The 72,089-nt window shown below is 44.0% G+C and overlaps 1 pseudogene; it reads left to right on the forward strand.

The window, feature by feature from the left end:
- Nucleotides 1-25,294: 25,294 nt before the first annotated feature.
- Nucleotides 25,295-25,714, forward strand: LOC147707481 (splicing factor 3B subunit 5-like; annotated as a pseudogene).
- The last annotated feature ends 46,375 nt before the right edge of the window (nucleotides 25,715-72,089 follow it).

A 72,089-nucleotide genomic window follows, 5' to 3' on the forward strand; every position in this document is an offset into this window, starting at 1 on the left:
CCCGTTTTTTATAAAATTGTTCGGAATTGTAAAATTGATTGTGTGGTGGTGCTACATTGTACTACATGACGCTGTGCTGATTTAAAATTGTGCCCCTCGCTCCCCCTTTGATTGTAGCGCTTAGAAAATCATCAGACCTAACAGGATTTACCCAATTGGGAAAACTCAGCGCCGCCTCACTCCCGACCGCCATTTTGGGTGTGGGCTCAGAAGCGCTCCAGGGGCTAACGCTCTAGTGGTTGCAAGCACCTTTCTGGCAAACACTATTTAGGGGACCAGGCAGCCTCGCGCGGACAAACATACAGGATTATCACGCTGCTGCTGCTATTTTAAAACCATTGCTGTCCGATAATTATTTTAGGAACACTCTGCCCGTTTTTTATAAAATTGTTCGGAATTGTAAAATTGATTGTGTGGTGGTGCTACATTGTACTACATGACGCTGTGCTGATTTAAAATTGTGCCCCTCGCTCCCCCTTTGATTGTAGCGCTTAGAAAATCATCAGACCTAACAGGATTTACCCAATTGGGAAAACTCAGCGCCGCCTCACTCCCGACCGCCATTTTGGGTGTGGGCTCAGAAGCGCTCCAGGGGCTAACGCTCTAGTGGTTGCAAACACCTTTTTGCCACACGCTATTTAGAGTCCAGCATGCCAACGCGCAGCGCTCGCGCGCAGTGTCGCGCCGGAGGAGCGCCAGAGGAAAGCCCGTCTGTGCCCGTCCGTGCCTCGGACGGGCTCAGGTCCAGGACCGATGCCCACTGTAAGTACTCCAGGGACGAGCTATTAGCCATAGAGAAGAGTGTAGAGGGCTCTCCTCAAAATACCCTACCACAGTCCGCTGTAGTGCTGGGTTGTGGACTGATCAATAGCAGATCCCTAGTAAAACATCACCTGGAAGTGTCAGAGCTGCTAAATGATATGGACCTAGATGTCCTATTCATCACTGAGACATGGACTACTGTGGATACCACTGTTGAGTTGGGCCTGTCATGCCCTGAAGGATATAAGTTATTTCATAAACCTAGGCCACTGGGAAGAGGAGGAGGGCTTGGAGTGATCTACAAAGATAAGTGGGACTTTTCCCCTCTACAGACCGATGGGGTGGCAGGGGTAGAGTTACTGGGGTTCTCCCTGCAAGAACCAAAAGGTAGGATCCTGACCGGACTGATATGTTACAGACCACCTGGTGCGGAAACACAATACCAGGCGCTGTTTGATACCATTGCTAACCTCGCCCTGTCCCACTCCAGAATGCTGATTCTAGGAGATTTTAACCTATGGGACAACGGGACCCTGGGGAGCCACCTGAGGGATCTGAAGGACAACTGTGGAAACTGGGGTCTGGATCAGTTGGTACAGAAACCAACCCATTCAGGGGGACATATCCTAGATATGGTCTTCGCCAACAAGACTGAGACTAGGATGGTTGATATCCTACCTCAGCACTGGACCGACCACTCCCTAATCCACTTTGCGATCTCCATATCTACTGAGGGGAATAGAAGTGAACGACCGGTAACCTATAGGAAGGGACGGAACTGGTCTAAATTACCGAAGGATAAAACAAAGCCTATTTTCATGAGCAATGTTTCCTATGATCCAAAGGAATCGGTAGACCTGAACTATCAAAAATATTGTAATTACATCATAAAGACCCTAGATAGACTTGCCCCTCTGAAAATTATAAAAAATAAGACGAAACCATCTGCCCCCTGGTTTAATGAGGAGCTGAAATCCCTACGCAATGCACGCCGACAGGCAGAAAAGAAATGGCGTAGATATTATTCAGAGATGGACAAAAAACTGCTGAAAGTGGAACAGGCTAAATACAAAGGAGCCATCGCCAAAGCTAAGGCTCTCTTCTATGCCACTACTATTCTTCAGTCCCCTAACAGTACTAAAACCCTTTTTAACATAATAAAGGATCTCTCACATCCCACCTGTACGAGTAATAAGGTGGTTGCTACACAAGAACTTTGTGATGAGATTGCGACCTATTTTCAGGAAAAGATCGCTAAAATTGTGGGAGGGCTGAATGAGGAAAGGGATAGCTGCAAAGATGCAGAGGCACAGACAGAAGAAGAGGAACCCTCACCAATATTGTCATCACTGGAAAATGTCACCCCTCTCACAGAAGAGCTCTTTCTTAGACTGGCCCAGAATGTATCATCTGGGTCCCCTTTAGACCCCCTTCCGCACAGGATCTGGAAAGAATATGGGCCAGAGTTGTTCCCCTGGATGCATCAGATCTGTCGCCAATCTCTTGAAGAAGGCATAGTGCCGGAAGCATGGAAACAGGCAGTGGTTACCCCCCTGCTTAAGAAGCCTTCGCTTGACCCTACTATCCCGGCGCATTTTAGACCCATCTCCCTCCTGCCCTACCCGATAAAAATTTTGGAGAAGGTGGTCAGTAGATCCTTGTCAGGCTATCTGGAAGATAACTGCCTGCTAGATAAGGACCAGTTCGGCTTCCGCCCAGGCCACGGAACAGAAACTGCATTAGCAACCATGCTGGACACCCTTCGAATGCGCGCCGACAATGGCAACTCCTCAGTCTTGGTGCTGTTGGACATGTCGGCCGCATTCGATACGGTCAGCCATGCAGTTCTGCTAAACAGGCTGGAAAAACTGGGCGTGAAGGGCAAAGCCCTGAGGTGGATACAATCCTACATGACAGGGAGACAACAGATGGTAACCCTAGCACCCTTTTCATCGCCCAAGTCCCTGGTCAGTCATGGAGTACCTCAGGGCTCCTCGATCAGCCCTATTCTTTTTAATCTTTATCTGCAGCCCCTGATCCCCATGATCAAATCCTTCGGTATAGATCTGATAAACTACGCCGATGACACACAATTGGTGTTTTCTCTAGAAGGAAGACAGGCGGTGTCTATGGAGACCTTCCAGGACTGCATGAACAAGGTGTCCAGGTGGTTGACAATAAACTCCCTTCAATTTAATGAGGGGAAGACAGAGGTTGTTTACTGTTCGTCAGCCAAGCTGAGTCAACAACCCTCCCATGAGATCAGGCTCGCGCCGGGAGCAGAACCTTGCATCCCAGTTAAGACCGTGCGCAATCTAGGGGTACTGTTTGATGCGGATCTTCAAATGACCTCTCAGACCAATAAAACCATCAGTGTCTGTTATGGTTTGTTGAAGGCACTCAGACAGATTCTGCCCCTCCTGCCTGACGAATCTAGACCACTAGTAGTTAGGAGTGTGATTCTGGCCAGACTGGACTATTGTAACTCGCTTTATCTAGGGGCCCCCTTATATATCCTACAGGGGCTCCAGAGGGTCCAGTCTATAGCGGCCAAGATGGCACTTAAAAGACCTCGCAGTTCTTCCACTACGTCGGCGCTAAGAGATCTACACTGGCTGCCAATCGGGAGTAGAGTTGCCTTCAAGTCCCTATGTATCGTGTACAGAGCCCTGCACAACACAGGACCTATCCCTCTACAGGAAAGGATCTCCTGGTATAGTCCGTCCAGGTCCCTGCGCTCTGCTAGCCAGAGTTTGGCAGCAATTACCAGGATCAGGAGATCAAGGATGGGAGGCAGAGCGTTCTGTACCGCTGCCTCCAGGCTGTGGAATGAGCTTCCCCAGAACATCAGACAAATTGACACCCTACTGGGTTTCAGAAAGAGCCTGAAAGCCTGGCTGTTCGCCAAAGTATAACCCCCCTGACTCTATTTAATAGCTTTGGCGGCTGGTTTATATGTCATGACAGCTAGTGTATTGTATACCATCTGATTACCATCTGACTACTTCCTGTTGGGCGCCAGGATACCCGTAGGGTGACAGTTGCGCATTACAAATAATAAATACAATACAATACAATACAACGCGTATTTCCCTTCACTTGCACAGTCAGCTACCAGATGGTGCATTCTCTTCAGATTAATTGCCTGAGTTTATGAACGACACTGGCTTTGAGGTTTTGCCCACTTCATTTAAATTCCCTGATAGATCACTTGATAATAACATGCCAGGGAGCCAATTTACGAAAGCTATTTTGGAATACTTAGAGTAGTGCTAGTTTACATACTACAAAATGCAATTCACAAACTTCTGGCTGGGCCTCTCTTCGTCCGCCTCTCCTAACTTTTCTGTATGGAGATCTCTATTCTGGTGGCAGAGATCTTTGCACACATATTTATAGAATTTAGTAGTAATTGTGGGAGAGACAAACTGGAGTATAAGAAGGAGGATAGTTACAAAAAAAGGGTGGGGTTAAAGGAAATTGAAGTACGGTCTTATGGAGGGATCTGCTGAAGCAAAACACACACCCACATTAAAGTGAGGCAATTGCAGTTCACAAAATACTCATTGAAATTTACCATAGTAGTACTTTTGACATAATAGATTTAGATGTACTCCACCCCAGCCTTTCAATTAGTCAAGCACTTCATGTTCTCAACTACTGGTAGGGCAACATCATCATGAAGAAACAAATGGAGGCAGCCAATAACATCTAGGGAAACACATAAAATACATTAAATTGAATAGGATTTTAAACAAACCTTTATTTAAAATCATTGTATTTTATTGAATAAATATTATCTAAAGGTTTTTATGTTATAATATTTCTACCACATTTTAAGACAATGTATTGTAAAAAGACAATTTGTTTTTTTTACATATACTGAAATCACAAATAAAACATACATAACACCAAGATTGTGGTACATTAAACACAAATGATACTAAAAAGGGTGAGGAGGGGAAATGTCGATTTTAGTGAATTTTATTATGAATGAAATAATATTGAATGTACATTTATGTTATTTTTAGTACAGGTTTGTTGACCCTTGTTTCCATGGCAGTCCCACGTGATTAGAAGGTAGGGAAATGTATTTTACATTTTTTTTTAAATAATATTTTTTTATAAATTTCAAATTAATGTTCTTAAATTTCCTATTGCTTTCTAAAGGGACATCTCTCCACAAACAGACAGAAAGTTACTTATAGTGGGGCATATTATCAAGAACGGCGTTAAAAAGTATCGCCGGTTTAGCGGCAGAAAACTGCAGCTATTGCTGCGATAATGGGCTTGATAATATCCCCCTGAGAATTCCAATAGAAATCCATGTTCTGGTGTGAACATGGGCTTCTATTGGAATTCTCCAGGGCATATTATCAAGCCCATTATCACCGCTTTAGCAGCAGTTTTCTGCCGCTAAACCGGCTATAATTTTAACGCTGTTCTTGATAATATGCCCCAGTAAGTTTACACTTGTATGTTCAGTCGTAGGAGTCTCCACCCCTTCATTTGAAAGGGTAGATATTCGTAAGCCTACATCTAACTGTAAAAGGTGAATTCCATCCATGTGGAGGTTAATAAGTTAAAAATGTAACAGAAAGCCATCATGTTTGACAAAGTCATGTGTCAAAAGTTAACACAATGACAGAAATCACTACCACAGCAGTTCCTGCCAATACTAAAAGATGTCTCGCAGGGCCAGAGGACATCTTTTACTCTGTAACCCTGCCCCAGTAAAGCCCATCTTTCGCACTCTAAATGTCAGGCCCTTTGTCCCGGGTCTTTAGGCATTTTATATTAATTAGTCATCCAACAGTCTAGATCAGGGTTCTTCAATCTGTGGGGCGCGCCCCCCTGGGGGGGCGCGGCGCCATCCCAGGGGGGGCACGGGCTCCACTTCGATCTTCCCTTTGTGCCCGTTTCTTTGTCTGGGTGATTCTCCCAGGAGGGGGCCAATTCACGGAGTAGGCAGGGGTCTCCTCTGCTAAAAACGAAAGCAAACAAACAGACACGCTTTCAGTTTTAGCAGAGGAGACCCCTTGCCTCCCCCTGCAGCTGAAGCTGTCAGCTCTGTGAATTAACCCCCTCCTGGGAGAGTTAGCTCTTCCCAGAAGGGAGAGAAGGTTTCGCAGAGGTTTTGAGGCACGAGCAGGGTGGGCTCTGGTCCAGGGCCCCAGCCTTTCAAGGGGGGTGATAGTGAGTGGGAGTTGGGGGGGGGGCGGGAGTCCTTCAGTTATTTTGGGAAGGGAGGGAGAGGTTGCAATCCGGGTTTGGGCCATGAATCGGGACAGTGGGCTCTGGTCTGCGGTCCTCAACTCATGAGGATCTTTGTGTGGGGCACCGAAGTGTCGGTGTTCAGGGATGTTGGTCTGCAGATTCGAATTTGAATCATAAAAGGTGTGAGAGTGGAGTGGTGGATGTATGGGTGGGGGGTGGATGGATGAGTGAGGGGATGGATGGTGAGTGAAGGGGTGAATGGATGGTGGGAGAGAGGATGGATGCATGAGTGGAGGGATGGATGGGAGTGGATGGATGTGTGTATGGTTGGAAGGGTAGATGGATGGGTGGAGGGGTCGATGGATCAGTGAAATGGTGGATGGATCTATGGGGGGGTGGATGGTGGACGAGTCGGTGGGTGAATGGATGAGAGAGGTGATGGATGGATTGATGTATTGATGGGTGAAGGGATGAATGAATGGATGGATGGATGGATGAGTGAAGGGGTGGATGCGGGGATGGATGGGTGATTGAGGAAGGTGGATGGACGGGGGGATGGATGGAGGAGTGAAGGGGTGGATGAGTGGTCAATGGATGGATTCATGAGTGGATGAGTGGATGATGAGTGGGTGGATGGGTGAAGGGTGGATGGAGGGATGGGTGGCTAGGTGAGGGGGGAATGGAGAGAGAGGGGGAGGATGGATGGATGGATGAGTGATGACATGGATGAATGATTGGCAGAGTGGATGGGCAGGTGTGTGCATGGATGGGTGAGGAGAGGAGCATGGAGCTGGATGGGTCAGAGAGTGCATGCATGAGTGGGGGGAGGGTGGAGAGCGGGATGGATGGATGAGTGGGAGGTTGAGTGGGTGGACGGATGAGTGACTGGATGGATGAGTGACTGGGTGGATGGATGAGTAGGTGGGGGGATGGCTGGATGGGTGAGAGGGTGGGTCATTGGATGGATGAGTGGATGGATGGATGGATGGGTGGAGGAGTGGATGGATGGGTGGAAGAGTGGATGGATGAGTGGAGGAGTGGATGGATGAGTGGGAGGATAGCTTGGGTGAATGGGTGGATGGATGAGTGGGTGGATGGATGGGTGGAAGAGTGGATGGATTGGTGAGGGGATAGATCAGCACTTGCGGTGTTGAAGACTAGGTACAGTTTAGAACTGGATGTGGAGCACCGCCTGAGGATAACAGTGGCAGGGATTCACCCACAGATTGAGAGTCTAGGTGTGGCTGGGCACCGGCACACCCGTCACATTCATGTTGGTGGTGTTGTTGTTGATCTGTGTCCTGTGTAACGTCTAAATATAAATTAAGTAGTGCTTACTGGTGTCCTGGTGCTCAACCAGGCCAAATTCACCCGATACTTCATAGTTTGCAGGCTACATACCAGCATAGCACACATACCGAACAAACGTCTTACTCAACTCATCTAAAAGAGTGCAGTTACCCTCCCAAATTCACTGTGTAAGGCAGGGCATCCTAGTGGGGAGAATTTGCGCACATTTTGTCTTGGAGGATTGTGTTTTGAGCTGTCTGGTACGCCTCTGTCGTTTCGTCACACCCACTCACAGGCCTGCAGTTTGCTAGGCACTCTTGTTGTGTTGAGCATTGTTTGCCGGATATGGCCCGTGGTGTGCGCTTGGCAGTCGATCATGTGGTGTGCCGGATTCCCGAGGTTTCTGTCGGGTGGTGGGGGGACCCAACATCTGGGGGAATTCAGCTGGGGGGGCTCAACCTGGAAAAGTTTGAAGACCTCTGGTCTAGATACATCTAGATACATGTCTTCTTACACAGAGAGCTTCTAGGAGACTGCCACTGAGTTTAGCACACTATAGACACAGAGCCGACCACGCCCATCTTACCCGGAATCCTGCAGATGGGTGCTAAACAACACTTGGTGACATGGCTATAAAAGGCGTGGAGAGCACTGAACACAATCACCCTCACTCCACTTCGTGAGAAATGGGAAACAGAAATCCAGAGACCACTCCATGACAAAGAATTGGAGAGGGCACTCGAGTTCCCTCAAAAAGTGTCCTGCAACTACCGCTTCAAAAATATACAAGTCCACATACTACACGGCGCCTACCTGACACCCGAAAAGCTCCAACACTACTACCCAACTACGTCCTTCACATGCCCTATATGCCCAGAGCCCAGTGTGTCCTTTCTCCATATGTTTTGGGACTTCCCAATGCTCCTAACCTATTGGACCACAATACACACCACCCTCCTGGGAGAGACAGGGCTCACAGACATTCAAACATGGGAGGCCTGCGCTCTAGGCATAGCCAAGCGTCAAAAACACCAAAAAGTAGAGACACGCTTCGCATCCCTAGCGATCCTATTAGCCAAGAGAAGTATAGCTCTGCACTGGAGAGCGCCTGGGGGCCACCGCTGGCAAACTAGAGAGGGAGGGGGTAGGCAAGTGGGGAGCAGCAGAGGGAGCAGAAGAAATTAAAGGCACTCTCAAGCACCACATAACCATGCAATGGCGTTTTTACTCCACTCCTTCAAGCAGGAAGTAACAGATGTACCACTGGCGCAAGACACCCAGTCTCCTATGGAAGAGACACGTCAGGAGACAGCCTATCGCAGCCCCCGCCCATAAAGTTGACATGCAGCAGGATGTGGCTCCAAGCTGAGCTCGGACAGTAATTAGCACAATTTGACATTACTGCCTCACATCAAGTTTCACATAGCTCAAAGACCAAAATAGTCATATCAGCCCACCTGCCCCAGTCATAATGAGATATCTCATATATACCCCAGTTACAGTTGCCCTTGTTGAAGAGTTATGTTCCATAATAAAAGCACAATAAGTGGTGTACCCCAACACCAGCAACGCAGATCAACACAGGAACCACGGCACATCAAGTGGACAATGCCCCGAGCTCTCATTTGATGAATTAGCATGTCCCCCTAAACAGCTGAGCTGAGATATCTGGCTAAACATGATCTTTGTTGTTACTGACGGCTGACACAACTGTATATCAGATGACACAATGTAAATATGTACTGTGATTATTTTATGGTCATATACGATGTATGTATGCTGCGATAAAACTAAATACCAATAAAAATGATTTTATAAAAAAAAAATCCAACAGTCAAGATATTCTTCCAGCAAAACCAAGGGAAGAAAAGCTGAGGCATCACTAGGACTTTGAAACTGCAAAGAACATGTGGACAGCTGAGCGGGTGGCTCAACACACTAGTTCCTGAAGTGGCAAGCTCGTCTAGTGAATAAACACATGAAATAATGTTTTGTGTTCAAAGTGCATGCACAGGAAGGCTTTTCACCACAAAAATCAAATATTTCCTCCCTTCTCACAAGGCTCGCTTATGGTTTCACTGGCAGCAGGAGACTTTCATTGGCAGAATGTGAACATTGACCGTGATTCACAGGTCCATTAGAAGGAAAATTGAATGCAACCCTTAGAAACCAATGCAAACATGATTAAAGGAATGACATTAAAGGTACTAATGCTCGGCAGTTTTTCGTAAATTCTATTTCTCAGCATTAGCTTCGCATCTTCCAATATTAAAACAATAAACAGATACATTGAGTCATGGGGCGTGCTGCTTGAGAAATTGCTGACAGTTGTGTTCTGAAAACATGCCACTGTAATGCTTAAGGCCTTCGCCCACTCAATCAATTGTGTTGCACGATGTTCGGAGTAGCAGTGACATATGCTATGTAAGAAACCTACAGAACTGAAGCAGAAAATATTTTCTCTTAGAGTGGTAGCATTTTACGCTTTACTAATGTAGTGGTGAACTTGGAAAGGGGTGGGGAGTAGATGTCTGCCAGTCTGAGTGCACCCAGCAATCAGACTTGACTTCTTTTAACAGGGATTAGAGGCTCTTACTTGTGATGCTTTTTCCCGCTTTTTTTTTTAAAGGTCCAAATAGTTCATTTAGCGGCACAATGTTCACATATACTACCTACACATTAACGAGTTCAATTGCCATTGATGCAATTTCCACCAATTTCATTGTGTTCAAGTGACTCCATACCTTCCTCGATACAGTGGCGTAGCTAGGGGGCAGCGGAGGTGAGTAAGTCGAGAACAATTCGTCTGTTGACTGCCCCCAACGCAAACCCCCTCCCCCGTAACAAGTCGTCTGTCAATCGTCACTCCCCTGCTCTTACCTGCACTGGGTGGCAAACTCAGGGACCGACCCGTGCGGCAATAGGTCTGGCTACGCTACTGCCTCAATATGGTGGCATGAGGGATGCTCACCCTCCCCAAGGAACATTTTAAAAATGCATGACAAAATAATGCATGTTTCAGCTCAAATTTCCTAAAATTTGGTTACAGATTTATAGTTATTAGACGCATTTCAGAAAATCTGATCATACAATTTCAAATAATCTATCGTTTTTCAAAATGTACCTAACATATCTCTTCCTTTCTACATTCCACTCCTTTCAATTTTTCTATCATGTACCTTCAAAGTAGATTCTCTCTCATATGCTTTATGACAGACAGTCTAATTGGAAGGTCAGGGTGGAAAAATAAAAGTTACACAAATTGCATAATTGTAAACCATCAATAGTAACTCTAAACATAATTTACAGGTGCATGCAGCAGTGCTCTTGCTTAGTTTTACAAGCTCACATCTCTAATTGCAGTTGTCATAGTATAATATTGTATTCTACAATTTTTATAGTGCTTACTATTCCTACAAGGGGCACTAAAAAGCTTGCCTAGATGTGTACCATGCTACACTGTGTAGAGTGTGTGGTTGGAATGAGGTCTTTGCTTTGATCCTATGCAGGAAATGTTAGCATGTTGTATGTAATTACCACTGAGGTGCGTTTAATGGTTTATGCAGCACATGGTTAGATTGGCAAAGCAGGCAATCGGTCAATTTTTTTGTAGGGTTGCTGTTGACTGCCCACAGTAGTTTTTGAAGTTTTTTTTATAGAGCGAACTAAACCCAAAGGTATTAGAGCGCTTTGCATGAGCATCAGTTGCATTACACAATGTGACGTTACTTCGAAGAGTTGGGATTGATGCACTGCCTACTTTTGAGGTTGTTTTTTATAGAATTCGTAAGTACAGGTGCTGATGTAGGGTGACGCTCTACGTCTGTGACGCCTTATGAATGAACTACAACGTGTAACCAATGGGTCATTGGTTACATCCCCTCCATGCACACTTGTGTTGGTTCCTCTTGAAATGAATAGAAACAACGATGAAAGTAATCGTTTAAAAAATCAAAAAAAATCAACAATCTAACGAATAAAAGCATTACACAATGTCACATTCATTTTGGTCACAAGGAGATTAAGGGATTTGCCTAGAATCACAGGATGTTGAGCCAACGTCAACACTTGAACCTGGTTCCACAGTTCCAAAGTTGGTACCTCTGGCCATAACACCACATCCTCTCAGTGTCCCACAGTACCCCCTGCCCAGTAGATTGATGATTTATGTGATAATCAGGCTGAGGACACAGTTGATGGGGAGTGGGATTCTAATTATCTCCGACAAGGTGTTAGACTGAAAGTAAGTATTCAGTTTGTGTATCTGCAGTCTTTTCAGTCTTGAACAATCTTACTGGCCGTACAAGCTTTAACATTCTCAATGTCCCACATATTTATCCAAAAATGAGTCCCCTGATACTAACAAGGATATGTTTTGTGAAATGGCGAATTCTTCGAATGTAGGCTACTCTTTCTGGGGTACCTGGGCCTATTTTTGGTCCCATCCCGACCCTTGTGGGGTGCGGCCCTTAACAGTGTGGTGGGTAAAGAATTGTGAGAGAATGCATGCATTTGATGGTTTTCACCATGATGGCAGCTTTTAACAGCACTGTTGGTCATTCTGTGGTATTTCTTATGATCATAGTCCACTACGCTGCTTAGTGCAATGAGATGTCCGTTCTGAGATTTTTAACTTAAAATGCATGGTCATGAGCCGGCATAGCTTAGAGGAAGAGATGGTGTGGGGACCTGCTGGGATGGACTTTGTTACCATGATCCTGTATATGATTGTCAGTGTGAGATGTCCGGAAGTTGTCATATTATGTGGCTAATAGAAGACGCATGGGATGTTAAATTAGAGTCCTCCTCTGGGAAGCAGAATGGTTGTACATCTCTTCAGTTTTTCCATGCCTGTTCAGTTAGCATTAGGTGTTATATTGCTGTGGACTGGTACAGTTGATCGGTAGGATCTGCAGGTGTTCTAGCCTGTGAGTGTAAGAGGTCAAGTAGTATACTGGAGTTGTTTTGCAGCCTATTTAAACTCTGATCTGCTGCACAACTGGTGAGATTTCCTAATATTAATGATTGCCAAATGGGTTCTATATGAATTGCTATCACTGTATCATACACAGGCTAGACATATGTGAGCTCATAATAACTTAACTGGACATAGTCACTTGTGTGCTAGGGTTCGGCTGTTTCATATCTGTGTACTGTAGATGGTCCTTCAAGGTGCAAATATTATTCCGGGTTTATACCCAGGGCTGGTGAGATGATGTGATCTTGGAAATAGCCATTTTTCTTCTATTCTGAAGTATAATTGCTCCAGAATGCTTCGAGGTTTGGCTTGTACTGAGTTCCAGAGCTTGGCGGCTTGACCTGAGAAAGTGGTGCTACTATGATTTCTTAAACTATGGTGATGTGATGGCCTGTGATGCAAGGCAACTGTGAGTAGTTGGCCTGCTATATGATGTCTCCAATTCTTGGGGCACCTTGTATCAGTCCAAACAATCTCTTATGGTGATGGTTGTAAGTCAACCTTATATACAAGCAATCCTAAGGGTAGCATGGACTAAGCAGCCATAAAGGCTTAACTCAAGAGGGCATGTGAAGCCAGCTGTTTTACCAATCACAATCCTGTAATATCAAATGAAAGAACACCACACAAGTTATATATTATAAAAATATATGTATTTATTCTCAGAATAATCCTCTATACTCTTTATGAGTCTAGAAGCACAAGCGTTTAAACAAAAGCACAGTAAAACATATGAAAGTTGCACAATTATGGATGAGGCCCAGGGGCCACTCAAACCATATACTAAAATAGTGGTATAAGTATCACTACTCGAACAGTGGTAAATCTTGAGGCCTTGGGAACCGCTGGGGCTATTTGGGACCAGCAGTGGTGAAGTCGGGAAAAGCCTGCGGGACTCGGGTGCAGCGCTTAAAGCACACGCATGCACCAATGCAAAGTCAATGGTGCGTAAAAGTTACAAAGTTACTGTTAAAGGAGTCTTCCGACTGGACTAGAATCACCAAACTTAAGACTTAGACACTAGAGGTGTATACCAATGCAGGAGCACCGGCGTTCACGAGTTACCTCACCCACAGGAAGCGGGTGCATAGGTGCCAAAGTGTGTCGGGTTTCGTCACGCAGTCTGATGGTGCCTGGAGATGAAGATGCTGCAGGCGTCCAGATGAGAAGTGTCCGGTTGGATCCAAGGGTGGATCGAAGATGTAGAGTACCTGAAAGCAGAGGGGACAGAGTCATGGTCACTCAGCAGTGACCAGGGTGAAACCAGGAAGTAACCAGGCAATGTCGGGCGCAATCAGGTGGTTGTCGTGAAGCTTGTCTCCGCTGCCACGTGGACTCTGGGCCACCGAGGATGTCCAGGAGTGGATCACGAGCTGCCCACAAAGGTTCTCGCTGTCGGCGGTGTCGGCTTCCGGATTAGAGCTAACAAACCTTGGCAAGCGCAAACCACGCAGGATTCAAAGATCGCTTCTTACTCGGGCCAGCAAGGTCAGAGCGGGTGCTCCTTTTCAGGGGAGCGAGGGCCAGTCTAGAGAAACTGGACTGGCAGAGCAAATTCAAAGGTTTGCCGGTACTGGGGCCACTAGCCAACGGGCAAGCAACCGGACCAACGCATCGAGCAGCAAAATGCAGAAGGGCCCCACGCAGCACTCGGAGAGTGTGGAGAAGGTAGCTTTTGTGCAAAAGCTGCTTGGGGCTGGGGCTTCTCAAACCCCAATGCACAGCATCAAGGAAGCCTCGGGAGCTGCACAGTCAGCACTTTGTGGTTTTTCCAAGATGGCCGGCCCCATGCTTCAGGTCACCTTCACGGGTCTCAGATTCGCTGGGACTGTGGATCGGGCTGTTAGAAAGCGGGAAAGCTGAGTCTTGTTGATCTTTGTTGCTCGAGTTCTAGCGGGAACTGCAACAAAGCAAACGGTGAGGCACTGGATGGTCCCTGTTTGCACGGGGTGGTCACTCCTTGACCACAAGGGAGATTCTTCAGTCTTCCACGTTGAGTGGAATGTCGAAGGGTCCAGAGTTCTGTATCAAAATTTCAGTCAGGATAATCTGATGTGCGCTGGCACTGCTCCCACCTTTATTCCAAAGTAGTGCGCTGGATTACCTGCTAGGTCCCTCCTATGGGTGGGACCAGGGAAGGGGGTGGTTACACCCCTTTCCCTTTGTCCAGTTTCGCGCCAGGACTGGGGTTGGTGAGCCCTAGAACCGGTTTGACTGGATTATGCAAGGGGAAGCCTTGTGCTCCCCATGCAGTGTCTAGTTTCTTTCAGCCCTCCCTGCCCCAATCCACTATCTCCTGTCTGGGGAGGTGTAGCACCTCCCTGCGACAGGAAACCCTTTGTCCAGGCCTCCTCTGCCAAGTTTCGGTCAGCAGCAGGAGGTCAGACTTGTGTCTGTGGCAGCAGCATCCATTTTGTGATGCTGAGGCTCTGGTTAGGATTAACCGTGTTTCAGTAAAGTAACATGTCTTCTCCCTCTAGAAGGGTGGAATGCTACCCCCGTCGCCAGGACTGGCGAGGGGGTAGTATTCCAAATCGTATGACACCTTACACGACATGTTTTGAAGAAAGCCAAACCAAAGTAACATAACCGCGAGGATTATAATGCACTTAAGAGTATATGGTATGGCAATATCCAGGAACAGCTAAGGGAGTTGGTCCCGACAGCTGCAGACAGGCTCAGCTCATGCTAGAGCACCGTCTCACATAAAACCAAGCACTCTGCATCCAGGATTGTTAAGGCCTGCCATAGGAGTGACTTATAGATATATATGTGTCCAGTTGTAGGTTTAGATATAGGTATATTATATCTAAGCAAGGGGTGATTACACCACCTTGCCCCAGCTGAGTGATCAGCCAGTTGTGTCAATTTAAGTACCAGCCAGGGGTGGCAAAAGATATGCTGCAGCCCCTGGTAGGCCTTGGATGCGCCTATGCCCTTGGCACCTATAGTGCACTGTATAGGGGCTGACAAGGTGTCCAGTACCAAATTGGTTATGTGCCTATAGTACATGTCTGTGAATTTAGAGAGAGAACAGCAGGCTGTGGGTCTGATTAGCAGGCCCACAGCCACATTAAGTCGAAAACCAGTGAAGCAAAAAGCAAAATTGGGGGTGACCATAGGAAAGCAGACCCTACTCTCCTACAGCAACCTTGGGCAGAGTGTTCTATTTTGTATTACTTACATTTACCTTGTTGGTTAGGTACTTTTCCTTGGGAGGCTCTGTGGACTTTCAGGGTCCCATGAACAGGGTCAGTGGGCTCAATGAAGGAATAGGGTCCTGCGTGATCCTGGGTGGCAGTGGAGAAGGATTCTTACAACGCGTTTTTGGATTTGTTGTATTTTGTGTATTTTGAAACTGGGGACATCAAGATATAGGCTTTTAGCATGGTCAAGCCTGGAGATTACAAGTGGCAGAATAGCTGTAGTTTTTGTTGGTATGCAAGGTATAGGAAGATGTGTTCCAGTGTTTTTAATGTGTAATAGTTGCACTTTGTGACCGGGTTGACATTTGGTATCAAAATAGGTCTGAAATGATGGTTACGTCTGGGTTTCTTACCCCTCTTGATGTCATGAAAAGGCTAGTGTTTCTGCCATTGCTCACAGGTCATGACTCTGTCTTTTCCGTACTAAGCTTTAGGTGAATACTGACCATTTCATTCATTTTTGGCCCAAAGGCAATTTTGATCTGTGGAGGTCTTCCGGGCCATTCATTTTTAGAATAATTTGCATATCATCTGTATAATTGTAACAGGTCAGTTTGAATGATCTAATCAGGTCCAGTAAGGGGGTTGGGTAGATGTAGAATGCCTATGATTGTGGGTCAGGTTTTTAATAAATATTAAAGAAAAGTTACTTAAAAAAGTTAAATTTCCTCTGCCTCATGTTTCTGAAAGCTAATTTGCATTGGCTCTCAAATTTCTCCAAGTTAAGGATTTGCATTTGAATAGATGTGAAAAGGGTATGAAATGGCTGACCTGAATGTAAGAGATTACTCCCCTGAACCTCACAGAATATGCAGGTTAACATCCATTTTGGCATTATTGTGCCCAGTCAATTCCTGCTTGGTGGAGATGTGTGGCTCAATGGTTAGAGCTATTTTAGGCCTGGTTGAGAACCAGGACACCAACACGCACTACTGAGTGTGATTTGAACGTTAATACATTTATTTGAAGTTTCATCAACAAGTCAACTTAAATCAACATAACATTATATCCATGTCACATTTTTTTGAAGCATGTATTAATTGATCAACATATACAGAATTGTAATTAATTCAGTGTTATATATCACAATAACAGTTATATTTGAAAATCCACCCAATGCATTTCGAGGCTTGAGCCTCTTCGTCAGGGGTCTGTGTATACAAAAGAGAAGAAAGAGAAAAGAAAAAGGAATCATATTACTGATGATGCACTGACATCGGTGCGGATAAGTGTTTTCATTATCTAAGTTTCTTACCGCAAACTAGGTGGAAGAGTATTGTGTTTTACATTTCTGAATGAGGGTAAGGTCTCATCTGTGGATAATGGAAAAACTCCATATTAGTATAGTGGATATGTGTGAACAGAATTGTGCGTTCTAGAGCACTGAGTGAGAGTTACCTGTATACTTGGGTTGTGAGGGGCTGTCAAAACAATAGAATAATGAGAGACAATGTTAGAGCTTGAAGATTCTAGGCTGAATTTAGCAACTACGTAAAATCAGGATATCATAGAATATTGAATGTGTCAACAACCTCACCTGATATATGTTGACTTTAAATCAGGGAGCCTATGTAAGAAAAAGCAAGACTATGATCAAAATGTTGGCGCTTATATGAAAGTGACAGAGAACAGTTGCTTTTATACGATGTCGAAGTTTACCTGCGAATCTTAATGGTAACGCGTCGGATTCAGCAAGTGCTCCGAATGGTTAAGAAACCTGCCGGAAAAAATAATATACCTTGTAACGCTGGCCAGCGTAAATAGGAATGGAGTCGCGTTATGAGAACCAAGCTTTACATGGAGTTCCGAAAGTTACCTTACCGGAAAGCGGTGATCGGGGATCTCGTCTCCACGTCTTGACTGGCGTGCATACGATAGCAGCTAGTCCTTCTTTTAATGGGCAGTCAAGACTCCCGTGTGAAAAGCGATGACGGGTTAAACTACAAAATAACACGCTGCGGATAGTGGGCTTGTGAGGTTCAAAGTTAATGGGCAGTCAAACTCCCGTGTAGAAATCGATAACGGACTGAATTACAAGATAACGCGCTGTATGTAGTCGGTTACTGAAGTTGAAAGTGCCGCCATTTATAAAGTGAATGGAGATACAGTACCTCGCTGTAAGTGAGTCAGTGTACTATAGCAAATGACATCTATGATTTATTATTTAGAGATAAACTAGTGCTCAGACGGTAACGTGTTACTCAATATGAGATGTGTCTTGAGATAAACAATCTGCCGTGATATTCAAGGCATTTTTATGAAATGACCACGCTGTAGGTATGGTGTTCTAAAATCACTTAGTGAACTATATTGCTCATCGCTCTATTAGGAGATAGGTTTAAAGATTAAAACCCTATGCGAGTTAAGCGATAGTGGCGTGAGCTGTGTAAATTACTAAGCAAGAGAAAAAAGAAGAAAGGAGAATAGGAAAAAAGTAAGATCTTGAAAGTGCAAGCTTGTCGATTCTTACAATATAGGCATGCCTAAAACGTATGCATGTTAATTGACCATGATTCCGGGCTGGTAAACAAAGCTGAAATGCATTTAGTATCTTCTACCTATTTACATTCTAGAACCTGAAAATCATTCTTAGTAATCAATTGTCCCTCTGTATTGATTGAAGAAGGTGACGTGGTGGTAGTATGATGAGAACTGCAGTGTATGGCAACTGGTTTGTGTGATTTAAAAATAAGATGTTGTTAAAAGGATATCCTGTAGTGTTTGGTCGATTAGTGATCTGGAGTGCTGCTTAGAAATGTAGAAGTTTGCGGTAGTTTTGTTCTTAGATATTTATAAACTGAATGATTTTCAGGTTCTAGAATGTAAATAGGTAGAAGATACTAAATGCATTTCAGCTTTGTTTACCAGCCCGGAATCATGGTCAATTAACATGCATACGTTTTAGGCATGCCTATATTGTAAGAATCGACAAGCTTGCACTTTCAAGATCTTACTTTTTTCCTATTCTCCTTTCTTCTTTTTTCTCTTGCTTAGTAATTTACACAGCTCACGCCACTATCGCTTAACTCGCATAGGGTTTTAATCTTTAAACCTATCTCCTAATAGAGCGATGAGCAATATAGTTCACTAAGTGATTTTAGAACACCATACCTACAGCGCGGTCATTTCATAAAAATGCCTTGAATATCACGGCAGATTGTTTATCTCAAGACACATCTCATATTGAGTAACACGTTACCGTCTGAGCACTAGTTTATCTCTAAATAATAAATCATAGATGTCATTTGCTATAGTACACTGACTCACTTACAGCGAGGTACTGTATCTCCATTCACTTTATAAATGGCGGCACTTTCAACTTCAGTAACCGACTACATACAGCGCGTTATCTTGTAATTCAGTCCGTTATCGATTTCTACACGGGAGTTTGACTGCCCATTAACTTTGAACCTCACAAGCCCACTATCCGCAGCGTGTTATTTTGTAGTTTAACCCGTCATCGCTTTTCACACGGGAGTCTTGACTGCCCATTAAAAGAAGGACTAGCTGCTATCGTATGCACGCCAGTCAAGACGTGGAGACGAGATCCCCGATCACCGCTTTCCGGTAAGGTAACTTTCGGAACTCCATGTAAAGCTTGGTTCTCATAACGCGACTCCATTCCTATTTACGCTGGCCAGCGTTACAAGGTATATTATTTTTTCCGGCAGGTTTCTTAACCATTCGGAGCACTTGCTGAATCCGACGCGTTACCATTAAGATTCGCAGGTAAACTTCGACATCGTATAAAAGCAACTGTTCTCTGTCACTTTCATATAAGCGCCAACATTTTGATCATAGTCTTGCTTTTTCTTACATAGGCTCCCTGATTTAAAGTCAACATATATCAGGTGAGGTTGTTGACACATTCAATATTCTATGATATCCTGATTTTACGTAGTTGCTAAATTCAGCCTAGAATCTTCAAGCTCTAACATTGTCTCTCATTATTCTATTGTTTTGACAGCCCCTCACAACCCAAGTATACAGGTAACTCTCACTCAGTGCTCTAGAACGCACAATTCTGTTCACACATATCCACTATACTAATATGGAGTTTTTCCATTATCCACAGATGAGACCTTACCCTCATTCAGAAATGTAAAACACAATACTCTTCCACCTAGTTTGCGGTAAGAAACTTAGATAATGAAAACACTTATCCGCACCGATGTCAGTGCATCATCAGTAATATGATTCCTTTTTCTTTTCTCTTTCTTCTCTTTTGTATACACAGACCCCTGACGAAGAGGCTCAAGCCTCGAAATGCATTGGGTGGATTTTCAAATATAACTGTTATTGTGATATATAACACTGAATTAATTACAATTCTGTATATGTTGATCAATTAATACATGCTTCAAAAAAATGTGACATGGATATAATGTTATGTTGATTTAAGTTGACTTGTTGATGAAACTTCAAATAAATGTATTAACGTTCAAATCACACTCAGTAGTGCGTGTTGGTGTCCTGGTTCTCAACCAGGCCTAAAATACCTCATATGTCATAGTCTGCAGGCTATATACCAACACAGCACACATACCGATCTAACGCTTCTAAATTGATTTAATAGAGTGCAGTCGCCCTTCCAAATTCATTTCAATGGTTAGAGCGGCAGACCCTGATGCAGAGGTCTGGCCCGGGATCAGGGTTCAATTCCCCGCCTCGGCAGATCTTGGGCTCAAAATTCCACGGACCTGATAATTCTCGCCTCGGTGCCTATTTCAACCATGGAGTCCCACTCTGGGCAATAGCTTGCTTAATCTCCACAACGGCCCCCACAACGCTAAGGATGCCTGGCCTCCACCTTGGGGGTGCCCAGGAGTGGACACCTCACAGGGAAAGCCAGGATGGGTTCCACAGCAGTATTCGTACAAGCGCCTTGAGACCCTTGCGGGTGAGTAGTGCGCTATACAAGTATCAATTTACAATTTTTTACATTTACATGTCTGCTTGATTTACATATAACACAGGGGACTCACTTGAAAGAATGGGAGCAGGATAGCAAGACACTTTGTGTGTCTAATTGCTGATGAAACTGCTTTGCCCCACCAGTGTTCTGTATGTGGGTTTATTGTTGGTACAGAGGCTGCCCCAAACTAAATATTAGTGTTAGATTTTGGGGACACTAGGATTGCCATAGTACATTCCCCACACATACGTCCACCTTCAGAATCCAGGTTTAGAGTGGCTGAAGACATTTGTCGTCTTGAAAATGCCCAAAGTGGGAAGTGTTGGCCCCAGGAACTTTTACCCCATTGGTTAGGGCGCACCCAGGAGTAATTTCCAACCACTAGCTCATGCTAGACATATATGTGCCACCTCCAGGCACCCATTTCCCAAAACATTCCTGTGCCTGAGAAAAAACAAAAGAGGACTGGACTTGCTGTCTGTGACCTGAGGGGGCAATGAAGGACTGGACATGCTTCATATTAAACCCTGGACAAAGAAATGGACTCCAGGGTTCAAATGACGGACCTTCTGTTCAAGCTACCAGTTGCCTTTTATGAAACTGCCCTGGTGACGAATGGCAACTGGACCTGGACTGAACCTTGCTTGTGGCCTCTGCCTAACACCCTGCCTAACACCCTGTGAGTTTGTAATTGTCTCCCAGAGGGCTTGAGGAAGCTTTAGAAGCACACTCCTGTGGGACATAAACGTTTTAAGTCAGAAGGTAACATTTTTGACCAAGACCAACCTGGTTCATGTAACCGACCAGCACTCCATCGCGTCCTGCCTCAAACTGAATGTAGATCCTGGTCTACTGCTGCCATAGACATTGGAACTTTATGCCTCTTGGTGCCATTCCTACTTAAAACTTTCAAAATTCATATCTCACATTTTCTTGAGATATTGTAATTTATGTGTCATTTGGGTATTAAATGTTTGTCTATTTTTCTAATTTAGTTTGGGATTTTTATTGTTTTAAGTTTTGTCTTTATTACTGTTTTCGTACTGCCTAAATGGTTTACACATTGCCCTAAATTCAGCCCTCAGCTCTGTGCCATGTCTGCCAAGGGGTTAAGCACAGGTTAATTTAGTCACTTTAAGGGTTCACTCTGACAAATGGTGTGATCATCCCTTGAAGTGGGCAGTCCCACACCTCAATTTATAATATATTTTCTTACATTACTCTTTGAGTATCTTCAATCATTTATTTTATTCTAGTCTTTGGTGTTTACAAAGCAGCATGAAGGCTAACATGCATTATATCTTCATTGCTATTAACCTCAGCAGCATCTGCGTATTTAATAGAATCATATTTTCCTTCCCACAGCAAGGGTAGTCTAATTTTTTGCCCAATTTTTAGTTCAATACTTTGAATTTTATTCTCGTTTCACCCAACTGACTCGGATTTTTGCACATTTTTTTGTAACCCTGCTATTTGATATTGAGAACATTGTTTCACACCTTTCTTGGGTTTATCACCCAAATGTTCAATCCACACTTTTCATTTTATTCAGTTCTTTCACACCGCTCTGCATTATTCCTAAGTAGTTTCACCTCACTCTGTATTTTCAGTCATCCTTGTCATACCGCCTTTCCCTTTTTCATCTATCCACATCTTGCGTTTGCACCTATTCATTCCAACCCTTCTTTTAATTTTTCGCCTATTTGTTTTTCCTCTCTCTTTGGATATTTCATAATTTTTTTTTTCATCAAGCTCTATGAATTTTAATAATGTATACTTTAAGCCAATCACTGTATTTTCCTTACCATAGCATTTTCTCGGGTTTTGTATTATTGTTAATCTCAGGGATCTCCCGATAAATTTCCATTCTCCTTCGGTTTAGTGAGAGTATAGAGTGGGATATGGTTGCAAACCTGTTCCAGTCACTGTTTTTATGTCAGACTTAGTTTTCCTACTCATCCTAGGGTATCATCTCATTGTTGTCCTGATGGGACGCGTGCAGCGGTTCCCAAATATACCCAGTGGGGCTTGTGGAGCATCAACCTGTGGGTGGTGTGGTGGTACTGTTGGCTATTTACTCTCCTTCTGCTGGGCCACTGCAGATACTTCATCTAAAGGACAGTGCAAGATTTCTGTTGCATGAATTATATCTTGTTTGGAAAGTGTCAAAGGTCAAACAAAGCACATGTGTACATTCACTCCGTGCCATCAGGCTCAGAAAACCATCATAAGAAAGAAATATACTCTAGCTTCTTACTTCATTTGATGCCAAAGCTCTGAGCTATGAAAGGATTTTTACTTTCTCAAGCTCAGTATGTGTGTACTCAGAAGGGAAGCAAGAAGTGGGTGCCTTTACTTGTACTAATTACAAAAGAGAACGAAGCATACCGTACACACTGAATTGCTTTTCATAGTAAGTACTATTTTATTAGGAATTGTGTGCTATTCAGATTAAACAACAATCTCATTACATGTGTTGTTAAGATTCATCTGCATTTAATTTCGTTTCTGACTGAATTATCAAGAAGTCAAGAAAAGGCCCCAAATATGCGTTCCTTCTTTACAAAATGACAACAAAAACTCCTCACAAGTGTTCTGTGCACTCTCCTATGTTATGTTGTGATACACCAATCTACGGTTAGAGTCCTCCCCTCTAGACTTCCTGCCTTCCTATTTACAGCCATTATCCTCTTCTTTGTTTGTCCTTAATGAATTATTTCCCCACTCATCAACATACTTTGTCTTTCCCATATGTTAGTTGTGTTTTTCAAATGTTTCACTTTCCTCCATCTCCATTAATTTCTTCTTTTTCGTCTTCTTCTGCTTTTCTATTTCTCTTCAGCACACCGTGCTACTCTTATTCATCAGGGCACTCTACCTTACCCACTTCTGATCTCTAAATTAGAGTGACCAGGCGTCGCCGTTTTGCCAGGACGGTCCCAGTTTTTAACCAGCTGTCCCAGGAAATTTCAAGAAATGTAGCTCATGTCCCCGGATTTTAAAGAGGGTCGACTGAAAACGGAGGGAGGTGTTTTTTTTGTTTTACAAAGCAGGGATAGTTAGGAGTTGTTTAAACAAAGCAATTTAACTAACAGGCAAGCTAAAATGGCATTTTATTTATGTGCTTACTGCCTTTACTGTGATTCTCTGCGGAGGAGCACTCTCATCGCTTGAAGTAAAATTGGAGTCCTATTTTTGTGAAATGTCCCGGTTTTTGGCTTTAAAATTCTGGTCACCCTACTCTAAATGTATGCCGTTTTTGTTTTCGTCAACTGCTCAGGTCATCGTAAGGTCAAAAGTCACGGCTCGCAGCGGTAACACTGTGGGGTTGGAGTGGGGCTGGGTGGAGGTAGTTAAGTCCGACGGAAGATATTTATTTATGTTTACCTTTGCCGTCATATGTCGGATTCCACTACCCCCCACCCAGTCCCGCCCTCGCCTCCCCACAGCATTACCTCTGCCAGCCCCACTGAAGATGAAACTGTTCTTTGTCCTTCTCAGGTCTTTATGTACGCCGGGGCTCACAGGTGCTGAGCACCAGCTGTTTTTTTAAAGGGGGCCTCGAAACGGGTCTCTATTGGGTTCTGCTTTGTGCCCCTGGCACAGGCGGTCCATTTTTTCCCGACTGCATAGTTAGCAGACACATAGGTGTGTGCGTGTACACACTGCTCATTTGTCACTAATGGAGAAGTTACGGCATGACGTCATGCCAGATGAGCGTTGCAGGGGAAATTCTTTAAAGAGAGTCATTTTCTCTCTGGATTTCCCTTCTCTTTTTGAAACTCAGGAGCAGTAACATTGTTGTGGTGTCATCAGGGTTGTAAGTGAAAGCTTGTTCAATATTATATACAAGCCATAGTTGCTGCTTATTTATCTTATGCAACCAACAACCATTGGTAAAGCCAATAGTCCTGACTTGTTGTAGGTATGATGTTACTTGTATCATATATATGGATGTACTGACAGAAACAGCAAAATACAAGTCGGGCAGCACACTATGCTTAGCACAGATTTTTAGCTTACGTGTTTAAAGCCATGCCCTTAATTACATTGGCTATGCCCATTTATGAGACCCCCCTTTTTTATCCCACTTAAAGCCCTGGTCCTTCTGTTCCTATTTTCGCTGCCTAGACTTTCTTTATATCTACTTATAATACTTATAATATAGTAGTCCATTGTCTATAGTGCCTATATTCCCTGAAGCTGCATCACAGTGTTTGTGGGAGAAAAACACAGCAACACAGCCTAGTGCTAGCTAAGTACAGCCAGGCTAGGTAATACAGCTGATAGGATGACAGCAACATGCAACTGTTCGTTCATTTCACTGGACTTTTATGTTACCTATGAATTCTCTGTGATTTTCAGAACACGTGAAGCTAAATCTGTGCTCTTTCTGGTGTAGATTTGTGTTTTTTAAAGTTATTTGGGTATGGGGACTCGATAATTAGTAGTAAGAAACTATAGACAGTCCTGCCAAGTATCACGCATCCGACGTGACACTAACGCATTTCAGTGTGGTGATCCGCATCCACGCACTGAAACGCATTGACACGCATAATGCACATGAGAGCTGTGACAGAAAGCGCGTTGTAAACAGTGAGTTGCAGGTGGTAGCGTGCATTAGTGCTTGCAGGGGCTGCTCTCCTGTAGGCTTGGGATCCCTCCTCGCAACGCTGGCTCGGGCTCCAGGCTACGAGAGTGACAGCCAGTGCCGCTACAATGTATCTTTGTTATATTTCTGCGTGACTCTGCGTCACTAGACAGCCTGAGTAGCGCCATAGCCCGGCCCAGCGTTTAGTGTAGCGTGTCACAGGAGGACGTACGTCACATCCTACTTCCTGCCAGAAAGTGCAGCCGGGAGTTATTCAATGTTGCGAGGCCTCCCTTTGCTACAGACTGTCCCTTTCCGGTTGAAAGCGTGTTTGGTTATTCTTGTTGGTGATCGTTTCTCGGCCTCTTTCGCTGCAATGACTGACCGCTATACCATCCACAGCCAGCTAGAGCATCTGCAGTCCAAGTACATTGGCACTGGCCACGCCGACACCACCAAGTGGGAGTGGCTGGTGAACCAGCAACGGGACTCGTTCTGCTCCTACATGGGTCACTTCGACTTGCTCAATTACTTCGCTGTGGCCGAGAATGAGAGCAAAGCTCGCGTACGTTTCAACTTTATAGAGTAGATGCTCCAACCCTGCGGGCAGCCCACTGACAAACCCGAGGAGGCCTAGAGTCTCCGGAGCGGTGGGAGCAGTGTGGACCTGTGCGACGTCACTCGTGGTGGTGGAGAGCTGGAGCAAGCCGTAGGATTTTTTATGTGCTTTGGGATGCGAGGATTGGGAGCAATGAGGGCTTTGACTGCTGCTTCCAAAACTGCACCTACCAAGAGAGCCTTTACTGTGTCCTCAATGGATTCTGGTGAACCGACCATCTGGAAAAAAGCACCCATGCCACCCCAACCGACCATAAAGATCCTCATGGTGCCTGTCCTCCTTTGAACATTATCAACGCGTTGAGCATGTCCGCCCATATCACCGAAAAGTTTACTCATTGGAGAATGATTGTGTTCATCTGGCTTTTACCCCCAACTCACTTTTTTTATTATTATTTTTAAATAAACAAATTTATCCTGTAAAAACACTGTCCCATCTGCCTAGTGTTACTAACTTGTTTGTGGGCGATAGGGGGACATCATGGTGCTGCTAGGCCCCGCAGCACGCTGCTGTAAGCACCTACTGAGCTGCCCTGCCCAGCCGGGTAGCCCGCGATGTGGGGGATGCAGGTTCTGAGGCTAAATGGTCACGCCGCCCGCCAGCAGCTGAGAGCTCAGGCCGGCCAACACGAGTGCAGTCAGGCCTGTCGTCACCCGGTGCAGAGTCACGGCGCTGCCTTAGCCTGGGAAGAGAAGAGTGCGAAGGCGAACTGTCAACTGTAAGTGAACTCACCATAACAGTCGCTTACACTATCAAAATAATGTTATTTTAGGAGTGCAACGTATTTCTTTTAATACTGCTGTAGCAAGCGCCGGTCCATTCATTATGGCTTCCATGAGGCCGAATAACTTGGGACAGGCACAGCAGCAGTCGTGCGCCGCGGCTTCCTAGGACAGGCACCAGCAGCATTCAGTGGTGCACAGCCAGGAGTGGGGAGCAACGTAGGGCCTAATTGCAGGGGTTATTCCCAGCCAGGTGCAAAGAGGAGTTCTGGCTCGGGGATGATCATCGCAGGCAAATTTAATTTTGGTGCTTCCGTGGGAGAGATGAAGAGAAGGTCTACGAGTCTAGCCAGTGGTTAGTGCAAGGTGGCAAGGCAAGTTCAAAAAGAGCCCCACAAACTGTGTCGGATGCTGAGCTTTGGAATTATTACTGCTAGTCCTTGTCTCCTAAAATGTCTTTTTTAAATAATACAACCTCATAGGTAGGCTATGTGTACCTCAGTCAGCCTCTTTATTTATGTTTTATTTTATTTATGGTACTTATAAAGCGCTCTGCAACCCTACGGGCATCCTGGCGCTGTGAAAGTATAACTGGAACGATGTGCATCATGGGTGGGATGGATGATCATTTGATTCTGGGGCAGTTAGACTTTAGGGAAGAGCCATGTTTTTACCTTTTTTCGAAATGCCATCAGTTCGTCTGTTTTCCTGATAGAAATAGGGAGGCTATTCCAGAGATGGGCTGCCGCTATACTAAAGGCTCTGCCACCATGAGGGGCTTTCCTGATCCTGGGTATACTGATGAGGCTAGTGAAGGAGGATCGGAGGGTCCGAGTGGGTTCATACCATTTGAATTTATTTTGTAGTGGTATGGGGCCCATCCCATGCACTGCCTTAAAGACAGTGCATAGGGATTTAAAGAGGATCCTCTGATGTACGGGCAGCCAGTGTAGTTCAGCCAGTGCAAGAGTGGTGGAGGATCTTCGTCCTCAGGAAAGTGCCATTTTGGCTGCTGCCTGGATGCTCTGCAGTCTGGAGATCAAGTAAGCAGGAGATTCCAGTAGTAGAGCGTTACAATAGTCCTGGCGGCTGAGAATGGTGCTCCTGACTATGGTGGCTCTAGCCTGTGCTGGTAGAAGGGGCAGCAGCTTTCGAAGGCCTCGCATTAAGGCGAAGCAGCTGCTCACCTGCTTATTGACATTAGTCTCCAGACTCAGGCTGTCATTAAAGCTGACCCCTAGATTCCTCACTGATTTTACTGGGGTTAGTGGCTCACCTGGCTTCAAAGGCCAAAAATCGGCGGGCAAGCTTCTAGTGATTCTGCCTACTTTGCAGAGCATTATCTCGGATTTATCACTATTAAACTGTAGTGAGTTCTTATTTAACCAAGACACCATTTCCATCATGCAGGTATGGAAGGACTCAAGTGGATCTACATGAGCACCATCAAGAGAAATCATCAGCTGCGTGTCATCCGCATAGTTGATCACGCTAATGCCGTGAGCCTTGATGATGCCCATCAGGGGTTGCATGTACAGGTTAAAAAGTATCGGGCTGATGGCGGACCCCTGTGGGACCCCATGTGGGACTGAAGCAAACTCAGACTGGTATGGAGGGAGTGCTACTGCCTGCCATCTGTCCGTCAGATAAGAGCGGAACCAATGGAGCGCAACTCCCCCTACTCCAAGACTTTTCAGTCTTGTCAGCAGAATGTCGTGACTCACCGTATCGAATGCGGCGGACAGGTCCAGCAAAATTAAGATTGCTGTTTCTCCCCTGTCCGCCCTCATTCGCAGGTTGTCCAGGACCATCAGCAGAGCTGACTCGGTTCCATGGGCTGGTCTGAAACCGAATTGCTCCTCTTCAAGGATGTTGTTAGTTTCCAGGAAGAGGGACAATGATCTGCTGACCAGCCGTTCCATGATCTTAATTGGATACGGTAGGAGCGATATAGGTCGATAGTTTTTATGGCAATTGGGGTCCAAATTTGATTTCTTCAGTAGGGGGGTGACAACTGCCAATTTCCAATCTTTTGGTACAATACCTGTGTCGAGGGATTGATTACACAGCTGACGAAGTACAAGCCCTCAATGATCTTGGTAATTTTTTCCTGGAAAAAGGAGGCCAAACCGTCGCATAGTTCCTGTGAGGGCTTGATTTTGCTATTAGCACATTCAGGATGGGACCGCTCTTTTACTATCCTAAAAATGTCGCGGGACTTGTTGGCGCTTTTTAAGATTAAGTCTGCATAATAATTTGCTTTGGCTGTGGTAATCTCTTTCTTGTACTGAATAATTGTCTGCCTCCAGAGTAGTCTGTCCTGCTCTAAATAGTTTCTCCTCCAGTGCCTCTCTGCTTTTTTACAGAGGTTTTTCAGCTCTTTCAATGTTTCCGTGTACCAGGGCGCGGAAGGGTTACCTCTTTTTCTGATTACTTTCAGTGGTGCAATATGATCAAGTTTTCTGGTTACCTCATTGCATAGTAGGCGATAGTTCGTGGTGATATCGTTCTCTGGGTTAAACAAGTTCCCCACTTGAAAGAGGTCAGACTTCTCTTCCTCTTTTTTTTTTTAGTAGACCCTTCCAGTCACGGCTAGCGATGGTCCTGGTCTGCGTGTTTGTCAGTCCTATATTAACCAAAGTGTGGATATTGAATATTAGGAGATGGTGGTCTGACCATCCTACTGGTTGTATTGTTCCCATGGTTATGAGATCTTCTGCAGCGAATATTAGATCCAGAATGTTTCCTTCCCTATGTGTGGAGGTGGCTATCCATTGTTTTAACCCTAAATTGGTACAGGATTGTGTAATGTTATGAAAGGCCGTGTCTAGTTGGCCGTTGGTCCACAAGTTGAAATCTCCCAGTACCAATAGTCTGCTATGTGAGATTGCCAGGTTGCTAATGACGGCGATCAGTTCCTGCTGTTGCATGGCGTTGATGTGCTCCGGTGGCCTGTAGCAGATTAGGCCCGTAAGGCAATGGCCTGAGTCATGCCTGATCGATATCCCGAGAACTTCAGCACATGAGATCGTATCAATGTCCAACATTACAATATTCAAATCTTCCCTAAAAATGATTCCTGTTCCCCCCCCTCGTCCCACGGTCCTGGGTTTATGGACAATCTTATACCCTACTGGGCATGCCGACCCCAGCTCTGACTCTAGTCCGGCCGCCGTCCATGTTTCAGTTAGAAACAGAATATCCAGGTTACTGGATTCAATCAGTAGCTGTATCTCGGTGGCATGTTTTGGGAGAGATCTAACATTTAGCAACCCACTTATTAACTCTCCCTTAGGTGTATGTCTTTGTTCTACATACAATGTCTTGTTTAGTGGGATATGCCTGTTGCCTGAGGTCAGATCAGATTTCGATAGTAGTTTGAGTGGGAGGGAGTTGATATGTGGCAAGCAGATTAGGCAGTCAGGGCAGGGATTCATATCCGTGGATGTTGTATTAGGGGCTAGTCGAGGGCAGGTTGCTTTGCCGGCCAGTGGATCCAGCATTATCAGGGCTTCCCTGCTATATGTGTGGGTCTCAATATCCGGCGTAAGTCGGGCAGGGAGGGAGACCCTGGGCCCGGTCTCGGCGCGGACGAGTGCAGACGAGCTTGCGCAAACGTCACGCCCGCTGCGCTCGTCCGCTGCGCTTCCGGTAAATACACATCCTTTATGGGAGTGGAATAGATGAAAAAAGGGGCGTGGCCGGTACAAGTGAGCGTGTCTTGTGATTCCGGCAAGTGGCGTCCGGCCTGAAGAAACACCCGCCCGCAGCAGCAATCGATCCGCTTTGCGGGGATGTTTGTGCCTGAGAGATTTAAGTGCCCAGGGTAGCGGTAAGTCTTAGATTCTTAAAAAACACAGTATTACAGATTAAAATCACCAATTGTCACTACTCCCGGCTGTGCCTCTTCTCCTGAGGCGTGTCCTAACCCCCTCCCAATCATGCCTCATTGTACTGTAATGTTATGTGCTCAGAATAGCCATGCTACTTAATCTCTTAGCCACAGGATAATGATAGCTGGTGGAGCCGTTCTGTAATCAGCAAATTGATTTTTATTAAATTGCTCAACTTTGAAAAAAATTACACTTTACGGCCAAATTGTGACCCCTACCTGTGTGTGTGCCCTTCCATTTCAGGTGCTTTCTGGCAATTTTAACATCTTCTTAGAGTTTATTGTTGCTCTAAAGTGTTTCATTTCCTAATATTTATATGTTTTATCGTTTCCATCGTTTCCATCGCTTGATTTTGTTCTGGAAAAAGTGGCACTCATAGTTGTTGGAATGTCACTCATAATTACACTGACATTATAAAAATGTCACACATAGCAATCTGAAATCTTGGCAGCTATGTATAGAGGATTTTAGTATAAATTTTAGATAGTAGTCCTTTATTTGGAAAATGATTTTCTATGCAAATTCTCCACACCGTCTACAAAAATGGAGACTAATGGTGCACTATCGTCCATTTATTGCGGCTCATTGAAGTGTAATTTTTTCAAATGCTGTAAAGTGTGGCAATGGCACTACACACTTTTTCAATAGCAAGAGTTACGATTTTGTCATATGACCCTCATTTTCCTGGCACTTTTCTGACCACATCCTGACATGTTTCTGCAACCACAATTGCATTTTGTATTGTACTGTAGTATTTAAATAGCGCGTCATACCTGCAAACAGGCCCTGAAGCACCTTAGCAGAGGCAAAGCATGCTGCAACTTCAGAGTGTGCGTGGTTAAAAGAGCGTTGAATTGCAGTGCGGCTTTGCTGGGACACTTTCTGGTGTTTTGCATGATTGGCCAGAGTGGTGCTCTCATCTTTACTTAGTTTTCTGCACTTAAGCATGTGGAGAGAGGAGGAGTAATTGGGTGGCAGCACGTTACATGAATATACTGCTGCCCTTGATTGAATCGGTGCCTATAGACTCCCTCTAGGGAAGACAGATGAGCAGCCCAGGGCATGCACTTAGTAGGAGGCAGTCATGGCAGGTGATATATGGAGTGTACAGGATCTGCAGGTGAGTGACCCACTGGCATGGGGCGGAAACAGGCAGCCATGATAAACTATTCAGTCATGTTCCAGAGAAACACAGCCAAAGTTATAGGTCTTTGAGGACTCCCCTAGAGCGACAGAGGCACAATGCACAGTCAAGCATTTATTACAGGCAGCGAGGGTACATAATTTAACAGTCCTAAAAGTACAAGTTTCCCCAAGTGAAATGCAGTGACGGTGACATCTAGTACAGACTCTGTTAAGACTCGACAGGGCACGACCATTGGTGTACACTGGCTGCTTCTCCCTTAAAATAGCTATGCCCAGAAAACTACAGAGGAACATCGTTTAAATAGTACATATTGATAGTGGTTAAAATGTATTTTTTATTGATTCAACATTTTCAGAGATAGTGATATAGCATTTTCATTTCAAATACGAGCCAGGCACACATATATTAAATGGTCAGCCAGCGGTCATGCAATCACATACGAAACAAGCATTGGCAAAGCCAATAGGTCTCGCCTATGCGAGAGATACTGGCTTTGGCAATGTGTTTCAGCCATGTTGTACACTAGTGTGGCTGCTGTTCAGCATGACTATAAGTGAGTGGGGTGGTGTGGGTCAGAAAGGGTTGGGGTAGATTGGAGTGTGGTAGAGTGGGGTTTGTAGATTGGGGTACATTGGGGTGGGTAGATTGAGTCAGATTGTGGCAGGGTAGGGTCGAGTAGATTGGGGTGGGGGAGATTGGGGCAGATTGGAGGTGTTTAGATTGGGGCAAGTTGGGGTAGATTGGGGTGGGATAGATTGAGGTGAGTAAGTAGGAGTGGGGTATATTGGAGTGGGGTACATTGAGGTAGATTAGAGTTGGGCAGATTGGGTAGTCTGAAGTATTTGGAGTGGGGTAGTTTGGAGTAGATTGGAGTGGTTAGATTGGGGTAAATTGGGGTAGGATAGATTGGGCTAGGTTGGAGTGGGGTACATTGTTGTGGAGTAGAATGGAGTGGAGTAGAGTGTGGCAGATTGGGGTAGATTGGAGTCTGGTAGATTGGTGAGAGGTAGATTGTGGTAGACTGGAGTGCGGTACATTACAGAGGACTAGATTCGGGTAGGTTGGGAGAGATGGATTGAGGTGGGGTGGATTGGGGTAGATTGGAGTCAGGTAGAATGCGTTGCATTGGAGTAGGGTCTGTGGAGTTGGGTAGATTGGGGTAAATTGGAGTGGGATAGATTGGTATGGGGTAGATTAGGTAGACTGGAGTGGGGTAGATTTGAGTGGGGTAGTTTGAGATAGGGTGGTAGTGGTAGATTAGGGTGGTGCAGATTGCAGCACAGTAAATTTGGGAAGATTGGGGTAAACTGGAGTGAGATACATTGGGGTAGATTGAGTGGGGTCGATTGTCATGGAGTAGATTGGAGTGGGGTAAAGTGTAGTAGATTGGGATGGATTGGAGTGTGATGGATCGGAGTTGATTGGAGTGGGGTAGATTGTGGTAGATTGGCATGTCAATTGGAGTGGGATAGATTGTGGCAATTTGGAGTGTAGTAGATTGGGTGTTCTATATTGGAGTGGAGTACATTGGGGTAGGTTGGTGGGTTAGATTGGAGTGGTGTAGATTGGGCTAGATTGAAGTTGGGTTGATTTGGGTAGATTGAAGGGTGTAGATTGGAATAGGGTAGACTGGATAGATTGGAGTGGGGTATATTGAGGTACGGTGGGGTGGTAGCGGGGGCGAACTGGAACCACAAACCAGCCTTGGCAATTACATCAGACCGGCTCCCCCCAAGGTCAAGCGGGGTTAGGTGGTCTAGTGAAAATCAGGGCTGCTGTGCTTTTGGTACTGGGGGCTGATTTTGCAGTAACAAAAATGGCCTCCACCGGTCCAAAACCAGCGCCACCCTTTCAGCCCACTGGGAATGTACCCAGTGCCCACTGCTCTACCCTATTCCAGCGGACCATATGCCGGCAGACCCCACAATCGGAATGAATACGATGTACAACGCCTAGATTAACCGCACCCCGCCGTCTTGATCACGAGCGGCTTTGCAGACTCCCCACGGAACACTCAATGGGCGAATTTTAAAGATTGACCAAACCCCGGCGCCCAGATAACGAGCAGTATTGCAGACCCCCGCAGAACACCCTACGAATGTAATCTACAGACGGTCAGCATAATCAGAAACAGCAAGACCGTCACTTACAAGACCCCCGGTCGACAACACACGTAATCTAAAGGTCCCTGATGTTATTCACTTCACCCATTCTCCATGCTTGGAATTACCATAATTTGTGAAGCCGAGTGACCATCCACACAAGCCCAAAATAAGTGAGGCGTCCTCCGAATGCACGAAAGACCCACGCAGCCGAATAAATCAATAAGCCATCAAGGTCCATATTCAAGCACCTTGCCATTCCATCTCTTTCCTGCCACCTCTTTGTGTGAAAATCTTCCACACCCACCGCTTCAGGTCCACTTGGATACTCACATGGCTCCCTGATGAAGGCCCCCAGCCGAAACGCGCGTAGATGTCATAGATGTCATATTTAGCCATGTTTTTATATATAATGTGCTGAAACATCCATTTCTCTCCATCCTTGAGTATAAATGAACCATCTCAAGATATGTATAAAATGTATATATATGTAGATTAATCACATGTATAGGGGAGATAGGCACATGATTTTCATTCTTTATCAATTGTATACTACAAATAATTTTTTCATGTTTTTTATCATACTGCTAATTGAATAAAATAAAATTCTTATTTTTGTATCACACCTCTCCATTGGTCCTTTCAGTCAATTGTCCGCCTTGCCCCTCTTTTCAAACCAGTTCCTAATTACCTTTCTTCCACACCCAGTGCCCACTACGGCCAATCTGGCCCTTGGGGGCCGATTAGGGTGATGTAGATTGGGCAAGGTAGATTTAGGAAGATTGGGGCGAGGTATATTGGGGTGGGTCGATTAAGGCAGACTGGGGTTCAGGTATATTGGGGTAGGATGGGTGGGGCTCATTGGAGTGGAGATAGATTGTGGTACATTTTAGTGGTGTAGACTGGTAGGTTGCAGTGGGGTAAATTGTAGCAGATTAGGGTAGATTGGAATGGGGTCATTTTAGGGGAATTGGATTGGGGTAGATTGGAGTGGGGTCCATTTGGGTACATTGGAATGGGCTAGATTAGAGTGAGATAGATTTGGGTAGATTGGAGTGAGGTAGATTGGAGCGGGTCAATTGGAGTGGGTTAGAGTGGGTTAAACTTAAACTGGTGTGTGGTAGATTGGAGTGGGATAGATGAGGTAGACTGGAGAGGATTAGATTGGGTCGGGTACAATGGAGTTGGGTAGTCTTGGGTGGAATTGAGAAAGGTAGATTTGAGTGGGGTAGATTGGGGTATATTAGAGTGGGGTAGATTGAAGCAGAGTAGATTAGTGTAGGTTGGGTGGGGTAGATTCGAGTGGGATAGATTAAAATATGTTATATTGGAGTGGAGTTGATTGGGGTAGATTTGAGAGGAGTAGCTTGTGCTAGATTGCAGTAAATTAGAATGATGTCGATTTTAGTGGGGTTGATTGGGGTTAATTGGAGAGGGATAGATGGGGTAGACTAGACTGGGGTAGAGTGGGTATGGTAGATTGGAGTGGGGTAGATTGGAGTGGGGTCCATTTAGGTACATTGGAATGGGCTAGATTAGAGTGGGGTGGATGTGGTTAGATTGGAGAGGGGTATTTTTGAGCAGGTCGATTGGAGTGGGATGGAGTGGGGTAAATTGGCATGTGGTAGGTTGGAGTGGGGTAGATGGGGTAGACTGGAGAGGATTAGATTGGGTGGGGTAGAATGGAGTTAGGTAGTCTGGGATAGAATGGAGAGAGGTAGTTTTGAGTAGGATACATTGGGGTACATTGGAGTGGGGTAGATTGAAGCAGAGTAGGTTAGTGTAGGTTGGGTGGGGTAGATTTGAGTGGGATAGATTGGAAAATGTCACATTGGAGTGGGGTTGATTGTGGTAGATTGCAAAGGGGTAAATTGTGCTAGATTGGAGTCAATTAGAGTGGTGTCGATTTTAGTGGGGTAGATTAGAGGGTGGTTGATTGGGGTTAATTGGAGTGGGATAGATGGGGTAGACTAGACTAGGGTAGATTGGGTACGGTAGATTGGAGTGAGGTTGAGTAGGGTAGTTTGGAGTGGGGTGGAGTGCTATGTGATGAAGAAGGGGAGCAGTAGCACGGGGAGGAATAGGGAGAAGCATTGCCGTGAAGATGGCGGGTAGTAGTGCGATGAAGAGGGAGGGGCAGCTGTGCCACGAGGAAGTGGGAGCATTATTACTATGAAGTGCATGGTCCTCTCTATTATCAATAGCTGTGTAGGCAATTTGTTTTGTAAAATGAAAAAATACTTTTCCAGTTCAGTACACATTCATCTCATTGCAAGAAGAAGCATGACGTATGCATGCAATGGCAAACTGTAATGATGAATGTGAGAGTACCGTGTAAGCAAACAAATTGTAAACTAGCGTGAGACCTAGGCCATGAACTGTAAACAACATGTCTCGAACAGACAGTGCATGTGCTGTCTCGCTGAGACTTAAAAATGATAGTGAACAGTAATATTAGTGGGATCAAAGTGTAGTTGCTTTGTTTTTGAACGCTTGCATTGCCTGGAACATCTTTTTTGACCGCTTTCTTCTGTTTATGAGTACTCTGACCTCACTTTTGTAAGCTCTTTTGTCAAAATATGGCACCTAATTAGAATTAATAAAGAGGAGGACTCAATACGACACTAATGAGAAATGCACATTCAAGTTGTACGAAAACAGATTTAGTACATAAATCCTGTTGACGTATTTATATTCTACATAGCAATGAGCAGGAGATGTGCAACACATAAAGTTATGTGCTTGTTAGCTAAACATAGTTTGCAGGCAGCAAGCGACTCGCTTTATGCTAACATAGTCCCAGCTAGTTAATCCGTGTCTGCTTTGAAGGATGAAGTTTTAGAATACCTAATTAGGAAACAATCTATGTAACATGATGATGGCCCAGATATGTGTCATGCTGGTTATTTTAAGAGCATCAATGTTACAGATTAACCAAGCTTAACTATATGTATTGAACTATTATGAGCCACTTGGGAGGTAAAGGTCATCTCTTGGGTAATGGGGAGGTTATTTCAGAAATAGTAATAGTATAGTCGCATTCTTAGAGAGTTTAACACCAAACTGTAGAGTTGATGCCATCAGTAGATTTGGCGCCGTGCCTGCTGTGGTGTGAATAAGAGGCAGATTCTCATGTGAATGTTACTGAAGGCTAAACTCTGACCAGGCTATTGAGTGCCGGCAGGGACTTTCTGTTTTTCTGGTGTTTATTACTATCATGTTGGGCAGAGAATGGCCCATTCACAAGCAGTGGTGCTTTGCCAAACGTTTGTTCGGATACCCATAAATGTCAGGCCTATTGTTTGTGATTTAACTTTGACTTCCGGGGCACATATCTGCTTAGTGTAGCTACTTCTCTCTAAACAGTGCAGAGGTTCGCTCATTTAAAAATAAACTGAATGTTTTGGGGCTGAAACCAAGCAGATGTTGGTGGTCTCTTATGGTTAAAGGAAAATTCAAGTAGAATGTCATTTTATACTGGTGAGGAACGGTCATGTTATTTGGAATATATGGTGCTGAAGTCTGTAAATAGTATATATATATATATATATATATATATATATATATATATATATATATATATATATATATATATATATATATATATATATATATATGTAACAATTAAATAAATGAAAGCAAAATAAAATAAATGTCTTATGATTGCGTTGGGGGTGCAGATCAGTGCTGCAACTTACATTGATATGAGAGGGCTTGTCTGAGGTGATTGCTTTGAATTTCAGGTTGAGTTATTTTTCTCGGACAAATAATACACCAGAAGGTGAAATGTTTTCTGGACAAACTTGCCACTACTTACCCATCACCAACACAAATTAGTTAGTATGGTTGATTTTTTTGTGGCCTCTGTTTTCGAATACAATAAAAAACAGTGAAATCACTTTCCGGAGAAAACGCACGTTCAAAGGCGTGCACACCAGCTTCAGTGCACAATGCACATATTGTACATTCAGGTGTTTGCAAACCTTGTCAGGATTATCAGCCATTTCTAATGCACAGAAAAACATCAAATGCACAGAAAAACATTTAAGTATTGTGAATTGTGTCCTAGATAGGGTGGAAAAGCAAGTGGTCCTGGCTGATGGCACTTCTGGGTATAGGGTGTGCCCAGTGCAGAAAGAGTCTGCGGAGTGGTCAGTGTCGTGCCAACGTGAAAGAGACAGAACCTCTTCTCCTGCAGTATTTGGGGCTCTCTTAATTTGGGCAGGTCCTTAACATGCTTTGAAACCGTTAAAGACCTTCTCCTACAGCCCTACTCACCCTGTTTCATTGCCAAGGGGTTTTGTTAATAAATCACCCACGCAGCTGGCATTGGACTATTCTCTCTGGGTACAAATAACTGTGCATATACGGATAAATGCCTCCACCTTTTTATTGAATGTGGATAAAAAGTGAATGCACTCCAACAACACCGTAATACAATAAAATATTGACCATGTGACTAATAGCCTGGGTTGTCAGTGGTGTTTGCTGTAGAATAAGCATTTTTTGAGCGGTTTTGTTGTTCCGCCCTGTGTTTTCATTTCAACAAACTATGGTAATGCCTTTACTTATACAACTACTAAACGCAGTGCTTGCCCTTGCATTCATCCTATACAGTGTGTAGTTGCACATGCAGTGGCCGTACTTTATTTCCAGAAAAGAGTTCAAGGAGGTTAATCCTGCGGCATTAGGAGTTGACTGGAAACTGATTAAGGGGCATTCCAGACCCTTGATTTTAGAACCAAATGAAAGTGGTCTCTCGAGCAGCTGTTGCGGCCATTGTTGATACTGTTTTCAGTCTGCACACAGCTATGTAACACATCCATAGCAGATAGATCCATTGTCACTTTAAAGCAATAGTTTCAGACTAGTTGGCAGGCTCTCAAAAATGGACTATTGTAAAACAGTTTCCTAAGTCTTAAAGAAAATCTCTCCACCTAGAATTCTCAATGCTCAGTAATCCTCCAGTATGTTGCCAATTGAGCATTTCTGAGAGGAAAGTATTTTTTGGCGTCAGTCATAATTCTTAGTTAATTATGCCAAATATCAATAGTATAATATGCAGCTGCCAAAATGTAAAAACAGATATTGACTGGAAAATTATTCTAGTGGGTGCGGGTGGTGTGTGGGGAGAGTCCGCGTGCGCTGGTTAAGCGGAAAGGGTAAACTAGCAAAAATAGACCCACAGAGGCAAACTGTTTTTCTCTGCTCAAATATTACAGCACATAAAAGTTAAACGCACAAAGAAAGCCATCACAGCTATGACTGTGAATTACGGACTCTGGTTTACAGAATTAAGATCTGTGGACGTTTACGCTAAAAATGTCATGGAAAAATTGCCACTGCGGCAGATTTCCAGCAGTACTTTGGGGTATATGTATGAAAAAGTTGTGTTGCCCTTGTGCCATGCAGCGGGGTGCAAGAGCGACGCAAACCTCAAGTTTGATTTATCAAGCCATGCAAGGCACAAATCATTATGTTACTTTACTCTGCCCCTCGAGGAGTTCCATGGGTGGAGCCTGAGTGTTACCACACATCCACCCAGGAATTTTGGCACTTTCCTAGATTTACCATTACTGGAAGATCTGGGCATGCCTAAAAATGCTACGCCTCCCCAGGGAGGGCGAAACGAGGAGAAATATATTTATTTTTCCTAGTTACTTCTTCTTTCTATTTGTGCAGCACACATAGAAAGAGGAAAAGGCCTCATGGGGATTGTTTTTGTGCAGGAAGGTGATCCTTACTGCACAAAACAATCTTGCTTTCATTGCAGGCACCCTTGCACAATGGTGTACCAGTGCCTGCATTGGCACTAGGCAGCACACTGCACCAGTGTTGGGAAATGACAGGAATGCACCATAGATTGTTAAGTACAGCACATTCATACCCTTCCCCTATCACATAACACAGTGTAGCGAGGTGTCTTGCTGCACTGTGGGATTATTTGTTAAATATACCCCTAAGTTTATGGGTAGGAGCTGGTGTAAGGATATTCCCTCTGGAAGGGGGGGTGGCACAGCACTGAAGAGTTAGGGACAACTCACATAAATATTTTGGGGCCAGTTGCACAATTTTACAAGTGTGTTTCTAATTTGCTTGCCCACAGACACTGATGCAAAATACGGTTGAAATTAGTCTACAAATGTGCCGTAAAAACTCATCCGGTGGCGTTTTATTTTTTGTCGCTGTAGGGACAGAGATTTCACCATGAGAAAAATATTTCCTTGTGGGAAGAAATAAAGAAAATATGAAATGATGGTGTTGTGAAATAGAGCACTAGAGTGCCCCCAGAACTGTACCTCGGCCACTGAATGTAACACAAGACTCTTTATTCGATAACTTCAATACCTGTTTTTCACCGAGCCTATGTTATTCTTTATCAATACAGAAAGAACAATACATCGCGGTGGTGAACATCGAAAATCGTGTCTTTACATATTTCTTCTTTTTTTTCCCCCTATGACTCCCCATTGTGTTTTTATACAAATATTGAGCAATATAGGTATTCGATGGGCCAAGGCCTTACTGGGGCGATGTGCCAAGACACCTACAAAGAAGTATACTCCACTCTGACCCTCGCAGGTGTCTAGAATAATCATTCATATATCTGATTTTACAAGAAACCTAGAGGGGGCTGAAACGTGGCAGAAAAACCACTTGAATGGAGGATTCAAGACTGAGGGTCGACCAATACCCAGCACCAGTGCTTAATTTGTAAAAAAATATATATGCCAGGGTTCTCGTCAGTAGGCCACCACAGTTTGCTACATCAGTGCAGCCACCACAGTACCCACACAACTACTAACCATCACACTGCTTGCTACAAGTGTGACAATTTAGCAGGGTCGAGGCTACCAAAGCTATAAGAATGGCTTGGGTGACAGGTATTAGTGGTTTTTAAAATATACTGAATTCATAGAACAACTGTTGTTCTGCTTATCTCTAAATCACACAAACAGCACCACCATGGGGCAGCTGTCTTAAGTGCCGGTGTTGAAATTAAGTGCCGGTGCTGAGCACCGAAATCACTAGCTCAAATGAAGAACTGCCGAGCACTGAAGTGTGAACTAGGAAGGATTCTGATAAAATAGTGTTTCTGACCTGTCCATAAACAACCTAAACTTCCATGGGGTTGGAAAGACGAATATCAGATTAGAGCACCCCCACTTCACTCTTCACTTTACAAATCATCTTAATAAATAAATATACTCTGTTGACACATAAGTGATAAAGCAGTTTGACTATCACAATAGTATGGCTTACAAGCTCGAAGACATCAGCAGGTGTGCTCCTTTGCATAAAATCAGTAAAGCCAGATTTTACACAAAACCCATGTGCAGAAATCTCCCAGAACGCCCAAGATCTGAAACAGTGCATTTCTTTCCAGCAAAGCTTCTATTTTCTCGATTGGATGCTGGTGCAGTATCTGGGAGGCCAGCTAGAGGTCAGAGTTTCCCACACTGGCAAGCCAAGGTCACATCAGTCCAGTGGCATGTTCTGTCACTGCCAATTGTATTCACATTATTACAGAAGAATTCCCAACGATGCCAGAGGAATTACAACTGCTATTATTTCTCAGCCTTCTCTTCTCCTCCCAGCACACTCCTTTGGCCTTCGTTCAAGCAGGGCTTACGGTGGTGTTTTGAAGAGCCCATGGTATTCATCGCTCATATGCCAATCTCTTGGTTGAATGCTTCAACAAATAGCTTTTCCGGAGAGCAGACAGAGCACAAACCTTTACAACAGGTGCAAGGCATCTGCGGGCAATCAGCGTACCGTAACCCGATAAACACTTCCGGGAAATCAGGAAGAGCTGTGTTGCGAGCACAACCCCTAGCACTTCGGGGGTTTCACCGCTGTTCTGCATAAGTTCTTGCCAGGTCATTTTGGACGGCATTTCTTTCTCTCAGTAGCTCTCCTTTGTGTATTTAGTGGACGGTGGGGCAGGGTTGTTACATAAGAGCTTGGCAGATCTTTCTAATGTCCTCATGACAACAACAGGCATTTGTACTCACAGTAATTTCAAAGTTTGAACTTGGACTGCCATTACGGTATCTCAGATCGAGTCAAGGCAGAATTTAAGAGAAACTGTTTAAGTTATTGTTTTTTGACGTTGAACAATAACATTTCTGAACTCACTGGTTTATCACTAACAAACAGAGTCTTCCTATCAATCTCATTTTTGGCGCCTCAGCACCATCTTCTATTCAGTGGAATTTTGTCTCCAGGGGAATGCCCCAAGCTATCCATACTGTAGACTAAACATACTTTTGTGGAGTTGGTACTTTCACCTTAAATGAGGACACTGGACTCTGGTTCTGTGGGCAGGGGTCGTTTATTTAAACATATATATCTGATCAGGAAGAGCGCTGGGTGTCTTATCCCAAATGCGCTCCGAGCCGCTCTCATACACGAACCGCCGGTCGTGCACGCGCATTGCATCGTGCTCTAGTTCGGGCGTGCTGCGTCACGCGCACCCCTGGGGAACTAGAGCGCTAACACTCCATATCTCCCCTTTTTATACAACATTTTAATACAGTTCAAAGTTCAACCGTCCTTTCATTCAAAGTCTCTGAGATGTGCAGGTCTGACTACCAGTCTTCCAGCACGTGTGCGTCTTACCGGTGTGGAGGCTTCTCGGACACCTTCCGGTGCGGGACTCACCGCTTCTTCTCTCCGCTGACCCAGTTCACTTCTCTTGGGCGTCACACCTCTTCCTGCTGGTGTCTCCTCCACACTCGGCCTTTCCAGATCTTCTCTCTCCACGTGCACTCCTTCTCCCCCTTGGTCTTCACCATCTGATGTCCTTCCTTCTACATCACTCCTCTGTCTTTGATCTTGTGGGTCACTTCCTTCCTCAACTGGCCACTGTACAATTTTATTGATCTTTGCCATGCGATCCTGGGACCACACCTTTCCGTCACTGAGTAGCGCAGCTCTATCATACACTTCTTCCACTTGCAGGGGTGAGGTGTACTTGCCTTCTCCCTTCTTTCTTAGTACCGCCTGCTTGACTCTCACCCACTCCCCTCTCTCCAGAGCTGTTTCTTTTACATTTCTTCTTCGGTTGTAATGCTCAGTGTACACTTTCTGGGACTTCTCCAGATTGTGCTGGACTATAGCCGGTGACCATTTGCTGGTGATAGTTTTTCCTCTCCAAATTACATTGTCTTCCGTAAAAGGGTGCCTGCCTCTTAAGAGTTGGAAGGGGCTATACCCTGTCGAGGTGGGGGTGATCCTGTACACCCACATCATTCTCTGGATTCCTGCCTCCCAGTCCTTGCCTTGCATAATGGCAGCTTGTATGGACCCCATAAGGACCTGGTTAAATCTTTCCACCTGTCCGTTGCTTGCAGGGTGGTACACCGAGTTGTGCTTGGGCTTGATTCCATTTCTTTCTGCGTATCAGTACCATTTCACCGATGTAAAAATGTGGGCCATTGTCGGTCAGAATTGTTCTTGGGATTCCCTCTCTTAAGAACACAGAAGTAAGGAACTTGATGACCACGTCCGAGTCTATTTCATCTTGCACCTGAACTTCTCGCCACTTGGAGTATTTATCTACCAAAACGCACAGGTATTTTGCTGTTCCTTGGTTATCTAATACCGGCCCTAGAATGTCAACTGCAACCTCTTCCCAGGGGTTGCGGGGCTGGTCGAATCTTCCTAACGCTGGTCGTAACGGTTTCAGTACTTTGTCTGCTCCTTGGCACTGGACGCAGTCCCTCATGGGCCTCTCCACTTGAATGTCCATTCCCGGCCACCAGTACATTTGTTTCACCCTCATTGTGGTTTTCACAATACCGAGGTCACCTTTGTGTAGTTGGCTCAGCAGGGGTGAGATCAATTTCTCAGGGGGCACTACCTTGTCACAGCGATGCAAAAAGGTTCCAGAGTCGCTCATTGATAACTCCTCTCGCACCTCATAGAATTTTCTGAGCACCTCTTTTAGCCTCTACTTTTCCAGCCAACCTTTGATGAGATAGTCCTTGACCTCTTTTATGTCTTCGTCCTCCTCGTAAGCTTGCGTCCACTCTTGTTTGCTGATTGCTCTTTCCGTGTCCTCCATCACAGCTACCATCTCTTCATTCTCTGCCATCGGATTTGGCGCTTCCTCCATGGCTGAGGCCCTGCTAAGGTAGTTTGCCACTTTGTTGCGCGTTCTCGGTATGTACACCACATCATATGTGTATTCCAGCAGTTTAAGATTCATTTTGGCTATGCGCGGGTGGCTGTGGCATGTCCACTCGAGGTGAGCACCTTGACCAATGGTTTGTGGTCGGTCTGTAAACGAATCCTCGTGCCCCACAGGAACTGTCGGAACTTCCCCATGGCCCATGTCACTGCCAGCATTTCCTTCTCAATCACACTGAACTTCTGTTCCGTGGGAGACAACGCTCTGGAAGCAAAGCTGAGGGTTTCTACTGTGTTGTCTTCTCTTTCCTGTGCGAGGACCGCTCCTAAACCCTTTTCGCTGGCATCGGTGGTCAGATTTGTTTGCCCCTCCAGGGATCGTGTCCATGTAACAGCACTGCGTGGCTGATATTTCTCTTTAATTCTTCAAATTCTCCCTGCGCTTCATCGTCCCACTGGAACGCTGTCTTGTCTCTTATTAGCTGCCTCAATTTATGGGTTTTTGTGGCTAAGTGCTGGACGAACTTGCTGTAATACTCGGCCACTCCCAGGAATGACCGCACCTCTTCCTTATTGACCGGAGCTCTGGCATCACAGATTGCCTTCACATTCCCTCTTTTAGGGGTGATCCCCTGTCCACCTATCTCATGTCCCAGGTAGGTGACGGATGTCATGCCTAACCTACACTTTTCCCATTCTGCCGTCAGACCCTTCTCTTGTAGCATGCTCAGTACCTTGTTTAACTTGCTGTTGTGGTCCTCAAGGTCCATCCCCATAACCAAGATGTCGTCCTGGAAGTACTGGATGCCTTCAACGTCTTTGAATAGGTGGTGCATGAGCTTTTGGAACACCGATGCGGCGGACGCCAGCCCGAAGGGCATCCTGCAGAAATGATAGCATCCATAGGGTGTTATGAAGGACGTGAGTTTCCTGCTAGGTGGGTGTAAGTTAATTTGATGATAGGCGGACGTGAGGTCTACGGTGGAGAACCACTTCACTCCTCTCGTTTTGGCCAACATTTCTTCAATCCTGGGCAGCAGAAATTTCTCTACTATCAGGCACTTGTTTAACTCGCGCAGGTCCACGCACGAACGCACTTTGCCGTTGGGTTTCCTTGCAACCACTAAGGGGGCCAACCACTCCGAGTTGTCTATGGGCTCGATTATTCCTTGTTCTTCTAGCGTGCGCAGTTCTTGCTGCACTGCTTCCCTCACTGCTATGGGCACATTTCGGACCTTGTGGGACACTGGCCGGGAGTTCTCCTTAAGTAGGATCTTGTGCATGAATTTCTCCAGTTTTCCAACCTACCCTCCGAACACTCTGGGGAAGTCCCTTCTTACCTTCTCCAGTTCCGGCCAATTTTCACTGTCCGTCAGCAGTACTTGCTCCATGCCTCCTGGGTCCAGCTTAATTCCGAGGTCTCCTTGATCCCTCCATCCTAAAACCGAGGGGCCTTTCTCTGCCACGTACTATTTGCATACTGCTGTTCTTCCTCTGAATTCAAATTTCAGGCTCCGGTAACCTACCATGGGGATCGGGTCGCTCGTGTATGATACTGGCTGTATGTCTAGTGGTTTCGATTTGGGACCCAGGCTGGGCTTGAACTCTTCCTCCCACACCGATCTCTGAACTATGGTGTAAGGGGATCCTGAGTCTATCGCAATTCTGATCTTCACTCCCCCTATCAGCATGTCCGCAGGCGGTTTATCGGAGCGTTTGCTGTCTATGCCTAACACTTGCTCCTCAATGCATAACACCAGGTCTTCTTCATCCGATTCCTCGCCTGCTTCTTCTTCTGGTTGCGATTGTGCTATGTATTTTACCACTGACTTCTTCCCTTTTCTTCAACATACTTTCTCGTAGTGTCCTATCAGTCCGCAGAACATGAATTTGGCGTAGAACGCCGGGCAGCGTTTGTCCTGGGCTGCGTGGGTTGCACTTCCACATCCGTAGCACGTGGACTTGCTGTCCGTGAACTGCTCCCCAGACTGTCCTGGCTTTCCCGCCCGTTTGTTAGTTCCTCTACCGTCTCCAGGCGCCATTTTATATCTTCCTGAGGGCTCAGCGTCATCCACCTTGTTGACCATGATCTTCTGCGCGTTTTCCCTTTTTGCAGCTTTAGCACAACGCTTCGAAAGCTCAGCTTTCTTCACCATCGCAATGACTTCCTTTAGCGTCACTTCTCCGTGTGCCCACAAATTATCCTGTTCTGTCTTATTGGTGGTGTGCATTACGATTTGATCTTTAATAAAGTCATCTTGGAGTGTCCCGTACTTGCACGTGATCGCCAGTCTTCTTAAGGCCGCGACGTAGTCGTCTATTGACTCTGCCTCTCCTTGTTTCCTCTGTTGAAAGTTGAAACAATCAATGGAGACACACACCGCTGGACGATAGTGAGTGTCTAGGTCTTCTAGAGCATGCTTAAAGACGTCCACGTCAGCCGCCTGCCGAGGCGTGGGCACTATGTTCGTGAACAATCTTATCCCCTCGGGGCCCAGGTTATGTAGAAGTATTTGTTTTCTACTCGCGCTGGGGAATTCCTTCCCGTTTTCATCTTCCAAGGCTTCAAGGTAATTCTTGAAATACTCCCTCCAGTCCTCCCATTTCATCTGGGGTTCACCTGGTTTGGGCCGAAACGGAATCGGCGCAGTGAGTGAGGAAGCTTGGTTGCTCATTCTGGCCTGTCCTTCTGGTTCACCTCCCTGGTTCCTGGGGCTGCCTGGTGCGCTGGTGTTTCCTCCCTGGTTCCTGGGGCTGCCTGGCGTGCTGGTGTTCCCTTTCATGTGACGTGTTGGGACGGGGTTCTCTTCCTCCCCCTTCACCGCAGTCTCCCCTTCCGCCAGGGTCTTAGCGGGGGCACTGCCATTCTCCTACCGTGCTTCTGTGCAGGATGCTGTGCTGCCTGGCTCCAGGGCACGTGGTGGGCGACGCCTTCTCTTTTGCGCCTCTGCCGCGCTCTTCCTGTGCTTCCTACCGTCAAATTCCACCTTTTTTGGTGGCCAGCTTGTGCCTCGTGGTGCTATCCTGGCTTCTCCTTCTCCTCTACTCCTTTTTTTATTTTTTATTTTTGAATGGGAGGCTGTCTGTGGGAGATCCCACTCCTCGTCGCCACTGTGGGGTTGGTACTTTCACCTTAAATGAGGACACTGGACTCTGGTTCTGTGGGCAGGGGTCGTTTAAACATATATATCTGATCAGGAAGAGCACCGGGCGTCTTATCCCAAATGTGCTCCGAGCCGCTCTCATACGCAAACCGCTGTTCGCGCATGCGCACTTTGCATCGCGCTCTAGTTCGGGCGTGCTGCGTCACGCGCACCCCTGGGGAACTAGAGCACTAACACTACAACTCTGTGTTTTTGCATGGTTCTCCTTTTTGAATATTTTGCTCAGCAGCTCAGAATTTAGCATCTTGTTTGTGCAACCGTTTGATTGGGTCAAACCGTATTAGAACACATGACTTGATAGTCACGACTTAACAATTGATTTTAGAACTAACAGTTTGATTATATTATGAGTTACAGATGTGAACAGATCTGCACTAGGCTACTACTCACGATATGAGTAAACCAATAAACAGATATGCTGCAAAGAAATGTATACACATCAGATGAGAGCCATTATCAAAGAGCTACATATTAATTAAACCATACAACTTCATTCTTTTTCTTTGACTGGAAATGATTTTATTTCTAAATCCTCTTTCCAAAAACTTTTTTTACCTGCTGTAGCGGTACATTTCATACCAGATTTCTTTACAGTGATAACTTTTTAATCACATCTAATATAAAGTACAAGATCCTTGAATAGTTCTTGATTTTCTGATGCAGACACAGCCTGTGATTGTAAAGAAATGTGTATATATGGATTTTAGAACTAGTCATTGCTACCAACGCCGTCAAGTCAATTTCCATGAAACAAACTGTGTTTCTTTTCTCCAGGAAGTTATACTGGATAAGTGTTAAACTCTTTTAACGATCAATACTGTGTAGCACTAAAGTGGTTATTTTATCAACTATGTCTGTTCATTATCCTTTCATCGGTCTCTTCTGGTAAGTGAAGTGATCAGGTGTATTGTAATGTTGGAAAAATTATGCCATATTGGCTCTGTCATGGGTCGCTTGTTATGGACCCTTTTTCTGACACTGCTACCTTTGAATGTGTATATATCTGGCTGATTCGATTTATTTTTTAATGCTGATGGGATGGATAGTATGCAAATGAAAACAGACACCTTTCATGTTTAACAAAAAGCTTTGTTTGTATCACTGTATTCCTTCGACATAGGTGCTTTGCCAAACACTGCGAGTGATTGAGTTTGGCATTTGTAAATAAGTTCAGGACATTCTAACTTCACAGAGTCACACTGTAGTACAGGTCTGAGGTTAACTTTGCCAAATGATTAACACTTAAGTTCTTCGATGCTATCCTAACCACTGTAGGTTAATGTTGCTGTGAATGAGCTCACCTAATACTCTGTTTGGGAAACCATGTTTGGTGAGCATGGTCTTGCAGTTTCTATTGAATGTTGCTTATTTGTCAGGGACCTAAAAGCAGATGCATCCATTAATCATACTTCCAATTACAATCACATCTTTTAGTTTACAGATCACGTTTGATGGTCTGACTACCATATGGGCGTCCTCATTGCCATGTATTATCGCCCACTTACTCATTTAGTAAATATTACCACTTGACTGGTCAGTGGTGGCTCTACTGGCAAGCAGGAAAATGAGTTTGCTTGGAGAACAGAGGCATCACCTTTGGTAGCAAACTTTTAATGTATGTTTTGGTGATATATATTGAGCTGCTCTGACTGAAGAAATGGCAGAAATATGCTAAGAGATCATGAAGAAGATCTCCCTGGCCATTTTCACGTGATCTGAGGAAGAAATTCTGCTCAGAGCAAGTGGTTTATGTTCATAAGTTTGGATGTAAAAGGTGCACAGTACCCATGTTTAGCTGGTGGGTATGACGTGGATTAGTACATGCCAATAGAGAAGTAGAGCAAAGATTATAGATTGAGATTTCCAGTTTCTTGGTATGAATGTAGTCATAGTGTTGGCATTTCAAGACAGACACATACCTTTCAACAGACGAACTACGAATCACCAATGGCTCTGTGAAGTGGGTCACTAACTTGGCTATTTCATTTTAAACCTTTTTGCCTTGACATTTTTTAAAAAAAATTTGGGGGGAAAACCTTTATTGATACTTCAACCAGTTACAAATATGGGCCTACAACCACCGGGGCCGGCCGCTAATCAGTGTCATCATAGCAAGTTAATTAGGACAAGACGCAGTCTCTCGGGAAGCGAATGTATCACAACTTCAATCAACACTGGCTGTTGAACATACAATGCGAATAACAGGATTCTAAAGGTTCCATTTTATAATACAAAATAGAAGGATCAGGTGCCATACAATATCACAAAATCGCATAAAGGGCGGGCAAAATAGTAGGAGTTCCACGATTAACTCGATCTCATTTGAGACAGTGGCGCAAATGCATACTATTCAGGATAAACAAGCATATAATCACCGTTTGCACCAATTAAGCGCCTGCCCAGTGATACTAAAATACAGTGAAGAGTATAGGCACAGATAAAAAGTCGACAGTTGACAAAAGAATAGACCCACTACGCTGACCCGAAAAAGGGAGAAACGAAAGAGAAAGCGAGAAAAGATAAGAAAGAGAAAAAGGCCATAGAAACAAACCCCAAAAAGTTGCCTACAGCAGCAACTCAGATATCGGCCCATCCCCCCTTGCGGGAGTGCCCACTTTACCAATCCGACCCTGCTCAGAGGCCAGAGGCAACCAAGTGCTGGGCATGAGCAATTCTGAAGACAAACAGAGCTTAATGTAGCATCATAAGAGACATTTTTTTTCAGTTCAAAATATTTAGAATAGAAGTTGCATTAACTGGGGGACTAGTTTGCGAAATGGTGGTGACCAATCCCTGTCTGCGTAAATTACACACTCATTTGATTGCACACAGAGCAGACAGAGCCAGTGCACAATATTTAAAAAAAACTATCTTGCCCCAGTGCTGGTGAAAACTGTGTCTCAGCTGGGAGCAATGTAGTATCAATAGAGGGATCAGTGATGTTAAAACCATAAGTGAGTTCCCAAAATGGACCTTTACGTTCAGTTGACATCCAATTAAATCTGACGACTTCTTTTTGAATGCATGTCAAAATTGTGTATATTTTGGGATGCCGGATGGTCTTTGGAAATGTACCTTCAGTGTTTTCTCCGGGTGTACTTGTCCTGGATATGGTCTTGGGAATTGGGGAAGGCTGCAGAAGAGACAGGGTAATACCCATTTTGTGCTCTACAGTATGTTGGGAGGAGAGCCTAAATTACCCAACAATCCGTGGTTAATTTGTAAACAAAAATAAGTGGCGGGGCTCTCATCAGGAGGCTGCTTGCACCAGTCCATTTCTCCTGTTAGCGCTGCCTGAAACAGAACCAACTCCTAACCATGAATGTGGGGAGAAAATGTGGCATAATGGTCAGAGCTTCTGACTTCAGAGTAGGGAAACCAGGTTTGAGTCTCTGTGTTGGCTCAACAGCCTGTGAATCAGGGGAAATCACTTGATCTCCCCTTGTTTACCATAAATGAATGTGCCCTTAACTGGTCCTCATGAAAAGCACCAGTCATGACGATTAAGGGCCAGTGTTGAGCACCAGAACCCACCAGTTCAAATGAAGCACTGCCAACAATCCTAGTTCCCCCCCCCCCCCCAGTTTTTGTTAGTCTCCAATCATTCCATGATGTTGTAGTCTATCCTTCTGTATCTTAAATTAATTATAGGTGATTTCAGGATGCCTGGAACCCTCTTCCTGTCTGAAGGCATCTCACAAAATGACAGAAATCTTTCTGGTAATATTTGCTGAATCCTGTACGGCAGACACACTACAGTAAATCCCACATTTTTCTCTTTGAATCTAATTAGAATTTGCTTTTCAGCAGCTATTGCTGTTACTGCCACCCCCGCCATCACCAAGAAAGAAAGCCACCTGACTGTGGGCTGTACAGAGAGAGCAACCTGTTGCCAGGATGTGGATGATTACACTCTGGGGTGCCTGGTATGAGCAGATTCCAAGTGGCTAAGCACTTAAAGCGCCATGCTGACACAGCAGTAGTTTTCACTTAGTACGAAAGAGACTTTAGTGCACTTGGAAAGCTCTGACCGTGCTTCTGTCTACCTTGCTGGAGCTGTGGTGCACAATATTCTTTTCCGGGCAAGTGTCCAAATGCACGTTTTATGTAATTTGCTGCAATATTTTTAGAATAATAGGACCAAGGGTCTTGTAAAGTAGAGAACTTGGATTAAAGGCTTAACACGTTACCTGAGTCAGCTTTGGGCAGCCTATGCTAGTCTCATAGCACGTAGTGAGTACCAAGGAACCATGCTGCGTCACTGAAGCAAGTCGCAAGCACAGCCATATTTATGCACCATCCTCCGAGGTGCTAGGCAGAAGGAAGCACTGTGCTGGTGGCAGCTGGCGTAACATGTCAGTTATCCATATAGAAAATATTTCTATTAAGTGGCTTACGTTTTTAGTTTGTTTGTTACATGTATTTTCATTGATCCATGTATATGTCATTGGGGCTAACAACTCTCCAGTGGTACTGCTGACATGTATTGAGATTGGGCCTTTTTACTGCTTCACTGGAGTGAGGCTTACAGGCTCACCCACCCTTTTAAAAGTTCAGCTACTGTGTGCTTAACTCACCCCTTGGCCTACGTGAGGTTGAGGTGGAGTGCTACGCAGGAGTAGTGACACTGCTCTGGATGTATGTGTGCCTGGGTAGGGTACAGTACAGGGATAGAGCAGTACTTTGCACTGCCTTTGTGGTTAGTGCATGTGGTGGGTGTATGTATGCCTGTGAGTATTACATTACATGAGAGATGTAGTGCTGTGAAGTATGTGTACAGTGAAAGCATGTGCTGGGTGTATGTGTGCTTGCATGAATTATAATACATAAAAGGTGAAGTGCTGTGCAGTTGCACCTATGGTGAGTGTGTGCTGGGAGTGTGTAAATAGCGCACCACAGTGAAAAGCTAAAAACATTCCATGCTGAACAGTGCATACATACTTAGGGGCAGATTTACAATAACTGGCGCATCCCTGCATATCAGCAAGGATGTGCCAGTTATTGTGCATTACGGCTCCGCCACCATGGATGCGCCACATTGTAAATGCGGCGCACCATAGGGCAAAAATGGAGAGATGTGTGACGCATCTGCTGATGTAAAGGCGGAGCATTGCTGGAGTTGCCTCGCAAGCGCAACGCAGCTCAAGCAAGGCTCGGGGTGCCCTATCCTTAAAATCCTTATCCCGGCTTCAAGCAGGTGCAGGGTTTTGATGCAGCATTACCCTAAATGTGGCTGTTGTCATTGCCTGTGTGCATTGTCAGCTCAGTGAGCACTCATATGCCAGGAAATAGCCATCGTGTGTTGGGCGCCATGTGGGTCTTGCTAAGTCGTATTGCCATGCTGCAGTAATCCTCTATGCCAGAGAGGCTCACCAGTAAATATTGCTACTTTGAGAAGTGTGAGACTTGCAATCATCTTGCCACGGGTGCCTGCACCCATACGATCCTGTACTAGGATAACCCCGTTTGCCACGAGGGGCTGCCTCCACCAACATTGCCGAAGGATTTGGGCCCCCGCCCTGATAAGGAGAGACTGAGGCTATGTTCAGCTGGTTGTATACCTGTACTACGAGGGAACTGCCCTCGACTCACCACTAAGGACTGCCAAGGATGCCGTTGGACAAGGTCGCACCCTTGCTGGCTCCAGTTGGGAGCTGAAGAAAAGATAACTTCCCCACCCCCATCCCTGCTGGGTAAAGCCAACTTATCGCGTCTTTGCAAGCTGGGAGCTGTTCTAACAACTGAGAAAACTCTGGCAGCACCACTCAGAATAGAGGGCCTGTGCCGCTGGTTGCTGTCGCGTGGGCCTCAAGCAGCCCAAATTCTCCAAGCAGAGCAGGATCTGTGGGTGCTTGCGCTGAGGGCACCAGATGCACCTCTGAACTTTTCCATTTTGCAAGAGAGTTTAAGACATGAACTGGACCGGTTGGGCCCGGGAGACTCGCTAACGGTGCTGCGGCACTTGTGACTAAAACTCAAAGTGAAGACTCAAAGGGGAACTCTTAAGTATGGCCTCATAGTGCGCATTCCCTGGATGCTGCCACCAGTAAATGGGGAATAAGCCCGAACATGTTACACGAAGGAGGGTTGGATAGGGATTTGCCTCATAACTACTAGAGCCCAAGGGGATAGTGTTGTGCTTCTGTGTGTTTTGTTGTTGTGCATGTGTTAGAGTTAGAAATAAAATAGTACTTTTTCTTATATAAGCAAGTGTTTGACTGGACATTAATTTATAGTGCATACTAGTTTGCACTTTTTGTTACGAGTCGTGCTCACTGATCTGTATCTACATCTCCCCTACGAGAGAGCCTTAACTGCTAACACTGGGAGTCAAGTGCAGAAGGGGTACTTAGCCCAATTTCTCAGTACCCATAGCAGGTTGTGCCTGAAACATCAGGAGTAAAAGCCCCCAACCACCAAGGTTGGGTCCAGTAACCCCCTGCTTGCCCCGTGGCCCTCTGAAAGGGGTTCTGACAAGGTGTGTGTAAGATTTTATTATTTTCAGTTCAAACAAGGCTTGGACTGTATTTTTTGCATTATTGTTTTTTTTATTTAATTTTTCTATTGTTTTACAGCTTTTCTTTGATTTCCTACAAGTTCATTAATTTTTACCACCTGCTTTTGACTGGTGGTGTTTTAAGGTGGTATTTTCCTCTGTTCATTTATGACCTCTCGTATTTGTGTGCGTTATTTTTCGTATTTGGTCAAAAGTGCATGTATTAAATAGCTCATGTGGACAACAAACATGCAGTGTTCAGCATGTGTGTTAAATAACACATCCATTTTTAGGTCTGGTCTAGGCAGCGCTTGCGCTGTCTCTCCGAAACATGCTGTATTCAGGATATGACTCAAAAACATTACTGGGTATGGGCTCCCAACAGTAAGGCCAAGCCACTGACCTAAACTTAAACAGAACGAACGCCAATACTGTTATGCTAAATACCTGTTATTTCTCACAGCACATTGGAATCAAACCAAATGTGGGTTCTTAGAATAGTAATTCAGTCTGAATAAATCATTGTTTTTAATATTTTCACTTTGAACACATCTGTGAATTTCTTAATACAATTTGAACAATTTTTTGATCTCTCTAATCAAAAACACATTATATACAATGAACCATAAATACAAATATACATATTCCAAAGCATTTATAACACATCCATTATATCTCAGCCAATCCATGCATTCCACATTCACTCAATCATTCTACAAAAGCATGAGAGAAAATTGCTTATTTACATAAAGCATATAAAACGCCATAAACAATACTATTATGAAATGTTGTGCTTTCAACAAAAACTGTAAAGTAATTGAGATCTATTGGCGTATAAACTGGTGGTCTACGCGTTTCGAACTCCTAATGGATTGGGGAGTCCTCATCAGGACCTCATAACTGTGGAAGAAACAGAAAAATCTATTTATGCCCTGCTCTAGATTCGGTATCATTAGCCACCCCTGCATGGTGCTTCCACCTCTTACCTCCTAATGAAGAGGAGCCTCAACAACCAAGAATCCATCAGACGAAAAACAATATGGCAAGAGTAAATGAGCCAACATTACTTGACCTTGCAACTTACAAAAAACTCTTTTTTGCGTAAGATACACATCAAACACTCAGACAATACTCACATATGTCCAAAGACGTCTGAAAGCAAAGCAATTGATAGATGTAACCTGGGGGCGCTTTGAATAGAGACTGAATGAGAAAAGAACAAGGGCTGCTGAAAGATGCAATGTTCTATTTAGACGTGGGGGGCTATCTATAACCGAGAGGGAGTTGTTACCTCTGACAAGGGATTTGCAGGATCCAGCGCTGTCTGTGTGGAAACGAGCGGTCAGGAAGATCACGCTCCGCGTTGCTTGCGGGGGGAGAAGCGTGTCCGTGTTAGCCGCTTACGAACAGCCAGAGTCAGTTAAGAAGGCATTTACACTAAATTAGAACAGTTAGTTTGTCACAATCGTACCTTTTGCGTGCAAGTCCCGGTGCGTGTGAATCACCGTGGGCGCTGCAGTCGATTGTCGTTAAGGTCAGGGGGTGCTACAAGGGACTTATTTCAAACAGATTTCAAATCATTAGTGAGTTGTACATACGTAACAAACTCTTATGTATCCACAGGATAACCGTCTTATTTCAACTGTGACAAATATATTGGTGGAAGGTGAAAGGAACATATAGAGCAAGAATCGTATTGAATGTTCAAAAAAAAATTTTTCTTTACTGAAACAGAAGTAGGGAGACAAATACAAATAAAGTGAAGCAAAAAAGGTCATGAAAAGAGATCAATCAAATTTACACTACAATTCATAACTGAAAACATCAACTCCAGGTATTTAAAGACGATTGTCAGCTACTTCCCTGTTGGTTTGAATGGGCTCTTAACCGGAAGCGGAACGTCAAGACGACTAGGTTGTCTTGGGAAATGTAGTATGTTGCTCAAAAAGGGGTCCGTTTATAGACATGAAGCTGAATCGGCTTTGTATTTACTATTACAATATGGAATGTGACTCGTGAATTGAGTTCGTAAATGAACATGATATTTAATGAATGCATTCGATGCTGAAAATTGCGGTCCACTATGTTGTTATGGGGACGGCCATACTAACTGAATTCTCAGTAGCCCATATGCAATGATCATAGTCCTTGTTTCGCTAAACATATTTTAGCGTCTGGGAAGGACCAGGGAGCCTCTTGAGCTTTGCCTGATATAAATCGGCCGTTGAGCCATGATGTACATAGCGCAAAAAATGGTATTAATTGCTGAAAAGGATGTAATTGTTTTACGGACTGGAGCCCAGGGTGTGTTCCAGGTAGTGCAAAGGAACAAGTATAGTCCTCACTTAGACATGCAAGTCCGAGTCTGTAAAGATGATCCACAGTGGTGTAGTAAGTTAGCCCGCCGGTGCCAAAAATAAATCAGCCATTTGGCAAGGGCGGAGATTCCCACAAGCCTGAGAATGCTGGGGGATCCTGATGTACATCCACTGTATAAAGATTTGATTACGGTTTCCCTAGATTGTCTGTGTCCAGTAATAGTCCTCAAGGACAATGATGAAGAGAAGTTGACTTGATCAATTCAGTTTGTAAAGTTCCGTCATTTCATTCAAGCCTTCCATGGCTATATTAAACTTGACGATCCGCATGGCCTCTCTCCTGACTAATTTGGCATTCAAGTCGCCACCCCTGAAATCACTCTCTACTTTGGATATGACTGTCCACTTGAGGTCAGCTTCAGTGTGTTTCATAATCTGCCAGTGGTTGACTAGGGGGGCCTTAATGATGTTTTTCTTAATTCTTGATTTATGTTGAGTTATTCTGGACCTTACCTCCTGGTTAGTTTTGCCAATATATAGCAAGTCACACGGGCATTTGATCCCATATACAACATACCTAGACTTACAGTTCGTGAAAGACTCATGTTTCCAGGATCTATTTTTGTATTTGAAAGTATCGCCTTCCTCTGTTGTTGCACAGCAGACACATGTCTCACATTTCCGATGGCCTTTTATCGGTGGTAAGGATAGCATAGACCTTATTGTTGCCTGTTCTTTTTTTGGGAGCGATGCCCATACCAGTTGATTGGCCAGGCTTTGATTCTTTCGAAAAGCGAATAATGGTACTTTGTTTAGTGAATCATCAAGATTTTTAACCCAGTGCGTATTGTTCCGTATGACCTTTTTTAGGAGATTTGAATTAGGACAAAATGTGGAAACACATACAATCCTGTCTGTCTCCTTCTTGATCTTTTTTTCTAACAGACATTCCCGGGGCGTCCACCACGCCCGTTTCATTGATCTTATCAGTAGTTTTTTGGGGTAGCCTCTTTCCAGTAGGTTTTCATTAGTTTGTTGGCGTGGATCTCATAGTCGTCTCTAAATTGACAATTCCGTCGGATCCTTAGAAACTGGCCGTAAGGCAGATTTTCTTTTAAATTGCGTGGATGGTTGCTTCGAGGAATGCAACAAATTATTGCGGTCGGTTTCTTTCTTGTAGAGGGTTGTGGCCAAACCGCCATTAGATGGATATACAGTTTCATCCATAAACGGCATACGATGTTTTGAATAATTTATACTGAATTGTATATCTTGTGTCCTGATATTTAGCCAGCCATGGAATTTCTTAAGGTCCTCTTCATTCCCGGTCCAGATGAAAAAAACATCATCTATAAATCGACTCAAGTTGGTAATCATTTCTATGTAGGGATTATTTTGGTAAACAAAAGTTTCTTCATATTGTGCCATGTACAATATGGCCAGCTCAGGAGCAAAGGGACACCCCATGGCTACTCCACTAGTTTGAAAATAAAACTCGCCATCGAAGTAGAAATAATTCTTTTTTAATGCGAAACTGGCCAGTTTCACAATGAAGTCAGTGGGAACCTTTGTAGGTTTTTCATGTGTCTCTAAGAATGATTCCAACACGTGAATGCCTTCGTCCTGGGGGATTTGGGTGTATAAAGACACCACATCCATTGTCTGTTCAAGTCATCCACTATTTACCTCTGCATGGAGTAATTACGACTACACTAAGGTAATGCGAAGTCATAGTGACGTGGAATCATCTGATAATTCTACACTTAATACCGGGGAGTAACCCTTGGCAGGACATCGATTCTGTGCCATCCGGTCGCTCCATGGGACGGGTGAAGGCTGCAATATGAGTTTTCATTTGGTAGTACCATGCACCTGCTCCAACTCTTTTCATTGACAAAGAATGAACCCATATCTTGTGAAGGATTACCGGTTGGGATAGCGGTTTAGTCTCTTTATGCCTCACATGCAGTTTTGTGAAAAAAACGTTTTCCTCTGTGTATTTGTGTGCAATGTTTTCTAGGTGCCTCAAGCATTAGCAACAACTTTAGAAGAGTGGTGTCACATGTCACAGCTGATCAGCTCTGACAACAGGGTTATGCTGCGAACTCATTGCTTATATTTAATTCACCATGCAACAACTGGTATGCTTTTTTGTGAATGTAAAGACGTGGCGAGCGAGTGGGGGATGAAGATGCCCAGGTACTTTGAGCAGAATGGAAATAAGACAAACAGGCACTTTCTGTCCTGATGCACTTATTCTTCACAGCTAAGATAGTCTTGTAACAGGGTCCTCCACGTGGCGGACCGGAAGCGGGAAGAGAACGGACCGCTCTTCTGCATACAGGAAATGGACAGCGGTCTAGTGCTCGGAAAAACCAAGAGGGAGGAGCCGCGGCCAGACCCGGAACTAGACGGTCAAAAAGGGCAGAGAGAGAAGTGGAAGGTGTGTGGCAGCATCGGCGGTGGAGAGCAGGAGTCGTGTGAGAGAGCGAGCAGAGGTGCAGAGGAGGAGGAGAACGGAAGACGGAGGCATGTGAGGAGCGGAGCAGGAGAGAGGAGGCGACCATCGGAGGAGGAGGCGAGGCGTGTGAGGAGCGGAGTGCGGAGCAGGAGGGAGGAGGCGTGGCAGATCCACTGCACCAGGACGACTGAAGGATCCACAGTACACCGTGCACACCCGTCGGGCAAGAGGAGGAGGAAGACGCCCCGGGTCCAGACGCCACGTCCCTGAGGAGGGGTCGTGGCTCAAGGCGAATACCGCTTGGGTGCTCATTTTGGTGGGGGTGGTGGGGAGGTCTGGGGAGGTAGGGTGGCTGGGTACACGGGCATAGGGTGTTTATTTGGTTTTTCCAGATCCCAACACGCTCCTTTCCCTAACCACTCCTCACCTTGGTGATGGTTGCACTGCCGTACTGTGCCAGATTCCCGGTATTGACCCCATCCTCGTTCTTTGTTTTCTCCCCTTACCCGTCGGCTGGAAGAACGAGAGATGTCCCCAAAGACCCTGGCAGCAGCGACGCAGAACCTAGAGGGAGGATATCCCTGACTGCATAGGTGCCTAGGGCTGATTGGACGCCACACAGTCTGGAACGGACATAGAGACTGGTGTTTTGAACCATTGTATCCCTAATAAAGCAGTCACTAGACCTCATCCCCTAGTCCTTGTCTTCCCTCTCACCCTCATGACTGCCTAGGTGGTCACAAGGCTGAACTAATATAGTCTGAACGTGTTGTTGAGTATTAGGAGATGCTTTGATTAATGAGAGGCAAAGCCTTCAGTTGGTCATGATGTCTCTTCCTCGATAACAGTAATAAGTAGCATATTGCACTCTGTGGATCAGCATATTCAATTTATCCCCAGGCTTTTTTCATATGTGTTTTTTTTAATAATAGTTAGTTAACCAAAAGCAGCATGCCAGGGGCTAAATTAGGGCAATACAGTAAAATCACATGGAACAGACCTCAAGACAATCGAGAGTTGTTCTCCTATATAAAGTAACCAAAAACTTTTTTTCTTATGTCTCAGTACAGTGAAAATAATCTTGAATTTAATCCTTGCACTGTAGTAATAAATGTGTTAATGTACGTTTATTAGTACAGCTGCAATAAATGCCATGTTATTGGACCACATTTATTGCCCCTTCATTCCAATCCCTGGGGTCCTGACTATCTCTTTATTCGTCAGCCATACTGTAGTCTATGATGATCCAGGGCCTCCTCTATGTACAACTGTCATCACTCTGCTACTTTGTAACTGAGTTTGTGCTATACAAATCCATATGCATGCCTACAGTCATTGTGATAAAAGTGGGTTATGGGTGTACCAAACGAAATCCCAAGAAAGACAGCATAAACCAAAACAATGGCTCTCCAAGTACTTCAAAAAGCATTTGGATGTCAGTACTTCAGATCTCATCTGTACCTAGTCTGGACTTGAACCCGAAAACTCTCACAGATGCACACAGACACTACTGCTTTCGTCAAGTGGACTATCTCACAATCACATTTTAGATTCAAGGCTGCAAAAGTTTGCCACATATAACTAGGGCCTCTGGAATTATGTTGCAGGGGAGCACCAAATTATCTGTCAGGGTTTACTAATTTGTTGCGGCAAGAAAAGTCAAATTATATGGCACAATGTGGCACATTTTTTGATAGTATTACTTCATTATTTTGCAATTGAGTCTACTGTCTGAGCAAATATTTCACCTCATTAGTACCAATTTAACTCCAGAATACAGAAATGAGCAAATGAAAGATAATCAGTTAATCTTTGCAAAGGGCCTTCCACTGCGTATGAACACATTGCAACATTTTTAGTAACTTTTGATCCATTTAAGCTAGATACAATTTTTTGGTTAAAATCTGCAGATTATGCAACATATGAAGGGTTATGGGGTAAATTCGGCAAAAACCTTAATTATGTGAAAAAATCGGCAACCCCAGAATCACATAATTCCAGTGGTACTACCTATAACTCAATGCCCTTGTGAAATCAGATGGACTAGTCCATTTGCTTGAAGTCTACTTCTGATCACTTCATAAAACCAGCAAATCATGCGACATAATTAGCAACACCTTGAACGGAAGGGCATGCTCACAATAAAGCGGAGCGAGCAGAGGCAGTAGGAGCTTTTAAGAGAAGCTGCCAGAATAGTATCCAGGGGCCACTTTGCTTGTTATTAATACATTATATTTATTGCTAAACAATCTTGTAAAAAATAGATTGATGGTGATGTCCTATGCAAAAATGTGCAGTTTTCTGCTAGGAACAGCTCCGTCAATTAGTTTTTCCACCTGATTATTTAACATACATGTTGCTAAAGACCGGGAATGTAACCGTGGGAGCCTAAGGTAGCAGCTTCACTTAGCATTATAGCACTATAAATTAATGTCCAGACATATGCTGTAATTCCTTCCATGTTTTCTTGACAAGAGGCCAGTAATGGATTAAAGGGGGATCACACCAGATCCCCGATCCAGCAGCTGTTATTGAGCTGGGTCAGGGATCTGTCTTGCCTAATTGAACTAGGCTGAATTTGCCCCAATGTAATTTGGCAGCACCAGGACACTGTTCAGCAGCACCCAAACACTGTCTGCTTTCTTTTTTGTAGCTACATCGTGCAAACTGTGAAGGGGCTTCTTTATTTCAGATGCCATCTGGGCCCATAACAATAGCAGAATATAAGGGCTCATCTGCGCACCTTGTGTTGAGTATCAAGCTGGCTGGGAGTCATCAGGAGCCTCACTCCTAAAGCCAATGCAATAGAGGGAAACAAAGGCACACAGCTTGTTAATACTTCACAGGTACTTAAGAGAAACTAAACTTTGAAGGCAAGCTTTTGGCTTTGTTCAATTCCTGTATATAAGAAACTTGCATGTATTGTAAGAATGTCAAATATCTGTATAAGTATTTACACAAATAACAATGTAAATAGCTCTTATTCTTTTTTTCTTTAATTCTTTGATAGATCTACTAGTGTGGAAGTCAATGTACAGGATGTTACATAAAACAATAAGTGTTTCAAGGTGCTGTACTCTTTACTGTTGGGGTTTATATGTTAAGACTGCAATGCCAAGAGAAAACAAGGTCAGGAATTAACATGTAACACAGTGCTCAGGGTTGTCTGTATGAATAAGACTTAATTACTACCTAGAGCAACGCTTTTAAACAACCTTATAATAAAAACAGAGGAAAAAACAACAGGGTTTAAACCCATCTCATACATTTTTCATACAGGTACTTTTTTAATGGTTAAAAGCTTGCTGTATATTATATATTATTATATTATTAAATTAGGACTGCACTTTATGAACTGCAAGTAATAAAAGGATCCGTGTCGAAAGGAGCAACCCACTTGCCTATCTACATAAAATACAAATCTGTCATCTGTTACACTTTGAGCTTTGCAGGCAACACATTTAGCCTATATGCTAGTCTGAGTCAAACCTGTATGTAGACAAAACACAGATCTCTCCAACTAGTGCATTAACTACGAGAGTTATGCCACTATGATTATTATTCCCTGACATTTACTGGGCACACAGAGTGGTCTACAGCAGGTGCCTTAACCCCATAAAAGATTTTAAAATGCAGTCTTTCCAACCAATCAAGCCACAATAGATTTACTGTCACTTTTCTTCTTGTTGGCAATTTTTTTTGTGGCAGAGTTTAAAATAAAAAAAAAGGAAAAGTTGACTGTCAGAGTGCTTTTCATCACTCCACCCCTCTGAACTCCACCCATTTTTGTTGCCACACCTTGGCCCCAAATGTATGGGTTCCCAGGGTAATTATTTCCTAGTCCCAACAGTGCAAGGAGCTATTCCTTGAAAGGTACTCTAATATCACTGTTACCCACTGCTGACATTTTGGAGGCATTTACATAAAGGGTGCTTGGGTTTTCTTCGGTGACCACAGTAAAAATATCTTTTTTAATTTTTTTATTTCTCAATTAGCCCATTGCAGGGTATTGATGTCTTGCCAAAGATATTAAAAGGTGCCAGCTAAACTGGATGCCCCTTCTGTTACTCTCAATTCAAAGAGACCCCCTGGTCAATTCAAAGGGAGCCCTTGCTCTGCACTCAGTCACTACATTCACTGCATTCCTAAACTAATGACACCCATCTCTATGTGTATACTGTAACAGAGCAGTGCGTACATGGTCTAATTATCCCATTGTGCTAGAGACAGAGAGCTGATTGACATCTAGTTACCATGAACATCTCTTCAAAAAGTGACAAAAAGTCATTATTTGAAAGATAATTAAAGGAGTGGAATTTAAAAACAATAATATGTTTTGCCCCAGCCACTGAAGTGTTGTTCTGTGACCAATGCTGTAACCCAAAGTTCTCTTACATAATGGGCTGAAATGGAATCAACAGATTAACCCATTGGGTATGCCAATTCAAACACGATTCTTCTCTTTCTATTGCATCTTCATGTGGATAGTATCAGTAGTATCAATGACAGTGCAAGAAATACTGTGTGACACACCACCTAAATGCAATAAGGGAGGAGAAAGCACCAAAATATTGCATATGGGTTCTATGAATAGTTGGGGTACCAAGTACAGAGTAGGTGGCCTGTACAAGAAATCAGAAGTAGAATAAGGTAGCTACATGGGCCAAAGTTGGTTATGTCCTAAAAATGCATGATGATGTGGAAAGACTATAATTAGGGCTAGTTTCTCTCACTACACAGTGATAAAGCTATGCTTATCCCAGTTGGTGTAAGACATTAGAGTACTAAAGTCACTAAATAAGCCTGTGCTCAACCCTCTAAAAGCTTGGCACAAAGCAGTCAGGCTTAGTTTGGAGGCAAAGTGTAAAGTATTTATAAAATAAAGTGAAAGTACAACACAAGAAAAAATCCCAAACCAATTGAGAAAAATAGAAAATATTTTAATAAATTCAATGCCACCAAAATAACAGTAATCCAGAAGGCAGAACCAGAGATATTAATTTTTAATGTTTGAATTAAAAATAGTGCCAAAAGCGCAAAGCGCCCACCGTGGGCATCTGGTTGCACTACACTGGGTCAAAGTCATAAGTTAAGGTCAGTGATGGAGTGTTTGTTGGATACAGGGACCAGGTTGATCCTGAGTGGAAAGTTTATCTTCTAACTTAGGAACTTTATTGAATGGTGGTCGAGTCATCAGTGGTGACAGTTGAAATTTAGGTCTGAAGCAGGGCTCAACGACAGTGAGTCCCGGTGTGGTCATCGACAAAGGTTGAATAGGTCTAAGCAAATGACGTCCATGCCTAGTAAGGCCTCATTGTCAGCATCGGCCCGATGGAACTTTTCTGGAAGTCAGAGCTCCTTCAGCATGACAAACCAGCAAGTTGAGGCTGACAGATGATTCAACGTAGACAGCTGCAGCTTCAACGGTGAGCCCAATTTCCATCTGTTCTCCAGGCAGAAAGTTGACAAAAGGTTTTTAAGTCCCACTTGTTGCAGTTTCGGAGGCTGAAGGAGTACACTCTAATACCAACCGAGGTCCCAAGACCTGTGGGGTCCCACTTGGGGATTATGACTTACTCTATCAGAGGCCACCAGCAGAGTCCAGTATAGGTCCAGTTGCAACTGGTTATATGGGCAGTTACAGGGAGATAGTCGTCTGGAAGTTTGTTGTGTCCATGTGGCTCACAGAAGAGGTCAGCCAACTGACCCTTGGTGTCACTTCTGGAGTCATAGGTTCAAGCCAAGGAGGTTCAGTCTTCCTTCAAGTTCTTCAGACAGCAATCAAGTCCTCCCACTGATTCTTCACAGGTCCAGGAGTATTCTGAGGAGAGGTCTGTGGGGTCCACCTTTATTACCAGTGACATCCTGTGGGTGAAGAGCCTTTCTCTACCACCTAAACCAGTTGGGGTCAGGTTCCCCTTTCTCTGAGTTTGTGCCAGCCTGACTAGAGAGACAAAGGCAAGGCAGACCTCTGTACCAGCTTCATCTGTCATGTTAGAAATGGGCTGTCCAGTTTATGAATTTGTGCCTAGCTGTGTATATGGAAAATATTTTGCCATATTTTACATTTTTAACAACTTCATAAAATTGGAAATATATATTGCAGATATCTGCACTAATCGAAAGAGAGGGCCGAGTCATCAACTGATGTTTGTGCTTACAAATGACAGAAAATTGAGTCAATGTGTTTAAGCTGATGTTAGTAAACCGGTGTTTGCATAGGTGCACATGCTATGGCCTAAGATGTCTTACACTGCCTACCCAAACCTGTTGTCTATTCATCTCTTAAAACATGCCTGTTTTGTGGGTAGAGAAAAACACAGGAGTATAACCCCCTAAACCTCTTGAGATGTGGGTGAATATATGATAATTGACAACAATTTCTCAAAAGGTAACAGTTGGGGAGTCAGTTACATCAGTATTTAAAATACATTACGAGCAAAGGAGACTGCGGGAGACTCACATGAAGTGTTTCAAAAGTGCACATGGCATCATATATTTAGAAAAAGGTATAGAAATGGTACAGTTGTAACAGCCCTGTAAGCATGAAATGCATAGGCAGCCCAACTTGGACTTGGATCACTAATGTGCTTGTGACACAAACGTGGCGACGCAAGTGACAAGGTGAGAACAGCGGAACAGTGCGTGGTGACAACGAGTGAATATTATATACAAGTGACTGTGTGGTTCAGCACAGATTGGTTGACAGAGGTTGCGTAAAGATCGATGGAAGCGATTTTGGTAGAACCACACAGAGTTGGCGCGTCTTCAAATGTGCTGTGGGGTCGATGATGTTTCGATCCTTAGGAACTCAGGATCATCATCAGGATGGCGGGTGCTGTGGTAGGAAGTGCTGTTTTGTGAGTAAAACATTAGAAAAGTGCTGTAGACGCATATGTGTGTCCCATTAAATGGGTTTCGGATCATTCTACACTTTACTGTGAATCCACCTCTCCATCCACCTATCCGTCAGCTCCAGTAGACTCCATCCATGCTTTGAAGTTGCCTTTTGGTGGTGAAAAGCGCTGAATAAAAGATCATAAATGCATAAATAAATGCATAAAAATGGAGGAACCAAGATGTTGGACGACGCTGGTAACTCTTCTGAATGATTGAAGTATTCTTTACAATGATCTCCAAAGAAAACCCATCAAACTGCTTTAACCCCTTCGATGCTCATGACGAGCTCAGCTCGTCATGATGCACGGTTGAGCTGTGCTGATGACGAGCTGAGCTCGTCATGAAGAAGGGGCTTTTAAATAATTCAGCACTGGAGGAAAATTGCTCTAGCAGCCAAGGTGTTAAGTTGAAAAAAATGTAGGGGCATATTATCAAGGAGGACGATAATTCTATCACCCTATTAGCAAGCTGTCGCTAACAGCAGTTAGCGACAGCTTGTAGGCGGTAGCGAGCGGTTTGGGGCCCGCTTTGCATGTCAGCGATATTTATCGCTAATGACATGCAAAGTGGGCGTACCCAACCTGTTAGCGACTGAAAGCAGTCGCTAACATCGCTATCGCCTATTATCTACGCAGGCGTAGCGATGGAAATATTCACGCTAAGCGCGAATATCTCCAAAACCTAACGCCTACTCAGACCAGTTCTAAGCCTGTATATCCAATGGGAGGTGGATATTCAGGCTACGTCCCTGTTAGCGATAATGCATGAATATTGCTGGATTTACAGCGATATTCACGCGTTTCGCCGCGATCGCCGGAAATTTTATCGCTTCAGAGATAAACGTTGCTAATAGCACGTTATCTCTGCGATAAAATCTGGCGATGCTCAGCGATTAAAAAAATTTTGCTAAGCCTATTTTGCGATAAATATCGCTAGTTGTTGATAATATGCCCTGTAATTTCTTGCATAACCAAAGGTCTGTGAAAGTTAAATACTGTATTAAAAAAAAAGACTCAGCAGCACTGCGAGTAAACCTGTCTAAACTGCTATAGGGTAGGGATGTAAATCCTGCTGGATGTAAGGCCATCAGCTTGCAGACTAATACAGACTAATACATGATTTGTATTCACGCCAGGGGCTAGAAGCCTTGGAATGTTTGCAAGGAAGTCTGCCACTGCTGCAATGTTTCCTCTTCCTTTGCTAATGCTAAACCAGCCCCGTTTTATGACAAGAAATAGGGGACTGGCTTGTTTGTGCAATGATTTATTTTATTGATGCAAACTTTGAGTAGCTAATACCTTTTTAAATCTACACAGCAGCATGTCATAAGTGATCAATTTCTGTTTATAAAAGTTAAATGTATGAGGTTCCACTGAACGCTCTACTTAGATTTTTTTCCAACAGATCAAGAAATTGCTTACAAAACGGATTAAAAACTCTCCTTGTGTATAGTGCATACCACTTGTGGACTGCCTATTATACACAAAGACAAAGGTAGAGCTTTATTGGCAAATTAATTGTTACTTAATATATGCTTGAACGCTGTTTTATAATGTATTGCCTGAAGCTATGGGTCGTAAGCGCTAAATAGATATATTTACAATTTACAGTTAGATACTTAAACTGTTAAATTCCTTTTGACTTGATTCCATCATGTATCAATTTGTGTAAAAGTAATTCCTTCCTTCTTTCTTGAAACCATGCTTGAAGTCCATGTTAAAGTCAAATAGGTTAGGCCTTATTTAGAAATTCAGGAAGCGCTAAGCTGGACGGTGCACTGTGACCCGGTTGCTCTTTATAAAGTCACAAAACATAGCATTACATTTGAGAGTCCTGGGTGTTTAATGATGCCTCTGGCCCAGTCCTGATCCTGACTCTCCCAGGCAAATATTCGAAATACATTCAGTCTCGACTAGCCAAACATTCGAATGCTCAAGGTGGTGCTAAACCCTTGCTAGACTCTTACAATCAGTTTGTTCTATAGGGCACCCAAAGCAACCAGCTGCATTGACACCAAATGATGTGTTTTTGTCTTAAATGTTACCAAACAATCAACAAAGGATCTTGTAAAGCACAACTACTTACCCGCAAGGCTCTCAAGGCGCTGACCAAGAACCTGAATGTTGGTACTTTATGGTTTAAGGGGAGCCAGAATCCACTGGTAATGAGTCTTTGGCATTCAGTAAAGTAACTTGGTCATTACTGTTTGTATAAGACTCTACCCACTGCAAGGACTCGGCTTGGCTTGGTTGCCCGGTCTTCAGTCAGATTTATAAAAGTAGCCACTAAAGTGTTAGACTTGTCTAAACACAATGCACTCTTTTTTGAGATAGACACTACATCATGAATTCTAACAGAGCGCCCCAAACAGACAGAAAGTTAAAGGAATTACAAAAACAAATCAATACATGAGCTGTAGGAATGTGTAGAGAGTAATAGTTCCTGTTTATACTGGGACCCCATGACCAGTGTTGAAGAACCCCCATATTATTTAATAGAAGTACTCATCCGAAAAGACGTGCAGGGTAAAGTTTAAAAAGAAACTAAATGAGTTTTCTAAAGCACCAAGGATGCTAAAGGGGAAAGCTAGACTGACAAAGCTAGGTTGAAATAAAGTCTACCGAGTCAATTTATACAAGATTAAAATGGCCTTGTCATTAATATAAAAAAAAGACAACAATCATAAATTATTCATTTCATACAAAAACTCCAAAGCATATGAATCGCTTCCACAAAGTTTTCAAAACACCTTGTAATGTTGCCATCTTGCTAATCTGTCAAGATACCATTAGGCTCTGACAGAATGGTGTCAGCGGATGCATGATTTCTTTAATGACAACTTATTGGCAATAAGGAAATCCCTGAAGTACTGTAGGGTAAAGCTGCAGGAGGCGCAAGCCAAAAGAAACCTTTTTAATACATCTAAAAGCCTACTTCTAACATTTACTAACTCACCTGCAAAATGTGCCGTTGATCAAACACAGGCTAGATGCGTGATATGCAGAAAGGGCAAGTGCAAAGTAAGAAACTTGAAGTGTCTCCGAAGAAAAAGAATTTTAAAATGCTATTTACTGTAAATATTTTATGTATAAAATCCATAAATGCCTATTATTGTCAAGGGACCAGCTAGAAAATCCATCTATGACGATTTTTCTTAATATCAAAAATCTAATTCCTTGTAGAGCTTAGATTTTAGGTACACACCAGATGCATTGCTTATGGACTCACAATAGCTTTGCCAATAAGCAACACCACCTATAGCAGAATGTCATTAAATAATGGCACATACTCAATCCAATGAAGAATGCTGTCTTTAAAGTTGTCTTACTGATAGTGTTAATGGTAAGGTAACATGTAATATAATCTTTAAACTAATTTCTGACATTTGTAACAACATTTGCTACATCAAAGGTGATGTCATAAGTATTGGATTTGTGCACAAGTTATGGATTGCGTGGCTGTTTTGAGAGTTGTGTGTGGCAGAACTAATCATAACTGACACATTTCTGTGTTTTTTGTATTTTAGTGCATATCCATTAACTGTACTTTAATTGTGATTTTGTTTTAGGCCAATTTCAGTTTAAAAGAAAAACATATATGTAAAGTTCTTTTATAACCAGCCCTTACCATAACTCAACTGTAACTGTAGTTTTTTCATTGAAATATATAGGATGAGGTGTGAATGAGGTGTTACAGCCAGATCTGCCGACTTCGGAACTGGGTAATCAGGTTCAAATCTATTGCCAGCTCAACATCCTGTGATTCTAGGCAAATCACTTAATCTCCAAGTGCCTCAAAAATATATATATATGAGTGTGACTGTCTGTAAAGTACATGAGCTCATGTAAAGCGCTCCAATTCTTTTGGGTCAAGTTTGCTCTGTACAAAACTGCAAATATATATTTGTATGTCTATGTATCATCCAGTGGCGTTGCCACTTGGTAGTTATAGTTAAGTCAGCGTTTTCATACGGAATGTGTTTTTTGTGTTTCTAATAACTTTGGAACCGTTTTACGAAACTCCACAAAACTTTCCAAAAAGTTCTCTCTTTTTCCTAGTTTATGCATGTAAAGATTCTGGGCGATCCATCAAGCTGGGACCAAGAAAAAAGGGGAGGCCCAAAATTTAAAATCCCCTGCATTTTCAAAAGACTTCTTTAAGAAGCACTACCTCAAAAAGAGCTGAACTGAATTACACCAACCTTGGCAGGAACATCGACCTTGGGTTGCAGGTGTGCCATCTTTGATATGGTGTGAATCAGTTCAGTAGTTTTTGAGAAATTAAGGTTTAAATATATTTGTATAGCTGGATGGTTGGGTCCGCGAGAGTCTGTTGAGAGATTCACGGGAGCACAAATTTAAAAACAGACCGTTATGATTGGCTCAGTAAGCTTTTTTTACTTGGTCCATCACGCTCCCAAGGAAGTCAGACTCCAGTGGGAGCGAGTACTCTGACTGGCTGCCAGCAACATGAGAAAAATGTTGCTGGCAGCCCTTACACGACTCGGGGACTTAGTCCCCTGTCCTGAACTTTAAAAAAAAGTAATATAAGGGTGCAGGGTAGGGCCAAAATAAAAATAGACAATCCCACAGGATTGCAGTAAAAGAAAAATGACTGCCATTTTATAATCTATATGTGGGGAGGGTGGCATCAGTGGGATCCTCCTCACCGTTCATTTAGGGCCTCAGGAACCCCACCCCCCTTGGCCAGGTATATTTAAGGGAAGGGGGACACACATCCCCCCTCTCTGACCCCTTTTCAACCCTGGGGACCCCCATCAACCGGGCCCAATTATTAAGGGGAGGGGGCATACAGCCCCCCTCCTGAGTCATTCTCTGCCCCAAGGACCCCATTCCCCGGGTCCAATGTATTTAATAAGGGGATAATCACTGATAGCATCATCCACGCTTCCGTTGTACACATTAATCTGTAAACATGTATGGCATTAGAGGCCTGAATGTAAGTACAAAATAGCTCAAAGTAATTTAAAGCATCATTAATGCAGTCACAGATACAACTGCCAGAGATGTAGCAAGTGTGTGTTGTGCGCAGCATTGACCCTATACCACACACTTCACAGGTAGCCAAATTCACGTTAACAATCAACCACAAGTTTATGAGAAACGATTATTGCACACGGTGTTCAATATGTATACAACTGTTAAGAGAAAGACAAGTTCTTCCAGATGCTCAATGTCTGTTTAAAAATGATTGCCCCACTATGGGCAACTGTATCAGACCCCTCACAGACACCAAATCTACATTGAAAAATTAAGCTGATATGAGTAGAAAATTGGGTACTGTAAACAGTGTTCACTCTATAGAGAGAGTATAGAGTGCTGCAACTAGGATTGTTTATTTTTTATTTTGTGCTCGGGGGATTCCTCTAGGATCCTACTCACTAGGGCCAGGGTGTTCAGGGTACCCCTACCCTTCCTCCTTCTATAGTATTTCTTTAAACATTTTCCAGACACAGGGACCGAATCCTTATTTTCTGTAATGGGGGCTGGAACATTTCTTCTTATGTTGCAGCCCACCAATCAGAGAGCTTGCTCCCGCAGGACCGATCTCAATCCCACATGAGCAAAATGACCAACAGGAGAAAGTGCCTGCTCAGCCAATCACAACACTTTACTTTTTAAACTCCAGGTCCCATAGGACTCCAGAAGGACCAGCTGTCAATATGTCTCTATTTCTGTATCATTGTCTAATGTCCTCTAGGGAATTACATGGAGAAATAGTTTTCCTGGAGCCCCCATTTTTCTCGCCTCCCATTTGACTGATCACTGTAAAACTTTCCGGGAAGCAACTGAGGTGGATGAACTTGTTTTCTAAAAAAAGTTTTTGGAAGATTTGTCAAAAAACGACAAAGTTATTAGTAAAACAAAAATCCCTCTTCTTAGGGTAAATGGAGATCTAACTATCACTACACTTAACCTTTTTTCTTTTCTTTCAAATATTTGTTATCAAAGGTGGTCTCTATTGAAAATCAAACAAAAAGAAAACAGTGAATGCTGATTCTACTAAAAAAACAATACATTTTGGCTTATAAGCAGAACTCAAACTAATAAAACATCTCAGCAGAAAATCAATGTTAAATAGGATTCATGTTCAGGATTTTCAATAATATGTTTTCTGTACTCTATAAGAAAGTCAAAAAAGAAATAATGCTTAAATGGGATGGTGAATTAAGGGTATCATAGGTGCATGCTTACTTCTTCCTTATTTAAACCCAGTTCTTGAGCAATTCAGCTTTGTATATAGACTACAGTCTCTTAAATGTCAAAATGCGATAAGCACCTCTCTTCTGTTTGGGAACCGTTATCTATGGGATTTATGTAATCTTTTCATCAGACTCAAGCATGTTTTTAAATTGCCTGTTCAATTTTTGTCAACATTTCAACTTGCTCTCAAAAGTTTTAGAGTTCTCTTCCACGCACAACAATTGTACTAAGGATGTAGCTTTTTGGACAGGGTCATGTTGGGATATATAATGAATAATCAGATTTACAGCTCAACTCTTTGGTTATGCTGAGGTTTCCTAACATATGGGCTGAGTAAATGTGTTACATCTTACTCATTTTTACGTGCCTTACAACTATTGCATGTCCAGAAACCTGGTTTATGCAGTAACTGCACCTTTTTAGGTCTCGCCTACGCAGCGCGCATGCGCTGCATAGGACAGAGACCAGTAGCCATCGCTACAGCTTTTGGTGCAAAAACGTGCACACGTTGCATTGCTTGCAATGCAATGCTTGCACATCTTGGCAATTTCCTTGCGGGAGCACGCGGGGCCATATGGTTGTGCCATATAGTCGCACGCTCCCGCAAGGGAATCGCGCAGGACCCCTACCGCTGCTGCCGCGCGAGGTGCGTGCTTTTTTTTATTTAGATGATCGCTTTCACGACCGCGCGGCTTTACTGCCGCTCGGCCAGTGCTTGTTTAATCTATTCTCTGAATGAGACTGTGAAATCGTCTGTTTGGACAGCATGCTGCATCCAGTTTACCAATCGTGCACTATGCACTGCCCTCTAGCGTTCAGTTTGCACATAATAAATCAAACCACGATACGTGGGAGAGAGACGTGAAGCTTTTTCATGCTAATGCCGAATTCTGTTGTTCTTCCTGCAGATTAAATGTAGTGCAGCGTGAAAGAACCATTTGTTACTCCGC

Source organism: Lissotriton vulgaris, chromosome 6 (assembly GCF_964263255.1).
Source record: "Lissotriton vulgaris chromosome 6, aLisVul1.2, whole genome shotgun sequence".
Lineage (NCBI taxonomy): Eukaryota > Metazoa > Chordata > Amphibia > Caudata > Salamandridae > Lissotriton > Lissotriton vulgaris.